Source organism: Zingiber officinale, chromosome 9B (assembly GCF_018446385.1).
Source record: "Zingiber officinale cultivar Zhangliang chromosome 9B, Zo_v1.1, whole genome shotgun sequence".
Taxonomy (NCBI): Eukaryota; Viridiplantae; Streptophyta; class Magnoliopsida; order Zingiberales; family Zingiberaceae; genus Zingiber; species Zingiber officinale.
The window spans coordinates 118,749,503-118,820,061 of NC_056003.1; the positions used below are offsets into that span (position 1 = coordinate 118,749,503).

General features: G+C 38.7%; 5 protein-coding genes across 10 annotated transcripts; 3 read left to right on the top strand and 2 right to left on the bottom strand.

Moving 5' to 3' along the window:
• Nucleotides 1–9,178: 9,178 nt before the first annotated feature.
• On the top strand, nt 9,179–19,840 carry LOC122023564 (calcium-dependent protein kinase 10-like). Its single transcript, XM_042581728.1, has 7 exons — nt 9,179–9,971; nt 10,066–10,209; nt 10,300–10,452; nt 15,052–15,167; nt 15,243–15,410; nt 19,170–19,400; nt 19,494–19,840. Exons 1-7 carry the CDS (start codon nt 9,320–9,322, stop codon nt 19,656–19,658), a joined length of 1,629 nt encoding a protein of 542 aa, XP_042437662.1. The 5' UTR covers nt 9,179–9,319; the 3' UTR covers nt 19,659–19,840.
• A 2,906-nt stretch (nt 19,841–22,746) lies between these two features.
• Nucleotides 22,747–32,505, top strand: LOC122023563. 4 transcript variants are annotated; one of them, XM_042581725.1, is made up of 9 exons: nt 22,747–22,946; nt 23,026–23,090; nt 24,910–24,985; nt 25,650–26,105; nt 26,230–26,367; nt 26,485–28,315; nt 30,322–30,437; nt 30,564–30,655; nt 32,269–32,505. In XM_042581725.1, exons 4-9 carry the CDS (start codon nt 25,694–25,696, stop codon nt 32,377–32,379), a joined length of 2,700 nt encoding a protein of 899 aa, XP_042437659.1. In that variant the 5' UTR covers nt 22,747–22,946; nt 23,026–23,090; nt 24,910–24,985; nt 25,650–25,693; the 3' UTR covers nt 32,380–32,505. The 4 variants fall into 4 exon arrangements, with proteins under 4 accessions (XP_042437659.1, XP_042437658.1, XP_042437660.1 ...); XM_042581724.1 differs by lacking the exon at nt 23,026–23,090; XM_042581726.1 differs by lacking the exon at nt 23,026–23,090 and having other exon boundaries at nt 26,488–28,315.
• A 2,529-nt stretch (nt 32,506–35,034) lies between these two features.
• LOC122024222 (bZIP transcription factor RISBZ2-like) lies at nt 35,035–43,117 on the top strand. 2 transcript variants are annotated; one of them, XR_006123374.1, is made up of 7 exons: nt 35,035–35,390; nt 36,989–37,085; nt 38,447–38,519; nt 38,739–38,814; nt 38,892–39,017; nt 41,172–41,674; nt 42,179–43,117. XR_006123374.1 is itself a non-coding variant. In XM_042582788.1 (6 exons), exons 1-6 carry the CDS (start codon nt 35,136–35,138, stop codon nt 41,562–41,564), a joined length of 1,020 nt encoding a protein of 339 aa, XP_042438722.1. In that variant the 5' UTR covers nt 35,035–35,135; the 3' UTR covers nt 41,565–41,739. The 2 variants fall into 2 exon arrangements, 1 of the variants encoding a protein (XP_042438722.1); XM_042582788.1 differs by lacking the exon at nt 42,179–43,117 and having other exon boundaries at nt 41,172–41,739.
• Nucleotides 43,118–44,043: 926 nt separating this feature from the next.
• Nucleotides 44,044–46,914, bottom strand: LOC122024221 (BAG family molecular chaperone regulator 7-like). Of its 2 annotated transcripts, XM_042582787.1 has the most exons (4): nt 46,409–46,914; nt 46,024–46,372; nt 44,875–45,150; nt 44,044–44,485 (listed from the first exon to the last, which is right to left on the bottom strand). In XM_042582787.1, exons 1-4 carry the CDS (start codon nt 46,795–46,797, stop codon nt 44,285–44,287), a joined length of 1,215 nt encoding a protein of 404 aa, XP_042438721.1. In that variant the 5' UTR covers nt 46,798–46,914; the 3' UTR covers nt 44,044–44,284. The 2 variants fall into 2 exon arrangements, with proteins under 2 accessions (XP_042438721.1, XP_042438720.1); XM_042582786.1 differs by having other exon boundaries at nt 46,024–46,913.
• Nucleotides 46,915–60,297: 13,383 nt separating this feature from the next.
• LOC122025316 (alpha-1,3-arabinosyltransferase XAT2-like) lies at nt 60,298–62,234 on the bottom strand. Its single transcript, XM_042584100.1, has 3 exons — nt 62,039–62,234; nt 61,874–61,954; nt 60,298–61,797 (listed from the first exon to the last, which is right to left on the bottom strand). Exons 1-3 carry the CDS (start codon nt 62,169–62,171, stop codon nt 60,602–60,604), a joined length of 1,410 nt encoding a protein of 469 aa, XP_042440034.1. The 5' UTR covers nt 62,172–62,234; the 3' UTR covers nt 60,298–60,601.
• Between the last annotated feature and the right edge of the window lie 8,325 nt (nt 62,235–70,559).

Genomic DNA, 70,559 nt, shown 5'->3' on the forward strand with positions numbered 1-70,559 from the left:
GCAGCTCGGCGATAACCACATGCAGCAGGCCACTCAGGTAGGTTCATTTTTCTTCCTGTGCCATGCTACTGTTCGGTTCCTGATTTTATTATTTCCCTTACAGCATTGGGCTAAGCAAATCGCCACTAGCCATCGGCTGGCCGAGCTGGAGGATCTTATGGAAAAACTCCAAGTCTCGGGGGGTCCATCGACCGAGCGGGAGAAACAAGCCCGCGAGGCCGAACAGAAGAAGTCCACCGACCTGGCTACAGAGGTGGCGCGACGCAGATGTGAAGCGCGCCAGTAGCCGGAAGAAGCGGGCGATCGCTGATATGGACAAGATGAAAGTTGAAGTCCGAGCCCTAGATCAGCGATCTAAGGAGCTGGAAGCCCAACTAACTGCCGAACGGGATGGACGCTCAGCTTAACGCACTAAAGCGGAGGTGGACCAGAAAGTTCTCCAAGACTCGCTAATTGCCTCCCGGGCGGCGCTCAGAAAATATAAGGAGGGAGAGCCGAGTCGCCTAGCAGCAGCGCGCCAAGAATACCTCTGCTCGGAGCGGTTCGACGCAAAATTCGGTGGCAACGTCTCCTCAACTTTCGCCGAGGCGGTCAAGGTCACCATGGCGTACTTGAAGAAGGGGAGGCACCTTCCTGCTGACCTGAGCATTCCCTCTTCAGATCTGGCGGCTATGATTGACGATATCCCGGACGCTTTCTTCAACTTCGAAGACCCCGAGTGAAGAGTGTTCCTCGTCTCTTTCTTGTTTTTGCATTTCTTACGCCCAGCGCAACTTTTTGTACTTGTCGTTCGGCATGCTTTCCCTTTAATGCAATTATGTCTTTGCTTGCGTCTTCCTGATCATTATCCATAATATTCTTCTGTTTTCTTAACGTTTATGTTTAGAGTTAGTCATGCTCTAAGTGTTCTCCGTCACGCGGCCGATCAGCTTAACCCATTAAACAAAGTCCGAGCGGGAGGGCCTACTCGCTCTGCACGTATCTAGCCTGTGTGAAGTCAACAAACGCCAAGTATCGAAGGACCAACGCCCGAGCGGGCCTAAATGTTTTAATACTTGTGGTTTTCGCGGTTTCTTATTCTCTGCTATTCGTTCGTCCGCCTGGGGTATTTATAGTCGCCGGACCGACTCTCGATTTTTAACGACGGAGCTCGTCGGTCTTCTGCTCGGGGATTTATAGACGCCGGCTCGTCTCTACGGTTTAACGTCTAGGCTAGACGGTCTTCCGCTCGGAGGGTTTATAGCCGGTCGGCGCGGCTCTCGATCTTTAACGACGGAGCTCGTCGGCGCGGATATTTATAGCCGGTCGGCGCGGCTCTCGATCTTTAACGACGGAGCTCGTCGGCGCGGATATTTATAGCCGGTCGGCGCGGCTCTCGATCTTTAACGACGGAGCTCGTCGGCGTGGATATTTATAGCCGGTAGCGGCTCTCGATCTTTAACGCGGGAGCTCGTCGGCGCGGATATTTATAGCGGTCGGCGCGGCTCTCGATCTTTAACGACGGGCTCGTCGGCGCGAATATTTATAGCCGGTGGCGCGCTCTCGATCTTTAACGACGGAGCTCGTCGGGCGGATATTTATAGCGGTCGGCGCGGCTCTCGATCTTTAACAACGGAGCTCGTGCGCGGATATTTATAGCGGTCGGCAGCGGCTCTCGATCTTTAACGCCGGAGCTCGTCGGAGCGGATATTTATAGCCGGTCGCGGCTCTCGATCTTTAACGACGGAGCTCGTCGGCGTGGATATTTATAGCCGGTCGGCGCGGCTCTCGATCTTTAACGACGGAGCTCGTCGGCGCGGATATTTATAGCCGGTCGGCGCGACTCTCGATCTTTAACGACGGAGCTCGTCGGCACGGATATTTATAGCCGGTCGGCGCGGCTCTCGATCTTTAACGACGAAGCTCGTCGGCGCGGATATTTATAGCCGGTCGGCGCGGCTCTCGATCTTTAACGACGGAGCTCGTCGGGGCGGATATTTATAGCCGGCGGCTCTCGATCTTTAACGACGGAGCTCGTCGGCGCGGATATTTATAGCCGGTCGGCGCGGCTCTCGATCTTTAACGACGGAGCTCGTCGGCGCGGATATTTATAGCCGGTCGGCGCGGCTCTCGATCTTTAACGACGGAGCTCGTCGGCCTTTCAGGGCTAACTCCTTACCAGGCCGAGCGGCCTGGGTCTTCGTATCATATCCTGCGCTCGAACAATATTTATGCCCGGCCGAACAGCACGGGTCATTCACTTACGAGTCTAAATATATACACCTCCCGGCCGATCGGCTCGGGGGCCTTCGCTTTTTTTGTGCCGATGAAGGATATCGCACGCACGGCCGAACGGCTCGGGCCTTCATCCTTGAGCATTTTGCATGAATAATTTACCTCCGGCCGAACGGCTCGGGGCCTTCGTTTTCTCGTCGACGATGCCTTATATTTGTTCTCTTGATTTTTCATTTCTGCATTTCAAGTATTCAGTCGAAAAAAGTACACAGGATGATTTACATTGGCACACCTTTCACCCCACCCGGTAAGGCTGGAGGTGGTTCGCGCTCCACGGCCTATCTAGCTGCCAACCGTCTTCATCCTCCAGATAATACGCGCCCGAGCGGAGCTTTTCGATGATTTTGAAGGGACCTGCCCACGGAGCTTCAAGCTTGCTGACGTCGCCGACCGGCTTGACTTTCTTCCAGACAAGATCGCTGACCTGGAATGATCTGGGAATGACGCGCCGGTTGTAGTTTTGCTTCATCCGTTGCCGGTACGCCATCAGCCGAACGGATGCCTTGGCTCGCTCCTCGTCAACCAAATCCAGCTCCATGTTCCTCCGCTCGGCGTTGCCTTCATCGTAACATAGGACCCGGACGGACTCGACGCCGACTTCAACCGGAATGACCGCTTCGCCGCCGTACACCAGATGGAAAGGTGTGACGCCCGTTCCTTCCTTAGGAGTCGTTCGGATGGCCCATAAAACGCCCGGCACTTCATCCGGCCAACTTCCTCCCAAGTGGTCGAGCCGAGCGCGCAAAATAAGGAGAATTTCCCGATTGGTCACTTCGGCTTGACCGTTGCTTTGAGGGTAAGCCACGGATGTGAAGTGTTGCTCGATGCCGTAGCTTTTGCACCAATCTTCTAGCACCTTCCCTGTGAATTGCCGCCCATTGTCGGAAACCAATCGGCGAGGGATACCGAACCTACAGATGATGTGTTACCAGATGAATTTTTTGACTATCTGTTCGGTGATCCTGGCTAGCGGCTCGGCTTCCACCCACTTGGAAAAATAATCGACCGCCACCAGCAAAAATTTCCTCTGCCCGGTCGCCATCGGAAATGGACCCACAATATCCATTCCCCATTGATCAAACGGACATGAAACGGTCGATGCCTTCATCTCCTCTGCCGGTCGGTGGGAGAAGTTGTGATATTTCTGGCACGAAAGGCATGCAGATACTGTCCGAGCGGCGTCTATTTGTAAGGTCGGCCAAAAGTACCCAGCTAGCAGGATCTTCTTAGCTAGTGATCGTCCGCCCGGATGTCCTCCGCACGATCCTTGATGTACCTCTTGGAGGATGTAAGCCGAGTCTTCCAAGCTCACGCATTTCAACAGCGGGCGAGAGAAAGCCTTCTTGTAGAGCTGATCGCCGATGAGTGTGAACCGACCGGCCCTCCTCTGGAGCAGCTGGGCTTCATCCCGATCGGCCGGTGTGGCGCCCGAGCACAAGAACTCCGTGATGGGTGTCCTCCAGTCGTCCGGAAACATGGGGCCTTCCATCCGGTCAACGTGTGCCACCAAAGATACTTGTTCAATTGGCTTCGGGATAATGGCCGGCGTTATAGAACTTGCTAATTTGGCCAACTCATCGGCTGTCTGGTTCTCTGTTCGGGGAATCTTCTGGATAAGAACCTCTCGGAAATTAGCTTTGAGTTTTTCAAAGGCCTCAGCGTAGAGTTTGAGCCGAGCGCTGTTGATTTTAAAGGTGCCAGAAAGTTGCTGAGCGGCCAACTGTGAATCCGAATAAAGTGTCACCCGACCGGCTCCCACATGCCGTGCTGCCTGCAAGCCGGCTATGAGGGCTTCATACTCTCCTTCATTGTTTGTAGCCCTATAATCCAGCCGGACGGATAAGTGCATCTTCTCTTCTTCAGGGGAGAGCAATAATATTCCAATCCCGCTTCCGAGCTGAGTGGACGATCCGTCCACAAATATCTTCCACATGGCTTCTGGCTCTAGCCTTTGCACTTCGGTGATAAAATCTGCCAAGGATTGTGCCTTGATTGCCGAACGGGGTTGGTATTGAATATCTAATTCGCTCAACTCTGTAGTCCATTTGATGAGCCGTCCGGACGCTTCTGGATTTAACAGTACCCTTCCCAGTGGACTGTTCGTCCGGACAATGATGGTATGAGCCAAGAAATATGGTTGGAGGCGCCGAGCGGCTAGAATCAGAGCAAAGGCCAACTTCTCGAGCCTGGTGTAACGAGATTCAGCATCTTTTAAAATGTGGCTCAGAAAATACACCAGCTGCTCTTCGCTCGACCTCACTAAAGCTGAGCCGATTGCATGCTCGGTTGAAGACAAGTACATATGAAGTGGCTCACCCACAGTCGGCTTGGCTAATATCGGGAGGGAGTTCAGGTATGCCTTCAAATCTTCGAACGCCCGGTCGCATTCTTCGTCCCAGTGAAATTTTGTAGCTTTGCGTAAGATCTTGAAAAAAGGAAGGCTCCGGTCGGCGGTTTTGGAGATGAACCTAGACAGGACGGTTATCCGACCGGTCAAACGCTGCACCTCCCTTGTATTTCTCGGAGGCGACATATCTTGTAGAGCTTTCACCTTGTTGGGATTTGCTTCGATTCCCCGTTCGGTCACTATATACCCCAGAAAACGCCCTCCTTTTGCTCCGAACAGGCACTTCTGGGGATTTAACTTGACTCCATACTTGCGCAGCGTTCGGAAGGTTTCCTCCATGTCTTTGAAGAGATCGGCCACTCGGACGGACTTAATGAGAATGTCGTCCACATAAACTTCTAGATTCCGCCCGATCTGCTCTCTGAATACTTTATTCATCAAACGCTGGTATGTGGCTCCCGCATTCTTCAGTCCGAACGACATCACATTATAGCAATAAGTGCCGTCGGCCGTTACGAAGCTTACTTTTTCTTGATCTTCCCGGGCGAGCGGCACTTGATGATATCCCTGATGAGCGTCGATCATACATATTAATTCGCAACCGGCCGTAGAGTCCACCAGCTGATCTATCCGGGGCAGGGGATAAAAATCTTTAGGGCATGCTTTGTTTAAGTCCCGAAAGTCGATGCAGACTCTCCACTTGCCGCCCGGCTTGGAGACTAATACTACGTTAGCCAGCCAGCTCGGGAACTGTACCTCGCGTATATGGCCGGCCTCCAGATGATGGCATTCTGCTCGGCACCGAAATCCCTTTTTCTCTGCTTCACTGGCCGAGCGTCCGGTCGGACATGTAACTCGTGCTGCGCTATGCTCGGCGAAATTCCGGGCAGCTCGTGTGTCGACCAGACGAAGACATCATGATTCCTTTGGAGGCATTGGATCAGTTCTTCTTTCTGTTTTTCCTCCAGATCGGACGCTATAAAGGTTGTGGCCTCCGATCGGGTGGGGTGAATCTGCACTTCCTCCTTTTCTTCATAAATTAAAGAGGGTGGCTTTTCAGTGATGGCGTTTACCTCGATCCGGGGCGCCTTCCGAGCAAAACAGGCTTCTGCTCGGATCATCTCTATATAGCAACGCCGAGCTGCTAGTTGATCTCCCCGTACTTCTCCCACTTTGTCCTCCACGGGGAACTTGATTTTCTGATTGAAGGTTGAGACGACCGCTCGGAATTCGCTGAGCGCCGGTCGTCCCAAAATTACGTTGTAAGACGAGGGAGAGTCGACCACCACGAAGTTTATTGTCCTTGTCCTCCTGAGCGACTCTTCCCCCAGCGAGGTAGCCAACCGAATCTGTCCGACCGGTTGAACTTTGTTGCCCATAAACCCGTAGAGCGGGGTCGTCATGGGAAGTAGCTCGGCTCGATCAATTTGCAGCTGATCGAACGCCTTCTTGAATATGATGTTGACCGAGCTCCCTGTGTCAATAAATACGCGGTGAATAGTGTAATTGACTATTACCGCTTTGATGAGTAAGGCATCATCGTGGGGTACTTCGATTCCTTCCAAGTCCCCTGGTCCGAAACTGATTTCCGGTCCGTTCGCCCGCTCTTGGCTGCAGCCGACTGCATGAATCTGGAGTTGCCGGACGCTCGCCTTTCTAGCTCGGTTGGAGTCTCCTCCGGTCGGCCCGCCAGCAATAACGTTGATCTCGCCTCGGGAAGTATTGCTTCTATTTTTCTCTTCCCGAGCGGACGGTCGGGACCGTTCTCTGGACGCTCGGCGATTTTCCTGTCTTGGAGAACGACGCCGATCAGGAGTCTGTTGCTGCTGTGGCCTATCAGCTCGCGTCCGATCGGCTTCATGTGTTCTCTGTCGCCTGTCGACTGAGGGCGACCGTCGTCCGGCATGCCGAGACACAGGATGAGCCACGAAGGGAAGACTTCGGCAATCCCTTGTGTTGTGCGTATCCGTCCGGTGGAAGGAGCAAAACATCGGGGTCCATTTCTTCTTTGGCTTGGGCCGAGCGGCAACTACCTCTTGTACGTGTGATCTGGCGTGGGGCGATCGGCTTGCTTCGGCCCTCGGTCCTCTGGGCGGCTGATGAGCGGCGTGCTGTTTCCGCTCAGCATGAGTAGGTGCCCGCTCGGTTGGAGTTTCCTTTTTCCGGGCGGCTTGCGCTTCCTCCACGTTGATGTATTCGTTGGCCTGGTGTAGCATGTGATCATAATTTCGGGGCGGCTTTCGGATGAGCGATCGGAAGAAGTCCCCATCCACCAGGCCTTGTGTGAAGGCATTCATCATGGTCTCCGATGTGGCCGTTGGAATATCCATCGCCACTTTGTTGAATCGCTGGATGTAAGCTCGGAGCAATTCACGGGCTTCTTGCTTGATGGCGAACAGACTAACGCTTGTTTTTTGATATCGCCGACTGCTTGCAAAGTGGTGGAGGAAGGCCATTCGGAAGTCTTTGAAGCTGGTGATAGATCCGTCCGGCAGCCTCCGAAACCATCATTGAGCCGATCCCGAGAGAGTGGTAAGAAAAACTCGGCATTTTACTCCATCTGTGTATTGATGGAGTGTAGCTGTGTTATCAAACTTACCCAGATGATCATCCGGGTCGGTTGTCCCATTATACTCGCCGATCGTCGGGGGCACGTAGTGCTTCGGCAGAGGATCTCGCAGAATAGCCTCTGAAAACTGGCGATTAATCCTCTCAGGTGATGCGTCCGCTCGGGGGGCTTTCCCCTTTCTATCATCTCGTCTAGGCATTTCATCCGAAGAAGATCCCCTATCTCTATGAGCTGGTACGGCCTCAGGGGTGCGGAATAGGGCCCGATGAAATGCAACGGTGGCCTGCGGTGCTTCTGCTCGGCCACCAGACGCAGACGTTGCTTGCTGCTCCGGCCGCTCGGCTGTTGCTTTCTGTTTTTGCTCCACAAGCTTGGCGGCCCTAATTTCGACCAGAGCGTCGAGTTCCTCCGTGGAAAGCGTCACCGTGTGTTGTCGTCCAGCCTCGTTCATTGTTCCCGTTCGGATGCAGGAGCGTTCCCACAGACGGTGCCAAATTGATCCTGTCCGAATGCTGAACCAACGGACGCTGGGCACGTGGCGCTCCCCTGCTGCTGATGTGAGTCTCCGACTAACTGCCCGATGCTCCGGCGATCCTGCAACAAAACCGAGCCAGGGGGGTGTCCCGGCGACGGCCCTCCGACGCTCAAGTTAGGCGAAGGAATAAGAAAGTGGCTTAGAAAATGTAGATTTGCATACCTCCGGTTGAAGAAGTGCAGGCCTTATATAGACCTCTCGAAGGAGCCTGGGCACACCAATCGAAGCGATCACCTGCTTTCGACCATGCCTAGGTGTGGGCCTGTCAGAAGGGCATCCATAAGACCATACTGCTACTGTATCAACCTTTCCGTGACGTGATGGTGGGGTCTTTAATAGTGCCATCTTGCGTCAGGTCTAATCATCATGCCTCTGCTGACATACCATATCCTGAGCCGAGCGAATAGGCCGCTCGGCTAACCACTGTTCCCTCGCCACGATTCCGGCCGAGCAGACACCTCCGCTCGGCCATTATGTCCTCGGCCGAGCGGACACCTCCGCTCGGCCACTCGGCTCCGGTTCTCCTGCTTTGGCGTCGGAGACCCAACCCTTTAGCTGGGTAATCTCTGGTTCCGCTCGGACGGGACCTCATCTGTGGGTCCCCCATTTTTACCGCCGGATCAGGATACATGTAGTATTTTTATATATATATATGATGGAATTTTATAAATGAAAAAGGATATATATATCATTTTTTTCCATCCACTACTTTTCGCTCGATTTTGAAATGATTGATTTGACTCCAAAATTATCCGTTGATAAATTACGTTTCTCTTATCTTTTAAAATTTTAATAAAGTAAAAGACATAAATTCTTTTATTATGGAAACTTTTCCTTAATTTTATTTTCTACTCTCCTAAGTAAATACTCTCCTAAGTAAATACAGTATAAGGCTTAAGGTTAAGAGGGACCAAGAATGAAGTAATAATGAGTCGTATTGATGGACAAGGGAAAGAAAAGACTATGAAATTTAATAAAAACTTATATGTTGACCCGAGTGTCTTATATATAGAGCTGACTCCATAATCAAGGGTGGAACTAGATATTTTTTTTTTAGTGAATTGAATTGTACTAATAATTTGTTTCTACAGCTAAATAAATATATATAATTTTTTTTTAGGTTGGGTGGTTATTGATTAAGGTTTGGTTTGAAATGGGGAGGAGGAAGAAGAAGGGAGGAAGAGGGAGAAGAATGGCGAATTTGAGAGGAAAATCACGTGGAAGTTTAAATACATGTTTTTTTATAGGACCAAATTCTGCATCTTCTCCCAGATTAATTATAAGCAGGATGTGGGTGCAAATTAAAAAAAAATAGTACTTTAATGGTAAACCTTACCAGTTAATTTTTCATTCAGTTAATCCTGAGAAGCCGGCTCAGCTGAGCTGAACTGAGCTGAGTTGTCTGCCCGACACGTCGCCCACTTTCACCTAATCACTAGCTCACCGCTATCCTCAATTCTCACCCTTTCGGCCCTTTCTGGAGAGACGGCTCCCATGAGCCTGCTACGACCCGGCCTCCCCCCTCCTCCCCCTCGAACCCTAGAAGAAGGCGAACGGCGACCGATTCCGAGGAGCTGCAGCCGATCGCGTCGCCATGGGAAATTCCTTCGTCTGCTGCGGCGCCTTGCCTGACGACGCCGACCAGACTCAGCAACCCAAGCCGAAGCCCAAGGCCAAGTCCAAGGAAGGCCTCTTCGCCCCTGACCTCGATTCTTCGCCCATCAACGTCCTCCGGGAAGTCGTGCCGCTCGGCCACCTCCGCAGCCGGATCGGCGATAAGTATGTGCTCGGCGGGGAACTTGGCCGCGGGGAGTTCGGCGTCACCTTCCTCTGCACCGATAAGGCGACGCGGGAGGCGCTGGCCTGCAAGTCCATCTCCAAGCGGAAGCTGCGGACGGCCGTCGACGTTGAGGACGTCCGCCGGGAGGTGGCCATCATGTCCACCCTGCCTTACCACCCCAACATCGTCAAGCTTCGCGCCGCCTACGAGGATGCTGACGCTGTGCACCTGGTGATGGAGCTGTGCGAGGGCGGGGAGCTGTTTGATCGGATCGTCGCCAGGGGGCATTACAGCGAGCGCTCGGCCGCGGCGGTGCTCCGGACGGTAGCTGAGGTCGTCAGGATGTGCCATGCCAATGGCGTCATGCATCGGGATCTGAAACCAGAGAACTTCCTTTATGCCAACAAGAAAGAGAACTCGCCGCTCAAGGCCATTGACTTTGGCCTATCCGTCTTCTTCCGTCCTGGTTCGCTTCTGGCTCTTCTTATGCATTCTGCTTTTCTACGCATATAGTTTTTTCTTTTGTAATCAGTGCTTGACGGCTGATGATTTCTTCTCAGGAGAAAGGTTTTCAGAGATTGTAGGAAGCCCCTACTACATGGCACCGGAGGTGCTGAAGAGGAATTACGGTCCAGAGATCGACATTTGGAGCGCTGGGGTTATCTTGTTCATACTGCTATGTGGAGTTCCACCGTTCTGGGCTGGTATCAGCGAAACCTGTGTGTGGTCTGCAACTTAATTTTTTTGCTGCTCAAGGTTTGAGCAATCTAGCCTGTTTACTTTTCTGTGCACAGAGACTGAGCAAGGTGTTGCTCGGGCAATTCTCCGAGGGATGATTGATTTCCAGAGAGAGCCATGGCCACAAATCTCAGAGAGTGCAAAGAGTCTTTTGAAGCAGATGTTGAATCCAGATCCTAGACGACGGTTAACTGCTCAACAGGTGTTGGGTAAGTTCTGTTGGACGGTTGAGTCACCATGATTGCTCTGATCTAATTCTTAGGCTTCTCTTAAATTGGTTGGTTACTTTCACATGGTCAATGCCATGCATGTGTTTATGTTTATGGCTACAGAGTCTGTTATTGCAATACAGTCTTTCATGGTTCCATAGTACCACTTCTCCCCTGACAATCAATTTTGATGGGCGAACTATGGAGATTATACATAAAGCATAATCATAGGACTTCATATAAAATAATCATCTTATTCAATGTGAATGAGAACTGAATTGGGGTTGACATAGACTCCTGCCAGCTTTAGGTTGGTTAGGCCTGAAGTATCCAAATCGGTTACTATTTGCTTTGTTGATGTCCACAGTGTGTATACATGTCACCATCTAATGGCTGAGTGTTAGTGGGTAATTTTAGCTACATTTGTTACTTCCTCTCAAATCAAGTTTTAGAAAGAGTTTTCCCAGAATTTGATACAAAATCTCTAGTAATCTTCTTCAATCATTGCCAGCAAAAAACTCGTACTCTTGGTTTTCTCTAATCATTCCCAGTCTGAATCACTTTTTTCATTCTAACAACAACCTTCTTAATAAATGGTGTTGCCAGTTAAGAATCTCTTACTTTTACTTTCTTACTGCTTAGGGATCTCTTTGCTTAATTTTTTTTAACTCTGGTTTCCTTCTTGCTTGCAAGTATTCTTCTTGTCATCTTGGAAAACATTTACTTTTCTTTCTTTTCTCTCTACCTTAGGCTTACTTCATTAGTTGAAATTCCAAACTTGTATACTTCTTATCACCAAGTTGCTCAGGCTTTTCATCCAAATTGGGATCACCTTGGCTGAATTGCTCTTACAACCAACCTTGGATTTGAGCTTGACTGAATTAAGACTAATTAAGCTGAATTTCTTGGTCCAAGTTTCTCAAATTTACTGAAATGATGCAACCAGAACCCCTTTGAGCTTACATTCCTTAATTAACCAGAGCTGAAGCAGAACCCTTTGAGCTTGCATTCCTTAACCCGAGCTGAAGCAGAGGGGTTCTGCTGGGAAATTTTTTATCTCAAGCCCTCTGATACTACCAAGGCCGAGCTTGAGAAAATTATATCAAAAACACCATTCTTCTTCATGACCCATATTTGCCCCTCTTCTTAACTGCATAACCCACTTCTAAGGATTTCTCAATTCTGAGTGTTCAATTTCCTCTTTAACCCCTTCTCATTCAACTGCCGGATAGTTGGAATTTAGTTGATCAATCAATTTCTCCTGAATTCTATGTGCCACCTAGGAGTCTTTTTAGCTGAAGATTCCATCTTAAGAGTTGTTGTTACTGAGAGTATTTCATGAGTAACAAATCTGCTTCTCTCAAGAGTGATACAACATTTCACCTTAAACCGGATGGAAAATTGAAGGAACGAGTGTTCTATTGAAAGATGGGACAGACGCTTCCTCTCTTTCACACCCCTCTTGGCCGATACCCGCTCATTGGATTCTTTCAATAGGACAGTCTCCAATTCCAAGCTGATCAAAACTAGTTGGGCTCCATCAATGTTCCGGGTAATGAAACCAGCTATATACCACATCTAATTTTTGCCTTTCTTCAAATTCTATCATTACACCCATCACTTCTATAATAAAATCCAACAATATTTGAACTATGTGGATGACCTCCTTTGAAATGCCAGATTAAACTCGCCAGCTCAATGACCTATCACATTTTGTCTATCACATCTAATTGGTTCCACATGTGTAGAAGTGGATACTTTGACAATATTTAAATTGTATGATCATGTTGGTAAGCCTGAAGGTTTCTTGTTGCTATCACCAATGCAAATATTGGTGAAATCTCAATTTGGTCCTTTTCATGGTATGACTATATAGTATACTTGTCACTCCTATCCCCATTTTTCTTTCAACATGAACACTCAATGCATGCTGTGACTACCCAGTAAACTATCAGTTGATCCCCTACATTCGGCCGAGCTAACTATGGTAATCTGTCCAAAAGCTCAACATTTAAAAGCTTTTTACAGTCCTGTCTCTGACTTAAATTGTTTGACTTTCAAAACTTAAAATAGAGGAGCTTCTCTCTGTTAACTTTGACCAAAAAAAAAAACTTCTCAATGCTGCCATCCTCCTATTTAATCTTTGTACCATAGGCTTGTTTTAAAGGGCTTTATCTCCAACATAATTCTAACCTTTACTGGTTTACAAGAATTCTCCTTCGGCGAACTATAAATCTAAAAATTTTCTTGGTTTGACTCAAGGTACACTTAGGGCATCAACCTTATTCTAGGCTCCTGCTCTTTGAATATATTAAGGCTTCCCTCAGATCTTCTGTATATTTTTTATGATCTTAATTTTTACCACCATGCCATCTATGTATGCATCCATGCTTTTTTTCTTTCTGATCAAATCTCAAAATAATTTATTTACAAATCTTTGATACATAACAGTTGCATTTTCATTTTCCATATGTGTCCACTGTCTCGACACCAACTTCTCGACTGGCCTGTTTGGCACGCTCACACGCCTGGTTTAACTAATCTGACTTATCCGAATTGATCACCTTGCTTAGATGTGAGAAGAGGGTGGAAGACACTTTATTGATAAAGTGAATGACTTGCAAATGTGTGAGAAATAATTTTTACATTTTTTTGAAGTCATTTTCCTCAAAAGATGTCTATTTTTTTGAAGTCATATTTCCGTTTTGACCATTATCTTCTATTACACCAAATTGAATTTTGTTTTCCTAGGAAATATATATATATTTTTAGGAGACCTCCATCATGCTTAGCCTCAACTTCATTTATGAACTCATTGCCTTCCCATTTTCCCTATCTACTATTATTACATTAGATTGAACATCTGAGCTTGTGGCTCTGGAATTAAACAGCTTATTTGCAAGAGAGAGGCTCCAAACTAAGCCACCCTATCCTTATATATATATATATATGGGGTTGATATGGTACTCCCCCTATATTTGTGAGTTACATGAATTATGAACCAAACCTCTTCTCTTTCCTGTTGCCTTCATGCTTAGCACCTTTGTGCAAATGACACCAATCTATAAAGGTCAAAACTATAAAATATACAAAATTTTATTAGTCTCTGAGTCTTGCATCAAAAGATTCAGTGTGGTATGAGCTTGACTGAGTTGGATTTTGTATTGAACTTTCTATGACCAAATTACTTTGAGCTCAGTTAGGTGAGTAGAGGTTTGACTGAGTTACAAGCAACTCATCTAGGGTGAGTTGAGGTAGGGTTACTTTGTGTGGTTGAAGTCGAATCAATATTGGGTTATGGATCAAGGTTGAGAAAGGTCAATCATTATAAAACTAGTGAATTCTTAAAAGATGGACCAGAAATCACCTAGAGCTTTGTTAGTTCACTGTGGTTGATGTTTTGAAAGTTCTTTTTGCACGTGTCCTTCACCACCATGGTTTCATATACCTCAAAGTGAGTGCTTGTCCATGCAGCTAAAGAGCTTATGCAGATTCAGCCTGTATGTAAGCGTTTCCTGACTCAACTAGGTAACTAGGTAGACCTGATGTGTGCTATTTTTTTTTTTGGTTAGCATGAAGCATCTGGATCAGCTCCAATTCACATTGTTATTTTCAGCATACATCTGTCATTCATCCATTGACATTTCTGTGCTAATGGGTAATTTTGTATAGTTTCTTCCAAAATATTTGCAAACCTGGTAATTCATTATTTGATCTGAATAGGAGTGTAAGTTATAAGTTAATAGTGATTCAGAGTATATATTTGGGGGTAATGTACCATGCTACTTGAAGGGGAGCCTTAGCGCAATAGTAAAGTTGTTGCCATGTGACCAAAATGTCACGGGTTCGAATACTGGAAACAACCTCTTGCAAAAAGCAGGGTAAGGCTGCGTACAATGAATCCTTACCTGGGACCCCGCATGGCGGGAGCTTCGTGCACTGGGCTGCCTTTTTTTTTTTAATGTACGATGCTATTTACTTCCCTACTTAGTAAAAATACTGCTAAAGCAGGTTCTACTTTGATAACCTTCCTTTTTCTTTGTATTCTTTAATTTTTTTCTTTCTTAGATACTGAAATATATGAAAAGAAAAATGTGAAATTCATTCTGAAGCAAAAGATAGTTATATATCAATATTTTTAGTTTGGACCAAGACTTGTATAATTAAAGCATTTGGAAATGTGCATGTTAGAATTGCAGTTGACCATAGTCAAGGTACTACATGACGGATAAGAAAGTAGCATCCACTTTTATCTAGTTCTATCTTTTCTTAGTTAGATATATACCAAACAAAAATGTAAAAAAAAAAAATCTTGAGAAAGATTGGGCGTAGGACAGTCTATAAAGCATATTATTTAGCTGCAGTGCCAATTTAAATACAGCTAATAACATTTATCATTTTGTTCTAACATCATTGGGGTTCATCTATTCCTTTTAATATTTACATGTGAAATAAATGGCTGCATTAGTTTGGTAACCAAACTCTTTATTTTGCTTCTCAAAATGTGACACTTGAGATTGATATAACTATATCCTGATTCTTCTGTTGTAGACTTTCCTTTTCATATGATAATAATTCTCTGGTATTTATATCTGATAGAACATCCATGGTTGCAAAATGCCAAGAAGGCTTCCAATGTTCCATTGGGTGATATTGTAAGAGCAAGGTTGAAACAGTTCTCGGTGATGAACAGATTTAAAAAGAAAGCAATGCGGGTTAGGTTTTTTATATTTATATTTTCTCTTGATTGTTATCAAGTTTGCTAAATCCTAATCACCCAACACTTTCAGGTGATAGCTGAACATTTATCAATTGAAGAGGTTGAGGTTATCAGAGACATGTTTAGGTTAATGGATACAGATAACAATGGGAAAATATCATTTGAAGAATTAAAAGCTGGCCTTCTAAAGGTTGGCTCTCAGTTGGGTGAAGCAGAGATGAAGCTGTTAATGGAAGCAGTAAGTCGTATCTTCACTATATCTCAAACTGTTAATCTATGGTTAGAAATTGTCCATAAATAATGTTCATATAGACTCTAGATCCTAAGACCCCCAAAAAAAAAACGAATTCTTAATATATAGAAAGAAATCTTACTAGAAAAGGAAATTTCTTAACAGAAAAAAATTAATAAAACAAGACGTTGATATAGATAAACCCTAACCCATAAATACCAAAAATACCCTAAATACCATAAAAACGAAAATTACTAAAAATAACAAAAAGAACTTAAGAGGTTCTGAATAGGACCTAAACAGTTGATTTTGGGCCCGAAACTTGGCGGTAACAAACATGATTTTTGAATTTTGCACGTGCGAGCATTGACAGAGCCTGATTTTGGGCCTGAAATTTAGCTGTAACAAACATGATTTTTGAATTTTGCACGCATGAGCACTGACAGAGCTTGATTTTGAGTCCCGAGTCAAAAGTTATGTCCTCCAGAAGATTAGGTCCTCCTATGTTGGTCCTGCATTAGTTTACTGCATCAACACTTCTCAAAAAAAAGGTAGATCCGCTACCTTAGCGGCCCCCCTAGTGCCGGCCCCACGGATATGGAGGGAGGTTCATGCAGGTACACAGGCCATAGGCGCATGGCGGGATAAACCCCAGGTCGTCAGTTCCTGAGATATGAACTGATTACTGCATCAACACTTCTCAAGATATAACCTCAGGTGGTTAAAACTTTTGGAGATAAATCAATGTTCAAGTAATGGCAGACTCTGCTAAACTTATTTGCTATGCAATCTATATTTACTCTACATATGAACTGATGGTTGTTGGTGTAACTTCTGCGCAATATTCATCTGTTAAATTTAAATATCTGCGTAAGCCCCCTATAAATATTATATATGGAAAAGAATTTATGAAATAAACTAATAACACGATTATAACTTTTGAAAACAAATGAATGTTTGTTGCAGACTGCTACATATTTTTTTCATGCAACATATTTTTTTCATGCAACATATGTTGACATTACATCTGAACTGATTACTGATGGTGCATTGGTGTATCATTTGGGCAATGCTCATATATGTAAGAATATCAAGATCAACTACTAAGTAATCCATATATTTTTCCAAGTTTAAGTTGGTTTGTCTGATTGAGTATTGTCCAGGAAATAATCCTGATGGCTTATTTCTGAAGAAATGAAATTTGGTTAAGTGTGCACAATTGCTGCTTCAATTAAGTAGAAAAGAGATACAATTGGAAAGATCTGGACGACAATACAGGTCTTCAAAATTTTCTGGACTATGGAGTGCTATTTCCAAAGTCAAGATGTTTGGTAAACTCATGTTCCAAATGCTTTTACCCAAAATAATCCTTTCTCAAAGTTGAATACTTTGTAATATTGCTTTGACAAGGCAATTTTTAGATGCTTCAAAAAACTAACATAAAATTTAATAAATAATAAAATATTAAAATTAAATGCTAAAAATTGTTATTGAATATTAAAATAATAAATACATTTAACATGATATTTAATACCAAGAATTTAACATTTAAATAATATTTGATTAACACAATACAAAACTTAAATTATTATTTATATATTAACAGAATCGTAAATGATATTACATAAACAGGAAAATATTTGTTTAATAAATTAAATATTCATTATTTAATATTTAATTGTATAAGAATGAACCATTGAAATAATATTATATATAATTAAATAACATTATTACGATTAATTTAATTATTAAAATTTAATAGAAGGTTAAAGCATTACAGATATATTTTATCATTATTCTATAAACATTTGTTATGACATGTTATCAAAATATTAGCATATGATATTTTTTTAATATTTAATTATGATAATAAATGATGGAATGTAGAAAATAGCAATTTTGACAAACAAATTAGTATTTTAATACATTGTAATGGATATTATGAAAAAATATAATAATTCAATCACGAAGATATTTATATGATAAAATAGTAATAGCACATAAAAAATTATATTATATTTCGTATTGATAAGAAAAAATGATATCTAAAAATGTATGATTTTATCATCTAGAGTTGCAGGTGAAAAGATAAATAATATTCCAAAATAGTTCTAAAAAAAAGAATGGTTAGGGATGTTATAGTTATACTACATATATGTAATAATGTCTTATGAGTCCCCATCTATTTTCCTAAGAATATAAAAGTTAAGTTTATAATATAGTAACACATTATTTAAGAATAATATTTTAATTTTTAGTATAATAATATGTTTTTCTGTTTATTTGTTAAATTAACATTGTTTTAGTTAAAGCAAAATGTGCTTTTTTATGTATGCTTTTACCCAACAATACAGATTATAATGTTGCTTTGCAAAAAGATTTTCAGATTTAGGTTACCAAACACTATACTATTTTCACACAACGTAGTTTGCACATGGCACATATACTTCAGCACAAGTGCATTCTCTAAATATATTTTTGAAAAATTCAAAAGTAATTCTGAATCTAGAACATGCTTGCATATTACTGCTCCTTTTATCCTGTCTTACTGAGTACAGTCTAGATATGAGACAACTATTGTTGAGCATCTTTGTGGCATAATCTTTTGATCTACACGAGAGTCATACTGATCGAATTGTCACACACTATTACAGTTATCACCATGAGATGAGGGATTATGTGGAGCGTGAGAATTTTATTGGTATTAGATATGACTTAATCCTATAATGGTGGCATGTTAGAAATGGTTGATTGTGTGATAGATGAACTACCTTTGTTTATCATATGCAACTGATCAAAGATGATTAGAAGGGTATAAGTTGGACTTTTGGCCTTAATGAGGACGTTAGAGGAGATTTTACCATTCAAGTTTAGTCTTATATGGTGTGTAGGGTAATGAAATTTATAAGTTTAGAAAGGCAAGTTATTATTTACATGAGCTTAACCATTTTGGGTTTTGATTAGTGGTTGTGCCTAATAAGTCCATGGCCTCATTTTTGCAAGTTGAGAGAGGTATATATTCAGGTAATTGTGTTGACCTATGATTGCTGACCTATGATTGCCAACATAGGACAACAGGCAACTCTATTTATTAAATGATGCAGGAACTCGACTAAAATTTTGATCATTGCTTTGAAACAAACTCTAAATTAATTTTCTTATAATTGCCCCCAAGATAATCATAATTGATGTTAGATGTATGCTTTTAATTATTTAATTTGATCCGTACAATTTTCCCAAATTCATTTTGTATTTTGTAATTAGACTATAGTTGATATAATTCAGTTGTAAGTTAGGATTAAACTGATTCAGAAACTTCTGAGAACTTCCAAATTGATTGTGTAGCTGTCCTAATTGGTTTGAGTGAATCTGTTTTTGTCCCTAATTAGTTCGAATTGATCAACATTCGTTTTGTTTATATCTAACTTTCAGGAGATTTCATAACCAGTGAGTTATAGTCTTGTATAATAATGTTTTAGTAGGTCAACAATAACTAGATTTAGTTTTGAATATTGAGCTCAAATTTCAACAAAATTAACTAATTAGCAGTCTTGCCACAATAATACAGTATCGATGTAATTTATGTATTAAAGAAATAAATTTTATATTGAACATAAATTTTGTCAAATATCAAATTTGAAGTAAAATAGTTCAAAATCAAGCAACATGAATGAGTAGGAATTTAATAACCAGACTATGAGCTTGATTTTATGATTGAATCATTCTTATCATCTAATTCACGTGTTTATTGAAATTTATATGCAGGCTGATGTTGATGGAAATGGTTTCTTGGACTACGGGGAGTTTGTAGCTATCATTATTCACTTACAAAGATTATCTAACGACGACCATCTCCGTAGAGCTTTCATGTTTTTTGATAAAGATGGCAGTGGTTTTATTGAACCTGATGAATTAAGTGAGGCCTTGGCTGATGAGTCTGGCCAGACTGATATCACTGTGCTAAATGATATAATACGGGATGTTGACACTGACAAGGTGCGAACTATCTGTTTTGTTGTTTTTTTTCACCGTATTCATCATGATAAAGTTCGATTGAGCATAGAGGGCATTTTCTTGATTATGTAATAGGATGGCCGAATTAGTTACCCAGAGTTTGTTGCTATGATGAAAGCCGGCACCGATTGGAGGAAAGCCTCTCGTCAGTATTCGAGAGAAAGGTTTAAAAGCTTGAGCATCAACCTCATGAAGGACGGCTCCCTTTCACCAGATAAAGACGCAAACCATCCGTCATAACAGTCTGGATCCATACAATACGAGAGGTTTCGCTGCAGGTGTGACATGTGCTCGATGGAGCTATTTGAGATTGCAGTCTGCTAAGATTTATCTTTGCTATTTGTTTTATTTTTTCCACTGTACTAGTCTGTGACATAAATTGCTCATTGGTTTTATTGACTCGTGCCGCGATATTTTCTTTACTTTTCTTTTTAGTGTTCGTAGGGCAGTTTGGGCTTTGGAGTGTCAGTTTCAACATTCACTGCTTGTATAGATTGGAAGAAAGAAGATTGCGACTGATGTTCCTTGTGCGATTTGGCACAAGACACTTGCTACCGTGTTTCAAATGTGCAGCAGGCAGAGTCATTTTCTCTATCAAATTTACATAGCGTTTACAAACTGTACTTAAATCTGTCGTGTCGTTCACAATAATATTTAAAGATTTTTAATGGTACGAGTTTAGTGAGTGTTCCGATTGAGATCAGATGATGGACCGACTTTTGGAGGACCCTAGATAGGTCACCGTGAGTAGATCAGACGGGCTCGGGTCACCTCTGGTCAGGCAGCTCCTTTTTGGATTGAGCACCTAGTAAGGTTAAAAAGGAGGGTTGAGATGGATCTCCGACGTTCTAAGTCAAGAAACTCAATAGAATTGTGTTTTTAGATAATATAAAAAGTATTGCATGACGTTTGCACGAGCTCCTTGGCAGGTTAAACTGAGATGGCTCTATTTTGATACGGCCCCACGTTTGTCATGTGTTCTTCGTTACTTTCTTGTATCAGTAGAGCCCGGATCCTCTGGACCATTTTATATGGTCCAGAGGATGGTCCCTAAATATGTATTGATGAAATATATGATGCCCACTTATAAAATAAATGGAGATCATTCATCCCTATCAATATATGTTTAGGGATCATCCCTTAAACAACAAAAAGCGATCCAGAAGATCTACCCTGATATTAATAGTAGTAAAAGATTGAAATCTATCATTCTAATGGCAGTCTTATACAGCTAATTTCATGATTATCTATGAGGAAGCAAGTCGAAAAATTATAATTAATGAGGACTGTTGTTTTTTACTTTCTTTCTGTGGATTATAATATAATTTACAATTAAATGTTGTATAATATTTAAGAAGCAAACGTTCTTGTAGTAGTACATTCCATGTTCTCCCTTTTAGGATATGCATCTCGCTTTAACAACTCCCACTTTGGCACCAGACATATGCGATTGGATCGAAGAATATCGAATAAATAATAAATAAGTGGATTGCACTACTCACTTGCTTGACTGATTGTTGTATGGTCGTGCCTTGGAACTTTTAAAGGCCTAACTTTAAAAATGCTAAAAATAGTGTACTTGCCAAAGTGGGGTTGTATGATTAATCTCATGCATCGTATAGTTAAATTCCAGCTTCAGTAAATTAATATAGATGAATTAACCTTAAAACACTTGATTAATGGACCTGTATTTATTTCGATAGAAGATGAAAAATTTTCGCAAGATCGCACCGATTACTTTTAGGATTAATCGATATAAATTTAATTATTGATGTTAACTAAAAAAATCATAATAAATTTGATGATCGAAGGCACTAAGGCTAGTTTACTTACTTTTAGGATACTGGATTCAAAGATTAATATTATTGTGGTACTGAATTTTAAAAAATAATATCATCGTAATGTGACATTTCAAAAATCAATATCACTGTAATATTGATTTTTAAATTATAATATTAAAATAGTGCTGATTTTAAAATTTATACAGCACCAAAATGATTTTAGATTTATACAACACGAAAGTGATTCTAATTTTTAACTGTAGTACTATAATGATGCTAATTTTTAAAATATAACACGTATTTTAAATGTAACACTACAGTGGTGAATCGGAGGAGTAAATCGATAAATAAATACTCTTTTAACAAATTTAAAAGTTTGATACACTTTTTGAGAATTCTTAATTCTAAATGTACCCATCAATTACTGTTTTTCATTTTATTCAATATTGAACTTCGATGGTCTTCGTCATATGAACCCTTGAATGTTTTATACCTTCCTTTTCAATCTCCATTGGACCTCAGGCCATCCAATCAGCCATTTTGACCCGGCCAAATAGAGCTCCACAAGTTACTCCATCACCCCCTAAAAGCTTTAAGCAATTAAGTGGCTCCATAACGTAGCACAGATGGTGGACGCATGATATTTTTAGCGTAATAGTGAGGGATCGATTTTCAAGAACTAACGACCTGAGGTTTATCCTACTATGCGCCTAACGCTTGTGTATCTGCATGTATCTCCCTACATATCCGTGGGGTCAACACTAGGGGGACCGTTAATGTAACCGATATATATTTTAAGCGATTAAGTGGGTCCCCAGGGCTATAATACCATGATAGGATATTCAGATTCTCATTTAGACACCCGTAGTTCGATTCTCAGTTATGACGTATTTGTAAAAAATTTTCCTCTAAATAGGAGCGCAATCAAAGGATGCTAGACTTTTGAACTGACCGTTGTATGTGCTTCCCGATTTTTCCTGATGACAAAAATTTCTATTGGATTGCACCAATCACTCAGGATAATCAATAAGATTAATTAAATTTCTCATTTTTAAGTAATTAAGTGTGAGAACTTTTCTCACCAAATCATCTGGTCCTTCTCACATAAGACTTTATATACTTATTTGTCCTAGGGTAACCAATAAGATAGGATACTTAGGATTATTCATCTGAACTATTTATCTTAATAATTAATTAAAAAAAATTATGAGATCAAATGGACCATCTCCGGGTTAAATTGTTTCAGAACTAGATACAAGATTTAAAAAAAAAAACTAAATACTTATTTAATTAAATTTATATTATTTTTTTGTTTAAAAAAATAAATGAATGGGATATAGTCAAACTTCCCCTTCCTTTTAATTCCGGTTATGTAAATAGACAAAACACACAGGGCCAAACTGTTGATTACTACCCCGAAAGGACAGGCCCTGCTCGTTCCACGTGGCGCAACCACGTCCTCCAGAATTCGAGGAGACCACAAGCCCCAATATTTTATTAGTCGCACTGTTCATTTAGCCCCCTATTTTTCCCCTTATTTCCTGTTAGCGACCCCTCCACTGGACTCCCTCAATGCAGACGCCCTCCAGTCCAATCCGCCCACCACAAGCTCTGACTTCTCCTCTCCTTGTTCCTTTCCCCTTTTGCTAAAGACTCCTCCTCCTCCACTAGATCTCTTCTTGTTTCTCTTACCAAACAGGAAAGGAAAAGCAGCACCACAAGTGAGACCTGTTGAGGTCGGATGATGGTATCGACTCTTCTCTCTTCATTCCTTCTCCTCTGTTCCTTTTGCTGCACTTGTATGTTTGATGCTGAAATGCTTACAGTTCAATTCGATCGCCATGGAATGAAGTAGTCTTGCTGTTTGCTCTTGCTTGCTGGCCGGCTGGCGGTATTATGGTTTAGTTTAGCTCAACTTGTGAAAAATGGGCAACTTGCCTTCCATACTGTTTGATTGTAGTTGGCTTCGGCAACTAAAACACTCTAGCTCTCTTTTGTGAAGAGTAGCTAACGACAACTCGATGATGATCGACGGAACAATTTCTATAGGGTGGTAATACAATTTGAGTGCACATACTATCTAATTAAGGTGTGATGAACACCATCATGCTTGAGCAAACTCTAGAGGAGAAGATTAATGGTGTGTTTGTTTGCTAGTTGTACGATAGTTGTTGATTTGCTACTCTCTCTCAAACAAGGTGGAAGTGGGGTTCGATTAATCCATTCACTTGTGAGCATGAAAACTAAGTCTTTTAAAACACACAATGATGAATACAAGTACGGAAGTATGTAACATGAAATAATACTGGAAATGAAGAATAGATACCACAGATCAAAGCCGAGAGGTAATGCATTAGTACCCACCTTATGTAGCCACCATTGGCACAACTCTTGGTTCCTTCAACTTAGTCAAGCTCTCTATCATATTCGAGAATCAAACCATCTTTCAATAGGCATTGCCGCATTTGGTTGTTGATCTTGAATCATTGCTTCTCACCTAATAATCAGATAGTTAAAACCTGCATGAATGACACCAAATAGCCCAACTTTCTGTGCTTCTCCCAAAAGTGAAACAAATCGAGGACATCCTTTGCCTAGCCATGCCACAGCTAAAAAAGACTGGTGGAGTGTTGTTTCATTAATGTTACTTCCTGTCTCCTTAGAACCCTTTCCCAGAAAAGAATATCCTTTATGTTTAGTTTTTTGTGCAAGTACAAACTTATAACATTTTTTACACAAAGGTCAAGATATAGAGTGCCATGTGGGTAACACAGAAGAATCCAATATGCCATGAAAAGTGATGTCTAGCACTGCAAGCCAAATAACAATTAAAGCACTCAAATAAATAGTTCTGGTGAAGAATAAACTAAGAGTGGGGCTATCAAAGATAAGTTCACTAATGCTGACTGATTTCTGTAGTGGCGGAAAAGATATGGAAATCAACTACTCATACAACATTCTTAATTCCATAATCTGTGTCGGAATAGCTCGCCAGGAGAGACCTATAAGATGCACTAAATATGTAGAAGTCTTGAGTCTCGCATATGCAATGTTGTTATGGGAAATTCCATTGTTGATCTAGTTTGTCGTTTGCAATGTTATGTATTAAGGACGATAAATGTTCAATTTAGGGACATCTAGATTGTTGATAGAGATATGAACAAATGCAATGATAAGCCTTGAGAAGTCCTAAAATGGTTTAAGAGGCTTGAAGATGTCTTGTTTATTGTTCAAGGTTGTGTGATTGACCAATTGTTATTAGTCAGTCAAGCATAGGTGAAACGGAATTCAAACTTTAGGTTTGTTCCACTATTGGAAAACCAATTTTTTTTCACGGTCAAATGACTAGAAAAAGCACATTGGGTTTCAGTTCTCATTTTTAAAGGATCTAAGCAACTAAAATCTACTAGATGACTAGTGCAAACTTTATGTTCAGGTGGTTGTTTGATGAACTAGTCGATCAATGACTTGCTAGTCTACTAAATCTTTCCATTATATTCAAATTTAGCATCTGAAGGTCAGTAGAGTAGAGTATAATTAACTAAACATGTCTAGACTACTAAAATTTAAATTTTGGTTTTCAATAATGTATGATTCTGCTCGATGCTAGGCAACTAGTGTGGATTACTTGAATAGTTCCAGGAAATTATGTATCTGGTGAGACTAAATTTTTAACTATTTTGGGACAAACTTTTATATGTTTCTTTCAGGGATTCCCTCCAATGGAAAGCACACAGTTCCATTCAAAAATTAACCACGTGGAAAAGCTCTAGACATTCTCAAAAGGTAAAAATATGTTATCTTGATTTAGTTATTAATTGAAAAGCTCTCTATTGGTAAATCTCCCATTCTTGTATTGATCCATGTTCTTTAGGGTGACATGTGATTAATAATCTTAATGTATTGATCCATTCTTGTATTCATTCGTTAGGATTTATGATTTATTGTATTTGCTCTTTATGAGCATATTTAGTCAATCTAGATCAGGGATACCTTCTTCATTCAAAATTTGATTATGTGGAAAAGGTGAAAATGTTTGATCTCAGTTTTGTTCTTAATCGTAAAGCTCTTTATTGGTAATCTTGTCTCATTTTTGTGTTCGTTTTCACTAAGGTGACATGTGATTGATAATCTTATTGTATTATCGTTTTTTAAAAAAATCATTCATATTTATTGTATTTGGCCTTTGTGAGTAGATTTAGCTGGTCCAGATCAGCGATGTGATATCTTATTTGAATGTGATGACTTATTGTATGGTGACTTCTGATTTCAAGCCATGCCTAGAAAAGTCTAGACATTTTCATTCAAAAATTAATCATGTGGAATAGCTCTAGACATTGTAAAAAAGTGAAAACATTTGATCGATGATCTCGAATTCGTTCTTAATTGCAAAGCTCTCTATTGGTGAATTTAATTTAATTTTTGTATTCTACATTTCTTCTTATTTCAGAAACAGACTTTGCATAGATAAGATTCAGGGTCGCTGAAGACACAATGAGGGACATGAAACATGTAGAATTTGTTGAACCATACAGTGACAATGGCCTCGATAAAGAAACAGGTGCAGGTGCAAATGCTGCTTCAGGGGTGGAAATGACACTGATCGCTACTACTCCACTCTCGGAGCTCATTTGGACTCCAGAAGAAGGTTTAAGTCTCAAGTACACTGACTACAGCAAAGCTGAAAATAAAGTCCCTTTCTTGTGGAAAGAAGAACCATTCAACACGATAATTTCTACGTCATATTGTAATAATGGAGGAGAGTTCAGCACCAGTGAAGATAGCACTAAGCATTCAACTCATGATTCCCCTAAAAATGCTGATGCGGTTACTATCGTAGATTCTCATACAAGACCGAGTCATTTGCCGCTTCCCTCAAGCAGAAGAATGCCTCAACAAAATTCTAGTAATTATCCTATGTATTTTGTGCTCAGTTAAACTGCAAAAAAGGATTTACCACTTTTAGCATATGTTTCTTTACAAGGATTCTGAAATTTCTTCTAGTTTTGAAATATGTTTTGTTACGACAGGATCTTTTGGAGATCTAAAGTTAGTAAAAGAAATAAATGAAGCGCGTTCTGATTTAAACCAGACAGTTAGGAATGATGTTGGCACCACTTCTGCAAAAGATGCAATTGATAATATTGTCGACAAGATTACCTACCCAGGTATGCACAACAACTGCTTATCAACTTGTGTTCACTGTGTTATGCTAAATACGACACATTGTTTTAAAGGTCCATTTAATAGTCGACTTCTGATTTTTTTACCGTGTCTTGAGCTAGCAGTTAAGGAATCTGATTTTGCGACAACTGCTGGAATTTTGAATGAGCCTGAAGCAGGAATCGATGTTTCAAGAAAAAATGCGAAATGTAGCTTTGTTGGAGTATCAGGATCTCATCATTTAGTGTCAGCAAAAAATGGAAAGTCTATTTCAAATGTCAGATCCACAGATCAGAAATATACTGATTCAGCTATAGGGGATCACAAATACGACAATTTTAATAAGCTCGATAATTTGTCTTGCTTACTAGTTCACGGTGGACAAAATTTATGTGGTTCCAAGTCCAAAGGTAGTTGTCAAAACAATGTAGCATCAGTTGCTCACCACTGTTGTAAATGCAAAACTCTACATGCTAACACCGAGTATGAGACCGCTGAATTTATTCATAGAAAATTGGAAAAGGGTAAGGAAAAGGTACTACATGATGAAGATTATGATAGCCACTCAAAAGAGAAAGAGAGTGACACTGAGAGTGCTGAAAGCTGTAATAGTAAGAGAATGACTTCCAAAAGAAATCATTCTTATACTTTTGATATGAAGATATCTGAAGGGTTTAAACGGATGAAGAGGGATAACAACGAAGGATTTAAGCGGATGAATAGGGAGAACAACGAGGATCCCTGCTCAGGATCTCTTATTAAAAAACCCAGCTCCTTTATTAATTGGATGTCAACAATAGCAAGTAATTTTTCAAGAAAGACTTCTTTGTCTCTTCTTCCACAATGCTATAATAGTGTGAATGAAAATTTTGGTGCTCTTCGAGTATTGCATGAGAAAAGTGATCAGGAAGGCCTGAGCAGAACTGTGGGTTTTAACTCTTTCTTTCAGGCACTTTATTCTCCAAATTTCATGTTAACTAATACCATAGCTGATGGTGATTATCGAAGAAAAGTTAGTATGTCAGGAGCTAGAAAAGTGATGAGGGATCAGAATAAGGAATCTCGTAATGGTGCAATGGGTAACTTTTCGCAGTTCAAGGTAAACAAGCCAACTCTTCAAAGAAACATAAGCAGAACATTCCAAGCAGGAGCTGACCAACAATATCGTTTGAAAGATTTGAATGCATCTGTGAATATTGTATGTGGTGATAATGCTAGCAAATCACACAACCAAGATTCTTCAGCTGAGAAGAACAGTTATCCCGTTGAAGATTTCCCTGCGATAATGATCAACTTATCTGCCTCCAGCACTAAAATGTGTGAGCAGTTAAAGCAAAGCACAGAGAATGGATTTTATTTGAAAGAAAGAAACAACTTGATTTCCTCAGATAAGAGAGTTTGCATAGGTGCCAAAGAGAATGAAAATGTTGGGCCTAGTTCTGGTCGAAGGTTCCCTATGAATTTGATATATAATGACAAGAATAGTTTTTCCGACAATTTATGGATCACTCATTTTTTGCAGAAGGCTTCCTCGCCTGCTTTGAACTCAGTTACGTGCAATTTGAGCTTAAATGATAATGTAAACACTAGCAAGAAATCTTTCAACGATGCCGGAAAGAATTATATGCAGTCTCTAGGTACACGTGAACAACACCTTAACAGTTGTAAATCAGCTGTGGAAGGCTTTAGGATGGATAATAAAAGTCTTATTTCTAAAAGTCATTTTCCTGAGAGAATTGTGCCCCCCACTGTGGAAGTTTATGAAGACCGGCTAGCCGAGAGTCTAATGAAAATTAAACAAAAAACTTCAAGACATTTAGATAATGAAGAAAAGGGTAGTCAGATCATACCACTCTGTAACAGTATTGTTCCTCTTCCTGATGTCACTAAGGAACAACTTGGAATATTCAAAGCAATAAGGGGACTTCATTTGTCTCGCACAATTTTGATAAGGTAAAATCAGTGAGACTTTATAATTTTGTGGAATTTATTTTGAGATTCCTTATAATAGTTTCGCTGAAAGAGTTTGCTTAAAGAAGTGAAAATTAAGCATTCCAACAACAAAAGATTGGAGTATCTGCATATTTTTCTTTGATTAAAATCTACATGGATACGTATATTGCTCACTTAACTTCTTTACTAATCTAAATAAAACAGTAACTGCTCTTATGAATGGTCTTCTCCCTACATTGGCAGATACAGTAACACAAGGAGAACATATAAAAGGGGACAACACAATTTCTTGAACAATCTTGAGAAATAAGTCTCTCAAGTGGGGACTTTTTCTACACAATAAGTAATCAAGAGAAGGAGAAAGGGATGGAGAAGAAGGAGATATGCACTTGCAGTTGTAGACTGTAGGGAGAAGTTAAATTTTCTCTAAAGAGATTACAATCTGAACTTATAGATTGATGCGAAAAAGGAATATAATTTGAGAATATTTTAATTTTGATATGAGTTTTTGGTAATAATTTGGGTTGTTTGGTGATAATCAAAGTGCGGTAATTAGTATACTTTGGGTTGTCATTTTCAATTTGGCTAGTCAATTAATGGGGATAATTATATTTTTTGTTTTCCAATTTTCATTAGGATTGAATCTATTAAAGTTTTTTTTTTAGCTAGCACCAGGTATCTATTAAAGTTGTTTCCATTATGTGAGGCTTTGTTCTGATTTTGGTATCACATCAATTTGATATCAAAGTTGAATTCTAGTTCAATCTCGATCTCCAATACTAGTCACCCTCCTTGAGTTCCCACTTGGTTCTTGTTCATTAGCATCTCTGCAATCTCCCCAATACCAATTGTAAGAATTAGTTTGTGGTTTTAAGATTTAGAAATAGTCAAAGTCATTATTGTAGACCGGATAAACTTTAACGATGTAAGATTTTTCTTTAGTTTAATAAACCTTTCCTCACTTTGTAAGTTCTAATTCTCAGTGATAGTTTTGTTCAATTTTGGTAGATTGAACCTTACATGCCATAGATTAATGATGATCTTGATTAAACTTAGATTATGGTTTAAGACAGGTGCATTAAGTCTTGATTATGCATGATTGCCAAACCTAAGATAAACTATAATCGCAATTTGTTTAATGAATTATCTCTAGTCACTTGTATCATCTACTAGATGACCAATACGTAAGTTGCAGTTGAATCTATTAGGATGAGGTGTGTTGTGGGAGAACCAAAAAAATTATTAGTAAATATAATAAAAATAGTATTATTTAATTTTAATATTATTAATAATATAGACTTAGAGTTGAATGGACAAATAAGAATCATGTAACCATTCGCGGGGCTAACATGCCTTGATGATGACGATGATTAGTTGTCCTAGCTTTCAGGAGTACGGAAACTAAACCTATGGTATGAGTTTACAACCCTACTCTTCTCCATTTCTAACTAGGAATCATCTTTTGGGGGGATGGATTTATGAGTGTATTAGTGTGATATGGAGTCGGTTATGGTCCAAGCATGATAGCCTTTTATGTCGGTCAACAAGTTGAATTGTGATCTGTATAACAATGATGTCAAATTAATTTAAAGGGCAACATCAAATGCATATTCCTGTACAAAACAGTGAGGATCTACATTATAGATCACCATTACTGCCTTCTTAAAGGAGGAGGCCTTCTTGTTCTGTTGGTTAGCGCTTGATGGTCGATATATTGAGGAAAGATTACTCTGTGAAGGACCGATGCTTCTTCAGGTAATTAAGCTCCATTCATTGTGACAAGTATCAAAGATATCTTCGCTACAAACAACCATTGAAATGGGAACTAATTTTTGATGGCAAGAACCAAGTTATAGAAACTATGCACATATTATAGTTACGATATGAAGTCATTTAAGAATGCATTTATTTTCTTAGCGCAAGTAGGCTAAGTTGCTCTGTTTGAATACAGTATTCATATGCATCCACATTGTCTAATTGTTTTCTCTTTCTTCACAATTTTTTAGATGGATGAAATCAAGAAAACTCAGCAATAGCCTTGAAGGTTTTTTCTTGCGTCTGAGGCTTGGGAAATGGGAGAAAGGACCAGGAGGAACTGGCTACAAGGTGGCTCGCATAATTAGTAAGACTCTTCCTATTCATATCTTCTAGGAAATTTCGATACGATTTAGGCTAATGATAGATGAGAATGATTCTCAAGGCACCTGAAATTTCGCATTATCTGAGAGGCTATGTATTGATATTGCAGGTGCCAAGCATGAAAACTGCCTTTCAGTAAGAATTGGGAATCTCAAATGCTCACTAGAGTGCTGCTTTGTGTCTAATCATGATTTTCTTGAGGTAACTAGTACAGTCCATTCCAGACATTCGATAACAATTCATATCTGGGATTTTACATACTAATGATTTTATAATTTTTTTTGTTCTTCGACTAGATTCACCGATTGATTGTCTTTGTTTCTTTTGCTGATTTAGTTTGCCCTTTTGTATGTTCAATCTCCTAAATTGCTTTAACTGGCTTTTGATGGTCTGCTTCTTTTTCCTTTTTCTTCTTCTTTCTCTGTTTTTTATTCTACTTTTGGTAACTTGTAATCATCCTTTTCTTCCTCTTCCACCCTCCCCGATTAATTGGCCTTAGCCATCGCCACTTTGCAAGCGGTACCGATACTATCTTGTCCCACCTAATTTGTTCTTGCTTGAGTTGACAAAGCATATCTCACTCTACTAAGATTGGTAAAACACAACACAATCATTTCCTCCACAACAAAACTCAACTAATTGTGGATTTGCTTCAAGAGCCCTGGAACATTATTTCAAGTTACAAAAATATATCCTCTACGCGAGGCAATTGAATCACATGATATGTGTGCATACTGATAACTAAGATCGCACATAAACTTGCCAATCTTTATGCACCACATCAGAAATCTTAATTCGGAAAATCTCATCTCCTCACCTGACGGAGTCAAAGTTTTTTCCTTTTGGGAGGAGAATAATGCAAAAGAAAGGAGGAGGAATTTAACCAAAGAATTTCGTATTTGAATTCTGAGTTGAGTTGTTTGGTAGTAGTCCAAGTTGTTTAAGAATCCTATAATGTCCCTATCGAAGTATTTCATATCAAGCAAATTCATAAGGTCAATCCCCATGAAGTCTCATGACCATCTCCCTTTTCCTTAAATTTTCTCAATAAGCTATTGTCGTGTACATGGTTGGTGGTCACGGGTTCGAATCGCGAAAACAACCTCTTGCAATAGATGATGAGATTGCATACAAATAGTCTCTTCCCTAAACTTGCATTGACGGGAGGTTCATGCGCTGGGCTGACCTTTCTGTATCATGTACCTTTCTAGCATGAATCTCAAAAGATTCCAGCAACTAAAGGTAGGTAATTATCACTAAATAGAGATTGCGAGAGACGGTTAGCCTAGTTTCCCTTCTTCACCGCTACTTTTCTCACAACTCATTCATTTATTCTTGTAGTCACTAACAATAAGCTATCGGCCACTTATCGAGATTCTAAAACACACTTCTCTATCTAATATGATTCTTTTCCCTTTTTGATTGATTTCTTTGATTCCGTACTATATCCATTCAAAACTTCATTTTTTTTCACCTCTCCTACAACACAAAAGCAACAATTTATTTATTTATTCATGGTAGTCTTCTTATGGTGAAGCATGTTTGTTGTTAGTCATGTTTCTACACTCGACGAACCTTGATATTGCATTGATTAAGACGATAAAGAATGCTTGTAATGCTATTACTTTGTCGGCAACTAATAGCATATCTTGTTTGTATAATTAATTGACATTAGCAACTAATAGGATTAACCTTGAAGGCCTATGATTGTCGACTACTTCTCTAAAGGCCTATGATTGTAGACTACTCTAAACTATTTTGTCATTAACTATAATGTCGATAACATAAACATTGTATCTCTTTGATTTTGCCAGGAGGAGTTGAAGACTTGGTGGCTCTCTTCCACCTTAGAAGCTGATATCAAATTACCCTCCATGGAAGAACTAAGTCGAAAACTAAAAGAAAGGGAAGAGCTCGGGTTGTAGGTAGATAGTTGTACTTGATCAATGTGTTGCTACTTACCGGATTCCGATGAGCTTATCCGGAATACTATATTCAATTGTATACAAGTATAACATGAACCGATTGAAGGAATGTGTTCTTGAGACAGATGCTTGATAGCCGCGATCATCCACTTGTTCGCGTGATGCTTGGGTTTCGACCGATTGTTATGAGCTGTTTATCGTTCTAACAATGTTTGCATCGATGCTTCAAAAACATAACTCCTTGACCCCTTTTATGATGCTCGAGCGAACACCATCATTTTGGGAGGAAGTCAATCTCAGTCGGATTTTGTTGCTGTGTCGGATCGCAGGCAGCTTGCCGGTGGGACTTCACAAACAATGAGCTTTGTAATGGTGAGCTTTTGCTGGTGGGACTTCACTAATCGTGACAATGAGGTTGCGAGGCTGCAAACTTCCGGCACTATTGTCTCCCCTAACTTGGCACTATCGTCTCCACGAGTAGGGATGCAAACGAATCAAGTCTTTTCATGAGTTTTACGAACCAATTTAAAAAATATTTGATATGTATTTGAAATTATCGAATTAGAGCTAAACTCAAAGATGTTTGATAATTTTTTTAATTAAATTTGAACCCATAATATTAAATTTAAATATACTCAAATTAAAATCTCAATAACTCAAATTGAACTCAAATTTAAATCATTTCAAGCTGAACTCGAGCTCGAATTTTATTTCAAATTGAACTCGAGTCAAAATTATTCGTATGTTCAAGCTTAATCAAATTCGAATATCGCATATATCTTTCAAGCTCAAACTCAAATATCAATATTTTCATACTATTCAGTTCGATTCGTTCAATTTGCACCCCTAGCGTGAGCCTTCAGCCGCACTGTGGGATCGAGATTAGTTCGAGAGTTGTTTTTATTTTTTTGTGAGAGAGAGGGTAGAGGTTCGTTCTATCCAACTCTGTGTAGACGAAAAATAAACTAAAACAATGAGCTTTGTAGCGGTGAGCTTTGCCGGTGGGATAAAGTCGTAAGGCTGCATACTCATAGCAGTGCCATCGTTGTCAGTAGGGGTGCAAATGATTCAACTCTCTTCGAGAGTTTTTTAAGTCGGCTCGAAAAATATTTGATTCATATTTCAAATTATTAAATTCGAACAAAACTCGAACATGTTTTATAATTTTTTTAACTAAATTTAAACTCATAATATTTTGTTTGATCATTCACGAATCGCTCATGAACCGAATTCAAATCGAAATCTACTTATTTGTATACAATTTTAATTTAAATATACTCAAGTTAAAATTCAAATAACTCAAATCCAGTACGAATTTAAATCATTTCGAATTATAATTCAATCAAGATTTGAACAATTGAACTCAATTTCATTCTGCCCAACTTTAGACGAACGAAAAAAAAATTAAGAATCTATCCTTCTATTATTAAAAGAGAAAAATATCTCGACTCTTGTACGAATCCATCCGTTGGCACCTCCGATCGGTCACATTACATATACAAGTGGGGCAATTGGGGAACAAGTTGAGGGTTATGATTCTTCCCCCCTTTGAGTGATGGAGACTTGAGGTCTCAATTATCTGCTCACCCTCCATTATCCGTCGGGCCCCACCCGTTCCAAACTTATACAGTTTCTGAAAGCTACAAAAAAAATCTCTAGCGGATAGGGCAGCTGACGTGTCCGTCTCATCCGAACGCTAAATAATATCGGCCTCGAACAGAATCAGGAGGGCGATTCTCAGCCGTGAAAAAGATCCTCCCTCCGCTGCGGCCACCAAAATATCTCACCGTCAATAATTAATAATAAATAAATAATTCACTTATCACATAATTCAATTCAAATTGTTTGCTTCCTTTAAGGATGTTTTTTTGCATTATTTTATTATTATTATTATTATTAATTTATTTCTTTTAAAAAAATTCAAAAGCGTCACTGCTTATATTTGATTTTAAATTAAAATAGTTTAAAAATATTATTATAGAATCTTTATATAAAAGCGCTCGGTTATCACAAAATACTTTTTATTCATAAATGTTATAATAGCATTTAAATTGGAATGATTCTGATAAAAAAAAAATAATCAAACAGGGTAACATGAGTCTGGATGATTGATCCGATCTCATATAAATTTTTCATCGACCACTAGAGTAAATCGAAAAATGCTACAACCCATGAGCCCAACATTCTTTAGTTGCGTGCCTCATTTAGAGAAAAAATTCTTATAAATTTATCATAACTGAAACTTGAATCATAGGTGCTTGAATGATAATCTGAATATTCTATCGCTGTACCATAACCCTGGAGGCAGAATGATTTTGATTAAGAACTATATTAACTAGATTGATGAAGAATATTTCGATGTCTTAGTATTCTAATTGATTTATTCTAATAAATTTTAAAATCAATTTTTAGAAGATATAAAATATCTCATAAATATCTAATTTCTTTAAAACTATTAATCGTGATTTATCTATCTATCAAGTTGCTCCAATATGATTTCTATCATTCCTAGAACATCACTTAATAACATTGAAATAATAGGATTCCAACGTCTTTTGTGAAAGGGACTTATTTATTTTTACCATTATTATTATTATTATTATTATTATTATTATTATTATTTTAAACTTTATTGAGTTAATTATTTCATTATTTATAGATCGTGCCCGGACCGCCATTGTTGCCAGAAATGGGTGTGGATTGTGGAGCGCCGATGGCGATCAATGTAAGGGATTGAGTAGAGAAGGGAGAGTTTTATGAATTCCGGCGTCGGATCGCCCTCGAGGAGGAGCTGGACGCAGCCGCAGTTGGGCCTCGAGGAGGGAATGAGTAGCCCCATCTCGGCCTCCACTGTGGCGGTGGGTCCCGATGAGGTGGTGGAGATAGAGGGACCGGTTTCCGCCGCTGCTCCGCAGAGGTCGGAACCCTCGGCCGCCGTCGATCCGGCGGAGTATGCCTCGATGTTGAAGGAGAAGCTTGATCTGTATTGCGCAGCTGTCGCCTTGTCCAGGGTACTCTCTCCGCTTCTTTGAACAATTTTTTTTTTCCTCGATGCACTCGTTGTGTAGTTTATGCTTCTGGAAAAGTCATCGAGAAAAATGTTGTTGGTTTGAAAGATCGTGTTTCCTGGTGTTCGTGGATCGTCTTGTCTATTCGTAACCAAATGCGTCCAAAAAAAAAAAAAAAGAATCAAAGTTTGGGTGATCGTATTTTTCTCTTTTCCCAACATAATTTGTTGCCGACACTCAAGCTTAACAGGAGTTTACCTAAGAAATAAGTGTTTGGAACTTGAAATTTGGTGCAGCCTCGTACAAATTACAAAATATATACTTCATTCATTAACTACACTGAATTTTCACTTTGGTAGCAGGTAGTCAACCTATCCTATTTAATTTGGACCAAAAGTAGATATTAACCTTTTGTCAGAACCCAGCACAGTAGTCCTATTGGCCAAAATAAATGGTACATAGAACCTAAGGAACATATGCCAAAAACAATTACGCTTTTGGTGGTAAACTAAGTTGGCTGAATAATCTAATCCTACCTAATGAAAACTACCATTTGAAGTTTAACAGGCAATATAGGCTAATATTTTGGGCATATACACTCTTCTCACTATTGTGATAACATTTCATCATCTATATGTCTCTCTAACTGCTGAATCACTATCATATGTGTCTCATGCTGTTGGATAACAGTTGTAATTACTCATCCCTATAGATTTAGATGCAATAATAGGATTTCGTGGCTCAAAACAGCTTAAAACCAAGGTGTTACTACTTAGTGCCAAACTAAAATTTGCTAATATGATATTCCAGTCCTGTCAACTTTTGATATGATATTATTTTTGTATCATACTGAACAATAAAAGTGTTGTTATGCTAGTTCTTGTTAGTTATTATTAGACTTTCAAATGCTTGCACAAAATTACAATAGCCAGCAGCACTAATGCAGCAATGCTGCTAATTGAAATTATATTATCTCGGCATGAGATTGTACATGGGAACATAAGGTTCCTAAGACGGGTGGGTTAGAGAAGCATATCAAATAATCCTATTGTATTAATATGCGATTTCATGATCAAAGAGGCATGGCAATTTTGCTAAAATATTGATGTGTTGATCTGTATGTTGAATGGTGACAAATACTGGACAGTTTGTAAAAACTGAGGCAACAAAGATGCCTATTGTGTATTGTAAGCTTTATTAACCTTATTTATAATAGTTCCATTAAGACTATTTGCTACAGAATGCATGTGTGGTTGTTGATAAACTGATGGATTGCACACAAGTCTTTGTCTTTAATTTGTCATGAGTCATTGAGAAAAAACCAAATCTAAAATGAGTAAGTTTATGACAGATTTCATCTAGTTTTGGATGATTTTCCTTATGTTAGTTTGCAAGTGATAGTGTGAATATAATATTAAGTATCAACAATAATCGTCAGGATGTGTTCCAAATAAGGATTGAGAGAATGAAGGTATGCAAACATTGACAAGAATATTATCTGGTTCACATGTTTTCCCTTTACTCCATTTTAGCTTAGAATACATTCAACATTTTTGTATCAAAGCACTGGCTGATTATATTTCTTCTTTTTCGTTTGATAGAGTTCTAGTGCAGATCCTCAAAGTTGTGTTTCCATAGCTGATACCAGTTTGCTGTCTTCAGATTCTTTGCAATATCAATCTCAGGCATCTACAAATGGTATATTACTACTGCATACAAGTAACTTACATTCACTAGTTCTATTAGGTGTAAGTACTTTCTGTTTCCTTTTTCTTCTTTTCCCTCGTCTAATTTTCATTTTGAATCAATTCAACTGTTGTGTGGGATAAAGTTTCAATGACTTTTATTTCTCTTTTGTCTTTTTTATCTGGATTAATATAAGGAAAATATTTTCTCAGTGATTATTCAATATATAGTTATAAAAGATGACAACAAACAACACGGATTTGATGCATACATTATCACTGTAATTTAGAAACATACACACTAATTGCTTTTGGATTGACTATAAATGTCATAAGCTGCTAGATAATCCATGAAAGAAGAAAATCTAAGTATATATTCAAGATAAACAGAATGCATGTGAATCTAATGAGCTATGGATGACATTTATATGATGATTGGTATGACATTGGGTATCAGTGACATAAAATTTATTAAAGAATCACTGCCTGTCCTTATAAACACCTTTTTAGTACTCCTTTGTCAGTTGGACCATGTTATTTTGGAGCTCGGGGCTTAATGATAGTTAAAGGTGTTACTCCCAACCACAAATAGAACCTTCAAATTACTAGTTGCGGGCAGTTCATTTGGTTCCAGGTTTGGCTACACTTTTTTCTAGGTTGTAGTGCTTCTGGAAAAATTTGAGTTAGTAGAAAAATTTTTGCTATTAGTTCTAACAAATCACAATTTTGAATGTTTTTGGAGACACTAGTGCAACAGTCAAATTCACAATTTATGTGTGAACTATAAATGTTTGACTATTTTCAAGATCATAATCTGGAAGTTCTTAACTTCCAAATGTATGATATCTCTAATAATTGAAAAGAATGAACAATTCCTTCTTGCAAATCAATATTCAAGTTCTCTGTAAGGCATCAGAAAATCATGTTTAAAAGTTTTTAAAGTATTATGCAGTCTATTTATGGGTTACATGACTATTTTTAATATCAAAGCATTTGTGTAAATCTAGTTAGATGTACACATGTTCCGTCTTTAGTGAATGCAAAATAGGTTAAAAGCTACTTTTTCTTTCTTTTGTAATCGAGGGAAGGTTCGTGAAACTGCATCATACTTTTTCTCCTAGAGAAATGTCACATTCTGTCATAGCTTCATGGTTTCATAATCAAATTTCATGGAAGATATAAGAGATGAGTCAAAATTCAGTTACATTGTGTCCTTTTTTCTTTTTTTATTTTCTATTTGATCTTTCTGGGTTTCATAATTATGAAATGATGGTAAGGTGCAACATAGATCAGGTGGTATTGTTTCTTCAACTATGTTGGAGAAGTCTATCCTCCATAGGAGGTCAACTAATGGATCATGAAGGGTTATTTCAGATGATGTTGAACTTCATAAAGAAGCAGAAGCATTAGAGACTCTAGAAGTTGCCCAAGTGAAACGTGTAAAAAGGTATACAGCTGGAAATAATAATCCAATTACCAATACTATTGTGTTTTTTTTTCAGTAATCACTAGTTTATTATTCTTGTTGTTGCTCATTTTCTAGAGGAACTTTGCATTTACCACAAATTTTCCTGAATTTTTCTTTCTATTAGCATTTGAGACCTTAAATTTCTAGAATTCTAGTGTTTGTTTAGAACTTTTGAAGAAGCTTTAGTTGTTCACCCAGGATGCTTTCAAACAGAGAATCAGCAAGGCGTTCAAGAAGGAGAAAACAAACACATCTAAATGAGCTTGAGGACCAAGTATGTTCAAATTGCTCAATATTTTTATATCTTTAGTATGCAATGGTGTTCTGAAATTTCATGGCATCTATTATTAGGTTTCACAATTAAGAGTTGAGAACTCCGTGCTTTTAAACCGTCTCACTAACATGAATCAGAAGTACAATGAAGTTGTGGCTAATCGTAAGATACTGGAAGCAGATGTGGAAACTTTGATCTCCCAGGTAAGCTACTTGCTACATTAACATGTGTATGTTTTTTTATATAGCGGTGAACACTAAAATTTTATTACTTTAACTGTTTAACATATGTTTTGGGTTATTCATTTTGAAGTTATTTATAAAGAGTTATCACAATTTGCTCAATGCTACAAAAGTTAGTATTTTGTCATTGGATTTAATGTTGCTTAAGTAGAATATGAGAATAAAGTCTTCTAGCGGTCTATTTTTCATTGATTTGGCATCAATATCATTGTTATAGGGAGAAAAAGACTCCTTCCTTAGGAGCATGTGTATAGAGAGGATAAAGTGGTGATAAGAGGATTAGCTGAGCCTTCCCAATTGCTTACCCTGGCCGAACTAGCAACTCCTGTTTTAGGAAGAAAGACTATGCCAACCTGATCATCAGCATCAAATCCGATATTTGGGATTGAAAGCACACCATCAAGTATCATCTAACGAAAATGAAAATAACAATAGAATGGGTCTTCCACTTTGAATCACCATGAATTTTGCATTTTCCTCTTAAAAGTTGCATTTTGGTTTAGATGACTAATTCTACTTATGATGATTACTTGATCTAAGTCCAACTTGCCATTGCTCTCGCTATCTAGTCTTATGTTGTTCGTTTACTTTTTTGTCATATTAGATGCTTCTTACTTGATAATGCTCCTTGAGTTTAAAATTGGGAAAATTTGAATGGAATGGTTGAAGAAACGTTTATATTGTGATCAGCTAAGAGCTTTGGAGTTTTGGTTTAATTTGAAGAAACATTTATATTAACTTCATTTTGTCCACCAAACTAGTTAACTGGAGTAGTATAGTGACAAAGGATGCTAAGAGTTGAAATGAGGGTGCCTGTGAAGTGACTAATGATAAGTGTGTTAGCTCTTCTCTTTTCTTCTCCATACTTTTTGTTGTCATTTTCAAATTGACCTATGGGAAGCTTTTCGAATCAGTAAGTTTTTCATTTTGTTATGAGAATAGTTTAGTTATTATGTAATGAATTAAGCTGAACTGGTGGCTTTGTGCACAAGAATAATATGGTAATGATTGACATTTTGATCGATCTTACTAATATTATTTATAGCGACTATGCTATGCAGGTGGTTCATCACCTCACACCCTATGTGTTATTATATGCATTGCTGCTTGTTTGCTTAATTAGGCTGTGTAAGCCTCATAAGAAGGGGGGCACATATAACCTCCAACAATGCCAATTTTTTGTATCTGGCGCAAGGGAAGTCCCCATCACTCTCAGGCAACAATCGAAGCCCATGAGTTGGAGCTGATTTAATGGACCAGGTTTGTTTGGGTACTAGTTTAAGTCTAAAGCTGTTAGGTTTGGTTTTATTGTTACTTTTTTAAATTTTAGAAATAGTTCTTTTCAGTGCTTTATGCATCACTTTTTACCAAATAGAAAGGTTAAGTTTTCTCTCAGGGAATCCTGTGTAGCTTAATTCTAGCGGTTAAAAAAAAATAATCTCATGGGCCAATTATATTTATCATGCAACTGAAAAAGAAAGCTGTGGCTGCCATTAGTCACATACATTATTGCACGACCCATGACTGTATGTTTGTTACCATCAAACTAAAAAAATTCAGTAAGTGTATGTTATGGCTGCCATTGGTTAGACAAGCATCGTCTTTTATGATCAATGAGGTAATGATTCTACATTTGTGAAAGTGGTGCTGAAGGCCTATGAGAGATTTTATAAGCTCGATTCAGGTTTCTCTACTGTCTTTGCTACTTTTCTATGAAATGAATGATAATGATGCATTGTAGAGCAAGTTTTGTTAATACTCAGTTGTCAGTATATGTTTCTACTTAAATACATATCTTTTATAGTTATTTCTTCTCAATATTTTTTCCATAAGTTTTGTAGTCTATCCTCTAGCTGATATCCTGGTACAGATTTATCATGTATATCTTCACATTATGTTCTGTCCAACCAGTGGATGTGGCACTTTGCTTCCTCATTCGACATGTTACTGCTGATTGTAGTTGTGTTCTGTCACCTCACTTTCATTCTGTTGTTTTGTTATCAATACTAATTGCTATCTTGCATTCGTAGTATTTATTGAATGATTGACCTGACTGACAATGTTTGCCAAAATATCTAACAGTGAAATGGCGTTCCTACTCTTCCCACATTTCAGGTGAAGATGGCAGAGGACATTGTGAAAAGGGTAACAGGAAAGTGCCCTTCCGATCATGCTATTTCAACAATCGGCACCCTGGACGTCAAAGCAAAACCCCCATCTGAAGCAACTTCCGATACTGTTATTGCAATCCCTGATAACTCAATTTATTTCTACTTGGCTTCAGCTGATGAAGAGATAGTAAACACATGCCTCATGGATATCGCCTCTGGTCTGCCTTGCAAAGATGCCCCCCACTGGGATCTAGACCAGGGGAAAATGCACCGACCTGGTTCGATACGACGAGTGGGTAGCTTGGAGCAACTCCAGAAAATAATTTGCCGGGAACCAAACTCTTGCACGTCTTTACAAATGGATCCTGACTACCTCGTGGGACCCAACGACCTTTGAATAACAAGCTGAACTCGAATGTAGCTCAATTCTGGTACTCTCGCCGTATCGGTTGAATTTATTAGCTTGTCGCACATAGTGAGCATGGATGCCTTGTATGAGATGTTCAGGTGAGATCTCTGAATCTGTAAGTTCATGAATCGTGTTTCAGTCAATCTATCGATTTTCTTTGCCTTGTGTGGACTAAAAGGGAGCTTATCAAGTTTGATGGTCACCAACAACTTATGAGAATGACTCGTTAAAATGGAACTTACTAATAAAACTAATTCACCTGTCTCAACTGCATGAGAATTAGATTGATAGGATCAACTAGATAGTAAATCAATGAATCTGAAACAGTCATCTCAAGTGGAATAAAAGAAGAAAATAAAAACAAAAAAAATATGTGAGAAATTACATATATATTAGGACATTAGGGAAGTTAATGTGAGAGTTTGTTGGTATAGAAAGAAGAAAACTGAAAGAGAAAACACTAATATTAGATGTGTTTAGAATATTCAAAATGCTTTGATATTTCTCAAGTAAAAGAGGGCAAAGACATCATAAAAAAAATAGAAAAGGGTATTGTGATTGAATTCCAACCTTTATGGTAAAAGTTTCTTTTTTACATGCAGATACAAATTTTATAACCTTGATCTGTGAGGTATGTGATTTGTCCACTTGAAATTGTAAATTTTAATAGTAAAATATCTGTGATGGTTTAGCTTCAGTTTGATCAATTGATTGGTTTTCAATGTCATAGAGATGCTCACTACTTCCAGGTACATCATTACAAAGACCACATAAGATGTTCTTAACATTCATTCATTTAGCTAACAAATTCTTTTGTGTTGTCCTTTTGGTGCAAGATTAGCCAAGTTGTGATCTTAAACTTTGTTGTAGCAATTTTATTGTATTTGCTGGCGTGTCAAAAAGAAGGCGGCTCCGCTTCCATTCGATTGTATCTTGAGTACAATGCTGTATATGAGCTTTGGTTAGGATCAATCTAACTCCCTGCAGTTCTAGTTGAATTGACCTGAAGAACCGAGGGAGTCCTGCATTCCGTAACAATTCAGATGTTCAGATTCACAATGAGAAAAGAGAATGCTTAGTTTGTACTCAGTGCCAAAGATCAAGCCAGAATCTGATATCAGTACCCCCGGCAGGAAGATACCATGGGTTAGCTGACTCCTTCCTACTTCCAGGTATGCGACTATGTTTTGTTGGCGTTTGCATCAGACCAGTGTGTGCGTTGAAAGTTACGGCATTCGATCGAGGTTTTCCACACCAATTTGATCTTGGATCTTAAATTTTCCAGCTAGTTGAACTTATCAGTCTATTCCAAGTCTGATTTCTTCTCATCTTGTCAATTGCCCTGGTTACCCACTTAGGAATCTGAGCACACTTGCTGGATGTGGGGAGCACCAATCTCGACCTCCTAACGAAAGATATCTGCGCTGCCAAACATAACTTATTTGCAATTTCTTTTCGTTATTGTGGACCGATACCTTTGATTTTGCTTCATTAAACTTAAATGAACCCCAAGGAATGACTTAGACAACTCTTGATAATTGTACCCTTTAGTCGATGCTAAGTGTTGGCTGGTTTAGTCGACTAAACTATTGTTAAATTTTCAATGTTCGACCTATATACGGTAAGTCAACTATAGGCTAAAGTGAGTGGTATATATGCCCTTTGAGAGCTTTTGGTTCTTAGAACTCACAAAAATACTCAAACTTCTGTAAATCAAATGATTCCAAGAGCTTGGACTCTAGTTTTGCATTTTGATCTTTAGGAATAGATGATAGTTGTTTTATTGAGAAAAATGCCACATAGGGTAAGCTTGACTGCTTGAGAAGAGCTTACGAAATTCTATTTGTTTGGGTTGAAGTGCTATCCTTGGAGTTTAGTTTGTGACATAGTTTAAAATTTCGTATTATGCCGGAAGAAATAGATAAAATTTATTGTTTTGTCCACTATCCATCTCCCAACACTGCTGCAGGCCACTGCAGAGTTGCAAAGGCTGCTGCATCCTACAATGACTTTCATGGAGTCATGGAGGCATCATGATCCTACGGTGACCTTCGCGGTGTTGCAGAGCCGTAGCGACCTCTGTAGGGGCGCTGTGATCTCATATTTTTGAAGTGTAGATTGAGGTCATTAAAGTATACCATATCAAACCCTCAAGCAAGGAATCGACATCTGATTTCACAACTGTCATTCTACCCCGCAACCTTATCGAATTACCCTTGACCTCATCACCTTCCTGCAACCTCTGTCCTACCCCAACCCCTCCACAATCTTCTTCCCATAAACACACCAGCCTAGACACCTCCAGCTTGATGTCTTCTCTGTCATCTTCTCTACGCCGTCTTCCATTGTCATCTTCACAATGTTTGAACCTTTTAGTAAATTGCTTCTTCATATCATCCTCTCAAATATTGACTCTAATCCATTAAGTTCAATAGTGTTTCTGGTCGATTATCTAACAAAAGAGGCATACCACAAGCACACTAAACCACAATTTTCAACCGAGCACTGCAAAAAGTTACATGTTAGAACATAAACTAGATCGAATAACATAGGTACTACCGAGTTCAGGATGTCCGACCAAATAAACTAAAGCAGTTGCCGAAACCTAAAGGAAAATGCTACTAGTCTTTCAAACCTCAAATTTAACGATAGTTGTCTACGTGCCTAGCATAAATTTACCGCGACAAGTTGAAGTAAATGGATCACATTCATTCCTCATCCAGCATCTGGACGACCTCAGCAACACCTTCCATCATTTCCTTCGAGATTTGACCACCATCAGGGAGATCAAACTTCCTGCGCTTCATGGATGCTAGCTTTGTCGCCGGTTGTGGATCAACTGCCTCCATCATTGCTTCGAGTTCATCGACCATTGACTTCTTTGCTGCTCGCACCATATAATCCGGCCCCTGACATCAACAAACCTTGACGCTATAGTAAACTTAAATACAAACAATCTAAAGGGCTAAGAATGTTCTACTGTAATGACGCAATACAACATTCAATACCGACACAATTTTAAAGCTCCAAGGAACTGGTATTAAATGATTTTGACTTTGATTGTATAGACAAAATAGAACAGAGGTGATCCTTCTCAACACTTCATCCTCAGAAAAACTATTAGCAGCAGTGTAGATGATGTGTTGAACAGAGGTGATCCTTGCTAAAACTTGAACATAACGATGTTTTTTTCAGTATATTGACCGAGACATGTATTTAGAGACATGTAATGTGTTTTTAAGTATGTGTTGAATGAATGTGAACAGGAAAAAATATCAGAGATGTAATTACAAGTTACCTCAATGCCTTCGACAGTTAACAGGAGAACAATAATTTTCTCGGTGAATCTTTGGAGTTCTTCAGCATCACTTGCTATACGTCTACGATAAGAGAAATTATAGAACAAAGCTCGGATGTCCTTCAGCCTAGATTTAGCCACTGCAAGCTCACGCAGGCAGTGGAGAACCTGAGAGCGGCGGGCCAAATGAGCCCTAAAAGTCATTTGGATTAACAGTGCGGCATCCTGCCGTGTTAGTTCCTTCTGTTTTCCTTTGGCACATCTCTTGGTAAAAGCCTTTAACATCCACAAAGGTAAAGTAGTATCAACAATTACATATCAAGCACAAAACAACTGTCATAGATGAAAATTAAAGGTATATACCAGAACTGGCCAACCCATTTACTAATTAGTAGAAAGGAAGAATTCAGTAAAAGATGCTAAAACTAGACTGAATTTGACCAAAGTACTTGAAAAAAAAAAACTAATTATATAACAAACATATATCACTTTTAATTTTGCAAGAAGAAACAAGAATTTTGCAATATCGAGCATCCATTTGACTAACAGGGGTATATATCGGAATGAGATATTTTGAATCAATTGCTACGAAGCTTTTGAAAATGTTGGAGTAGCACTATTTTGAGTTATTAGTTCTTATGAGTTATGTAATAGTTATTTCTATAGTATTTCCCAGTAGATCCATTCCAGCAACTCCAGTCTTTTGCCTGATCCTCTTGCAGATAGTCTAATTCTACATATTTGGCTTTCTTTTCATCTTCGCCAATTTCTTAGTCTTCTCCAGCATGGTTTTTTTCAGTAGCATTATCTTCTACTTACTCGCATCTTCAGCTAAGCAGCGACTGTTCATGGTATAATGTAGAGAAATTGCCAAGCTTCTCCTCTTCATTGTCAACACTATACTTCCTTTTTAATCACACAATACAGATTGTTCCGGATTTAGGATCGATGTGATGGATCATAGCAGTAATTCAAAATTTTCATCATCTAATTTTAAGAAAACATTAGTTTTCAGAGAGAATTAAACTTCATTCTAGTTTAAAAAGAAACGATATGAATGAGATAAGATCACAGGAAGCAACCTAAACCTCATCCTTGAGTTTTACTTGAACGAAAATGGAATCATTAGTGAAGTTAGATGAGGCAAACCTTTCTGATGGCAATGGGTCCGGGGTTCTCCTCCTCGATCTCCACCACATGAACGGTGCCTGCGTTTTCTTTCTTTCCTTTTTTATCATTCTTTTCCTTTTTGCTCTTCTCCTCCTCTCCGTGAGGGTTAGTCAGCGTCTGCCATGTGTAGGTACGGCTAAGCGGGGAGTGCCTGCCCTTCCCCTTGAACTCCGCGGACCACTTGAGATTCCTCTTCCCAGCCCCTTTGGCCTCAGCCGCCCACACAAACTTCCGATCAAACCCCTCACTCTCCTCCGCCCCCTTGATCTCCGCCGTATACTTCACCGCCCTCTCTCCGCCCGCCTTGTCAGTCGCGGTCCACTTGTACTTGCGGCCGAGGCCGAGCTCGGCCGTACAAGTGTACTTGCGGTCCAGATCCGGGCCCCGGGCCCGGCGTCCGAGCTCCAAGGCGGTGACCCGGTCGCTGAGGTCCCGGAGGCAGAGCTCCGCGTCCGCCTGGTCGCTGAGGCGCTTGAAGGAGGCGAACGAGGAGCGATCGAAGGCGAAGGCGTGGTCAGCGGCTGCATGGAAGTCGATCGCGGAGGGAGGGAGGAGATCGGGGTGGAAGAAGGACGTGGGGCTGAGGAGGTCGAAGGCGTGGTCGAGGAGGCGGTGGCGGTGGAGGCCGTTGACGAGCAGCGCGGAGGGAGGAGGCGCGAAGGGGGCAGGGAAGGCCGAGATCGAAGACTCGAAGTAGGAGAAGGAAGGCGGGGAGAGGAGATCGACGAGATCGAAGGGGAAGAATCCAGCCATGGCAGGGGAGGAGGGCGGCGAGGGTTTCACGGAGAGAGAAGAGAAGGGGAGTGGAGCTGTTCGCTGTCGCTGAGCTCGCTTTTTAAAATGGGAAAAAGCCAGCGAGCAGAAGGAGGAGGAGACGGGATCGTTCGATCCTACCCCTACGAGCACTTCAGTTTTTTTTTTTTGAAAAAAATAACAAAAAAAAATAAATATTTTTAAAAAAATATACTTAATAAATATTTTATTAGCATAATCAAAAGTTTAAAAAAAATAACAAAAAAAACTGCACGGGAAAGGGCGGTGATTTAGCGAGACGGAAAATGGTAGCTGGTGGCCGTCACGTGGTGGCGCAGGAGAAAGAGTAATGGAAAAATAGAAACTCCAAAAGGAGTTCTTTATTTAAGGAAAAAATAAAAAAAATAAGAGGACCATTTTTTTATTAAAATCGCTCTATCTCATTTATTTTCAGAATGGATAATAGCATTGTCTTCCAAGTCGAAGACGTTTAAACTACTTTTATGTTTTTATGTTCATGTAGTAGCTAAGTGATTCTAGCGGGAAGCTGATCAGATAATAGATGGCTGATAAGATGGTTAAAATATTGATTAAGTTACTATAATCTAGAGGAGAAAGGGGATAGTGAGTTGTCTTCTATGTTTACCGAATTATTAGACCCTCACAAAAGAAAAGGACCAAAGGTGTCCGAAATTCTTTAATCAATGGTGCTTGCAAAGTTGTTAGAAAATAGATCAGAGGCTGTCTCGGTCTAGCACTCGACGCTCAAGTCAACCTCTTGTGATAGAAAATAAATAGTATTGTAATGAACATAAAAACTATAGGTAAAGCATATCAGGCCTGCAAGAGCGGATCGAAAGTGGCACAGAGCCGGAGGTGATGGCGTGAAGCTAGAGGTGATGGCATGGAGCCGAAAGATGGTACAGAGCCAGAGGACAGTGCAGAGTTGAGGGAACCGAGTAGATAGATGAGTCAAGGAGAGGGTAGGGATGTTGCCGATGGAAGGACTTTGAGTTGGAGACCAAGAGGAAGTGGGTGAGCTGTTCTCATCGCCGGAAGAGCCTGCAGAGAGTGAAGGAGCGAAGGAGAGGTTAGAATGGAGACTGAGCTGCCCCGGTCATCCTCTCAGATGCTCAAGTCAGTTTCCACTTATGCCAAGAATAAAGAAGATCAATAGTACAAGGCATAATGAAGATAAGTGTATATAGTAAGGAGTCTTCTCCTTTCTCTCCTCCCCCTCCCCCCTTTTGGCATGTAGAGTAAGACTTTTTATAGGAGGATCATGTCAAGACAAAAGATGTCAGAGGGTCATGATACCCTTATTCAGGTGTTGGAGTGTTCTGTCCCGACAAAGATGTCAAAAAGTCATGTGACCCCTTGTTGGATCGGGTCGCACGTGAGAGGGGGGATGAATCGCGTGGTTTTGAAAACTTATTTCTTTTTTAAATTTAAAAGATAAGTACGCAGCGGAAAACTAAGAAGAAAAAGAACACAAGAAAACACTGTCAATTTTACTTGGTTCGGAGCCTTCGGCGACTCCTATTCCAAGACCCAGGTCCCATCGATCTATCGATGGGTAATCCACTAAAATACCTCTCCTAGTACCTCCGGAAAAGAGAATCGAGTACAAAGAAAGTTAGAACAAGTGCAACATCTTGCACTCGTTTTTTTGCAATAATTAATTAAAAAAATAACTTTCGTTACAAATACGTATGAATCGAAGTGAGAGCGCTTGAGTGTAAGTGTCGATGTGCCGACCGCGATTAGAAGTCCTCGGAGTAATAGTCGGGCTAGCACCTTCGCAGTAGAGTCGCAGCAGGATGTCGGAGCAGTCGGAACCTCAAATAAACGTGTAATAGCTCGTATAGTAGTTGTTGAATGAAGTTTGGCCAAGACTGTCTTAAATAAGGCATGGAAAGCGCCTTCCATTGGTGTTGAAGGTGCCTCCAATGAGAGAAATTTTATCCTGACTTTTCTGTGCCTTATCTGTGCCGAGATCTAAATTTTATCCCTTGGAAGATGTCTTCCATTAACAGTGCAAAGGCACCTTCCAATGCTTGAAGACGCTTTCGGGTACTATTCGTCCAAAGGTTTTTTTGCTCCTTTTTGTTCTACAAGTTGTATTAATCCAAAACTAAAACATCTAACCTACAAAACAAAGTTAGTACAGTGAAAATAAAAATTAATAATTAGATCTTGTCCTCTTAGGATCAGGAACTAATCAAGGTCTCAGATTAGAAATCCAAAATGGACCTAACCTAGACCAATACCTACTATCCCTCAACCGGGAGGCGTCCTTACAAAGTTACTCTTTTCTAGTGACTTACCTTTACTTACCATCTACTAGTCTTCTGACCCACCAGGTCTTCATGTTAGTTGTCTGGTCCGCAGACCCAACTAGACTTCTATCGGTTATCTAGTCCCGTGGACCCAACCATACTTCCTGCCAGATATTCGATCGGCCCATTGACCTATCTGGAGTTCGCGCCAACTATCTGGTCCCTCGAACCTAGCTGGATTTCAGCCAAGTGTCCGGTCCTTTGGACTTGTCAATTCCTGCACACTCGATAAAGCAATTAGATCATAAAATACCTAACTTAACTCACTTGTCATTCATCAAAACCTGAGTTAGACCGTTAGTGCAAAACTACACCAACACCCTTGTCTAGGTGTCAGAGGGTCTTGTCCCGATAAATATGTCAGAGGGTCATATGATCCTTGTTTCGGTGTCAGTAAATGAGACAAAATAGTTAATGGGCCCAATGGTCTGCTTTGCTATACTCTACTCGGCAGATTGGTTGGCTCGACTAGGAAGACTGGTCAGCTCGGCCATGAAGATTTGTCATCTCGACTCGGTCTGGAAAATTGATAGGTCGGATGCTCTGCTCTGTCATAAAAACTAGCTGGCTCTACCCAGCCTAGAAGACTAGCTTGCTCTACCCGGCCTCGAAGACTGGCGAGTCGGATACTCTGCTATGTTAGGAAGATTGGCTGGCTCTACCCAACTTGGAAGACTGGCTGGCTCTACCTGACCTAGAAGACTAGCTAGCTCTACCCGGCATGGAAGACTGGCGAGTTAGATGATTTGCTCTATTAGGAAGACTGACTAGTTCTACTCGGCTTGGAAGACTAGCTGGCTCTACCTGGCTTGGAAGATTTATTGGCTCTACTTGGCCTAGAAGACTGGCGGATAAGATGCTCTGCTTTGCTAGGAAGATTGGCCAGTTCTACTTATTGGTTGATACTCAGAATAGCGTACTGCTTCCCCTATACAAAAATTTTATACAAGTCCTGAACAATTCCTAACAACCTATTGCGTTCTTTAGAAATTAAATTAGGAATCGCAAACAGAACTTAACATTATTGATTTCAATTTTAACTTATCTGTTCTTAGATGTTTAGACTTGGATCGCAAACGATGCTTAACATTATTGATCCAAATCCACCCATGTTACAAATTCAATTAAATATTAATTTCAGAAATTGGTTCCCAGGTCAAACATGGCGAGGCACTTGGCCTTCTTGGGTATGGAACATCCACTACTGCCTCGACAAAACCTCTTAACGAAATTTAATATTTAATTTCCTTATAGTAACCCTAGGTTTAACCAAAAAGAACAATCGAATCACAAGATCGAAAAACAAAGAAACACAAATTCGAAATAAATCTGAAACCTAGAATCACTAGCCTCTTGTGTTTGGTATTTCAAAATTCTTACAAAGGAAAAACTAGTATGATGCGGAATAAAATTACTAGTTATACCTTTCTTTGTAAGCAACAACCTCTTGATCTTCTATCATATTTCTCTTCTTATCTCGGACGTTGTGTGGGCAATGATCTACCGAGATGAGAACCACCAAGACTCCTTCCTTCTTGCAAGTTTCGGCCACCAACCTTCAAGCTCCAAGGGATGCAAGAGCAAAGCCTCCTTTCTCTCCTTCTTCTCCTAGCAAGAACCGGCCACCAACATGAACTCCAAGAGAGGGATGCACCGGCCACTAAAGAATAAGAGAAGAGGAGAAGAATAGGGTCGGCCACACCAAGGAAGAGAGGAGGGGAATACTAGAAGATATGTTGTGAGTGCGGCGCCTCTACCCCCTCTTTTATATTCCTTGGTCTTGACATATAAGGAAATTTAATTATAATTAAACTTTCCTTATTCTCCTTGTCATTGGTTAATAAGGAAAATTTAATTAAAAATTCCTTTTAACCCTTTACATGGCAGGTCACCTCATGTGCTCTAAATAAGACAAGTTTTAAACACAAAATTAAAACTTCCTTATTTGTTTCCGGAAATTTTTAAAATAAAAATTTCTCTAATAATTTTTCCCTTCATGGTTGATTATAAAAGGAAATTTTATAAATTAAAATATCTCTATTAAAACATGTGGATGATTTCTAAAAAGAAAAATTTTCTTTAAAATTAAAATCTTCCTTTTAACTACAAATAAGTAAAGATATCTAATCTTTCTCTTAATGTTTTGTAGAAAGCTATAAAAGGAAAGATTTAAATTTTGAACTCTCTTTTAAAATCATGGTTTCCACATATGAAAAGATTTTAAATAAAATCCCTTTTATTCTTTACATGGTTGGCCACACCAAGCTTGGGCTCCAAGCTAGGGTCAGCCACCTTTACTTGGCTCAACCTATGGCTTGGCCGGTCCAAGCTTGGACTCCAAGCTTGCTTAGCCGGCCACCTACGGTTGGATAGGAAGGTGGGTATAGGTGAGTATAACACTTTATAAATAAGAGGCAACAATAAGGACCGAGAGGAAGAATTGGTTTTGGTTTCTCGATGAAATTAAGCTTCCCGTGTTCGCCCCGAACAGCCAACTTAATTTCATCAATAATAATTTATACCACTAAAGAATTATTATTGAACTACCGCACCAATCCCAAATTACATTTTGGGCTCTTTCTTATCATAAGTGTGTTAATCTCCCTGTGTTTAAAATGTCGAATGTCCACTAATTAAATGAATTACTGACAATTTTCTTTAATTAATATCTTAGTCCAAGAGTAGTACCACTCAACCTTATCGTCATACTGGACTAAGTCCACCTTCAGGGTTTACATGACAATCCTTATGAGCTCCCCTTGGGGACATTATCAACCTAGATTACTAGGACACAGTTTCCTTCTATAATCAACAACACACACTATAAATAATATCATTTCCCAACTTATCGGAGCTCTTGATTTATCAAGCTAAATCTCACCCTTTGATAAGTCAAAGAAATAAATACTAAGTACACGTGTTTGTTATTATATCGGGATTAAGAGCACACACTTCCATAATAACAAAGGTCTTGTTCTTTTATTAAGTCAGTATAAAAAGAACTTACCTTAAATGGTCTTACTCAATACACTCAGAGTGTACTAGTGTAATTTATCAGTCAAGAAAAACTAATACCTAATTACACTACAACTATTCCAATGGTTTGTTCCTTTCCATCTAAGTCGTGAGCTACTGTTTATAATTTATAAGGAATTGATAACATTATCTTCTGTGTGTGACATCACACACCATGTTATCTACAATATAAATTAATTGAACAATTACACTTAGCATAAATGTAGATATTTGACCAATATGATTCTTTATTTAAAAAATAAATGTTTACAAAAAGCTAGGATTTTAGTATACACTTTAACACTACATGACTTGGAAGACTAGCTGGCTCTACCCGGCCTAGAAGACTGGCTGGCTCTACCCGATCTAAAAGCCTGGTTAGTTCTACCTGGCCTGGAAGACAAGCGAGTCAGATGCTCTGCTTTACTAGAAAGACTTGCTGATTCTACCCGGCCTAGAAGACTGGCTAACTCTACTCGGCTTGTAAGACTGGCTGGCTCTACCCAACCTCGACGACTAGCTGGCTCTACACTACTTGGAAGACTAGCTGGCTCTACCAGGCTTGAAAAACTAGCGAGTCAGATGCTCTGCTATACCAAGAAGACTGGTTGATTCTATCCGGCCATGAAAATTAGCCAGTTCTACCAAACTTGAAAAGCTGACTAATTTTATTTAACCTGGAAGACTAGCGTATCAGATACTCTATTTTACCAGAAAGACTGGCTGACTCTATCTTGATGGATTAGCCCTAACGGGTCAAGACCTCGAAAAACAATGAGCGACCAATTCAGTCAGAAAGAGATGGTCATTAACCCCTTTTCATTTTGACCTTCTTTACTCGTCTTGTGGCAGAAAACTACTCGCCGTATACTAAGAATTAGGGGGCGTTTGCTTCTTTCCTAAGAATAGGAATCGGAATGGGAATCATTGTATTGTGGAATGGGAATGGGTATGAGCATGAATATCACTCTTAAAAGTAATGTTTGGTTAGCTGCATATTTTCTATCGGAATAAATCAAAATTTTCCTTTTTACCCTTAAAGGACAATAAGAGAAAAAATTAGATGTGAGAGAAAGATGAATGTGAGAGAAAAATATGATGAAAGAGAATGATGAGGGAGAAAGTCTGATGAGAAAAATGAAGAGAGAGAAAGTGTGATGAGAGAAAATGAGAAAAGAGAGTGTGATAAGAGAGATCATGATGAGAAAAGATGAGAGAGAAAATATAATGTGAGAGAAAGTATGATGGGAGAGGATGAAGAGAGAGAAAATGTAATGAGAAAAATGAGGGGAGAGAGTGTGATGAGAGAGATTGAGGAGAGAGAAAGTATGATGAGAGAGAAAGTGTGATGAAGAAAAAAAGAGAGCAGTGAGTGTGATGGGAGAGATTGAGGAGAGAGAATGTATGATGAGAGAGAAAGTGTGATGAGGAAAAAAAGAGAGCAGTGAGTGTGATGGGAGAGATTGAGGAGAGAGAAAGTATGATGAGAGAGAAAGTGTGATGAGGAAAAAAAGAGAGCAGTGAGTGTGATGGGAGAGATTGAGGAGAGAGAAAGTGTGATGAGAGAGAAAGTGTGATAAGAAAAAAAAGAGAAAAGATAGTGTGATGGGAGAGATTGAGGAGAGAGAAAGTATGATAAGAGAGAAAGTATGATGAGAGAAAAAGAAGGAAGAGAGTGTGATGGAAGAGATTGAGGAGAGAGAAAGTATGATGAAAGAGAAAGTGTAATGAGAAAAAAAAAAGGAAAGAGAGTGTGATAGAGGAAATTAAGGAGAGAGAAAGTGTGTGATAAAATGGTGAGAGAGAAAATATTATGAGAGAGAACAAGGAGAGAGAAATAATATGAAAGAAAAAATAAATAAATATATTTTGATATTTGGTATTAAGGGAGAAAATTTTAGTTTTAGGTCATGGATATTTTTGGAATAAGGAAATATTTTGATTGATGAAAATAGGGTAATGACTCATTAAATGGGAGGTATATGAGAATGAGTTATTACTTAATTTCAAGGATTCATTCCCTTATTTGTATTTCTATTTCTATAATCCAAACATTAACAATGATAATCAATAATTCTCATTCTCATTTCTCACTTCTATTCCCCTAAATCAAACACCCTCTTAGTATCTGCTCCTATAATCCAATATGTTATATATTCGTAGTTGATTCAATATAGAGTCAAATTAATAAGACTTATTTTCACAACTATAATATATAATTGTTATAAAAATCATTTCCACGGGCTGTCCAATTAAGGGTGACAGATATGCTAAATTAAAATATCAATCCCACCCACTCCGTTTAAAGTGAACATGATCACCCCTATTATACTATGAAAATTTTATCTGTGGTCAGTATCCAACGATATCAGGCACATGATTCATATCATGTTCATATTGAGTTATTTTAACTAATTCTTTTATATCATATTTTAACATCTTCGACCAAATCAAAATATACCATGGATGGTACTATTGGATTCCTTACAACCTCATAAATCCATAGCACTGGTCAAAATTTACTGATGGACCTAGAGATCTCGAATTGGACTCATTTCATGTCCTGTAGATTTTTGAGGTTGTAAGGAGTTCAACGATACCGTCCATTATATATTTCGACTTTTCCGAAGGTGTTAAAATATTATAGAAAGAAACACGTTAAACTCTAATATCGTAGATTACAGTTATTACAGTGTAGATTCAATTATATTCAGCACATATTTAAGTTGTAACAGTTATAAAATTGTGACTATTAGTGACATAGCTAGGATTTTCACTCATGAAGGCCAAAACGATAGAGCAACGAACAATGAGGGTGATGCTGACAGCAAACAACGACGTCGGCTAAGTGAAAAAAATCAATCAAGAAAATTTCACCTCAATTAAAAGGTATTTTTTTTAGGGTAATTCTCGTTGGCCAGAATCTAGCCAGCTAGAATTTTTTATCCTCCAATTAGGATGCATGCATGTACATGCATGTAATTAATGTACACATATGATATTACTAAAATACTCATGTGTACACTTGCATGTATTGATTCTAGCTGGCCAGATTCTGGCCATTTAGCATTACCCTTTTTTTTATGGAGCATCGGCGAAGTGACGACATTAATCAAGTGAAGACGACGATCATGCAACAAATGACAGCGATGATGGTAGCAATCGGTGTGTGGTGATAGCGACTTGGACTATAACGACAGCGATATGTCGCAGAAGATTTTGTAGGTAAAATTAAAGTTAGGAAAAAAAAAATATGAAAGAAATTAGAGGAAGAAAAAAAATGAAAAGCGGAAAATAAAAGTTTGGGATTAAGGAGGAAGAAGAAGGAAAACGAACAGAGAAAAAAAATTGAGTTGGGAAAAGAGAAAAATGGATTCGACTCAAAGGGGTTTAATTAAAAATTTTTGCTAAAAAATGAGAAAGTTTCAAAATGTATGACTATACCTTTTTATAATATTTTTCCCACCTTATTAATATTTTCCTTAAATTCCAGAAGGTGTATAGTAGTTATGATATTGTAGCTCCTACAACACGGATTTGATCTACTTACCTAATATTCACATTGTAACAACTATGAAAATATAGTTGTTATAATATCTATAATAATTATGATTTTATAATTATTACAATGCACCCGATCAATTCATAATTTAATACATGCGGCGGGAACTTGAGAGAAATTGTGTTTTACAAGGAAAATGGATGGGTCGGGTACCCATTCAATAAAAAAAAAAAAAAAAAAGGGTGTTCTTTTCATTATTCCAATAAAAAGGGGCCTTTAATAATTAGTGTTCTTAACTTGTTATGAAAACTCATCAGATAATTTTACTTAGGGGGGTTATTCAATGTTGGACTTTTAATTACTTTGAATGATTTTTGTGGATTTTAAAAGTCTAGGTGTATTCAATGTAGACTTTTATAAACTCTATAGAAATTTAATGGTATCCAAATTGGATTTTTATAAAATTTTAAAAAGTATGTGGTATTCAAACTCGACTTTTTAAAACTCTATGAAAATCTTTTAGTATCCAAAATTTTAATAGATTTTCATGGATTCTTTTAGAATTCCTTGGATATAAATTTTAACCAATGAGAGCTCTCAAAAATACTTGGTACGAGTTTAAATATAAAATAAAAAATTTTCTCCTCACCTTCAAGATTTCTATAGACTTCAAATCATTTTAACTTTTTATGAATAAGTCCTGTATCTTTCCGCTCCTCGATTTTGATTATTTCATTGAGTCCCGTCCAAAGCCTACTAATACAATAGTACACAGTCCAACTTGACGCATATTCAATAAAAAATCTTCACCACCTTAATCAAATTTAACATTGTTCTCGATATTATTCCTTCACCACCTTGATCACATCGACGGTCTACCATAGATATTATTTTAGGAGTGTATTACCCTATGTTACAAAACTAACTATACATATTTTTTTTAAAACTTTATTATTTTTTTAAAAAAAATTTATGTTTTTCTCTATTTTTTTTGTTTTTAAATTTACGTTCTTTTTTTTAAAAAAATTTATGTTTTTTTTTAGTTTAGGTTTGTTTTAAGTTTTTAACTTTTACGTTTTTTAGTTTAAGTTTTTTTTAAAGTTTATGTTTTTTTCTTTACATTTTTTTACGATTTTTTTTAGTTTACCATTTTTAATTTTTTTCTTTAATTTTTTTAAAAGTTTACAATCTTTTTTAAAATAAAATTTTTATTATAAAAAGTTTGGCTTATGTTGAATTGCATAATTTTCTTAGTAAGCAGTGTCGTTTTGATGAATTTCTAGTTGAACCAGATAATAAGCTTCATCATCCTTACCAAAACAAGTTCATGGTGTCGATTGCTTTAATCAATTATTTGATATTCAAGAACAACAATGAGCAAATGTTAATGTATGGAGAGACAATAACGAATCGAATGTGGAGCAATGTTTATCATATTGACAATAACGAAACGAATTTTTCTTTCTCATAAATCCACAAGTTTCATTAAAAAGTTTATAAATGTCTATAAAAATCTTGCAAAAAAGTCTATAGAACTCCATAAAATTCTTTTCACAACTATGTGAGATTCTATACATGTCAATAAAAATCAATATAATCAACTCCACAGAAATCTATTATTAAAAAAAAGGCAATGAAAATCATTCAATCTTTTGATTGAATACACTCCCTTAGTGTGCATGATATATTGGATTTATGGTTCGAATCTCGACAAAGCCGAGGTAAATGTCTCCCTTATGTACTAGTCACTATTCTAAAGGCTAGTAGCCGCTCGTGATTTACCTCCTCCGTGTTGGCCCTGGGACGGGTTGACGGGGGCGCTGGGGGCGAGCGTATTCGCCTTTTTACCACCAATGATATATTGGATTTATCATTTTATAAATAGTATTATTGTTTTACTATAATCTACAAAAGTAGAGAAAGCACGTCATAAAAAATGGTAATTCAATTACTTGGGAGCAATGATAAAGTAATCATCTTAGCGATCCCTTCAAGATAATTTCATACTTTTTAAAAGGAGATAAATTATAGGAGACATTTACTCTAATATTGCACGGTCCTTTACATGGAGGACGCAAGACACCTAGCGAGGCATTTTGCATCCGCTGACAATTGATTCTTAAATCTATTGAAACAACTACCCAAACAAGTACCAACTGTATTAATTTGTAGGGGCATTGCTGGCACTATGATAAACCTAGCGATATTAGTTAAGATTAAAGTGAGATTTGATGATCAAACCAAAGGTGTGCACCCTTTGAAGGAGTAAAATAGTCTAAACGTTGCACAATTGTTGAAGTGGATCGAAGTCTAAATGCATGGACGCACACCGTGAACAATGCATACAAATATGTAGGGCTATAAACAAGCCGAGCTCGAGCAAGCCTAATGTTGGTATTTCCTCATTTGTTTAGTGATTTCTTAAGCAATGTTGAAGAGAAGAGGAAGTAGAACAAATGGATAGACAAAGGATGTTTAAAGGAACCATCTTAGACCATAACCATATTTTTGAGGGTCATCTCAACCATATTTGTAGGGGTGTAAATGAGTCACGACTTAGTCAAAACTTGACTCGAGCTCAAAGTTGACCAAGTTGACTTGATAAGAAATCGAGCTAAGTTCGAACTTAATTATTACTAGTTCGATGGCTCGTCGAGCCAAACAAGCTCATAATAATATATATTTTATAATATTTAATATATAATATTAATTTATTTATTAAAAATTTGAGCTCGAGCCCATAATTAAATATTGAGCTCGAGCTCGGCCCAATTTATACTAGCTCGCTCGAGCCTGTAGAGTTGAGCTCGAGCTTAATATTTAATTATGGGCTAAGCTCGATTTTTTTTAAATTTTTTAATAAATAAATTAATATATTATATACTATTACAGGCTCGTTTGGCTTGACGAACCACCGAACCAGTAATAATTAGGTTTGAGTTCGGCTCGATTTCTTATCAAGTTGAATCAGTCAACTTCGAGCTCAAGTTGAGTCTTGATTGAGTCACTCGCAAGCAGCTCACGAACAACTTAACTCAGTTGCACCCCTACAAACATGGTTGAGATGACCTTCAAAAATATGTTGAGAGTCTACGATGGTTCCTCTAAACATGCTTTGGCAACCCAGTTACGTTGTTCTTCTTCCTCGTCTCTTGACATTGCTCCAGAAAATCACTAAATGAATGAGGAAATACCAACATTTCTCTTCGTGTGTGTGGGTAAACATTAGGCTCTCAGCTCTCTATAAGATTCAACGAGTCAAACAAAAATGAGACCGAACAAAGGGCCTTCCTTGGCAAACTAAGGATGCTATGCTCGAATCCCTAAAGTAGGGAGGCTCTAAATTACTACAATGGGCCCAAAGTTTGGATCCAATTTTTCATCCTTTCAAGTTTCCAAACATAGATGACGATTAGCAAGTGTCACCCAGCATAGAACACCCTCAACATGGAATTAGGAGAGGTTCCAAGTCTAAGGATGATGAAACCATCATCGGGGGATATTAACCAAGATTCATCAATCCAAGCGAAGATTTAGATGTTCTCAGGGACAGAGTATCATGATTAGGCTTCCAGTGATAAATCAAACTCTAGAACTCGAGACTAAGTTACGACATATTAATTAAAAATTTTCTCTTTCATAATCAGCAAATCTGAGAATGTTGACTGTTAAGATGGGCCTTCCTGATTTACCCTGAAAACCAATGAAAATTTTTTGTAGGACTGAACTGGTCACCCCTTCATAAATTTTCATCAAAGAAAAAAATTTTCATTAAGAGAAGGTTTAGATGTTATACACAACAAAGGAGATGCTACGATGTCACTTTAATTTCTACCAAACAAATCGTAAATCAGTTATGTTATCATAGACAAAGTAAGAATGATGAAAGCAACATTACAGTGATGGTCGTAAGACGACATAACAAATCTGTATAGAATTTGGGCTTAAACTGATGATCAATATCAAGAACCACCTTGATCCTCATAAACCTAATGGAAATGTCACGCGAGATTTGAGCCTATATCAAGTTACCATTACTAGGAGATGTCAATCACTGATGGAGACGGCAGGGGCCACGTGGCAGGCTCAGAACTCTATCAGCGTAGAGTCATGTAGGTCCGACATGAGATCGAGAACAAGTCAAACCGACAGACTTAAAGGCAGAGTCACATAACCACAGTCCGACCGGAACCAAGCCGAATGGGGCACTCAACAGTCAAGTGGATGGGCTAGTAGAAGTGGGGCAAACACATTTTGCGGATATGGGCAAACATGTGGAGAGTGCAAGAAGTGCATAGCGGCCAACCAGAAGCCCAACATCCTTTGGTTACGCTCCTCATTTGGAGGAAAAATTCCTACAAATACGCTGTAGCTAAGGTTCGAACCGTGGATACCTGGATGATAACTTGGATATCCTACCACGGTATCATGATCCCGGGAACAATCAGATCAATTACCAAGCACCATGTTAACCAAGGTATTGAGTCTATATCATGCCTAAAAATTGGCAAGCATGCCAATGCCACTTGTGAAAAGAGATGAATGAATGAAATAAATGGTGGCTAGCCATGAGCGGCTATCATTTGATTTGATGATAGTAATGCAATGCTAACAAAGTAATTACCATACAAAAGCACACAAAACTAACTAATTTAATCACTTGTCCATGATTTAGTGAGGTGTGCATTCAAAACTCTCCTTTTTTTTTGAGAAGAAAAAGGAGATTTAGTTCATAATATGCCTAAAAAGTAATGGATTCCAGCAAATTGTTGAGGTGAAGGAATCCAGGAGTAATCTAAGAAGGAAGGGACATGTATCTTTCTTTCTTTTGCAATGGGGATCATTAATTACAGTAGAGTGGTAGCAAGATTGAAAAGAGTGATCATGCAACCAAAAAATTGAAGAAGAAGAAGAAGATGATGAAGTAGAATTTGTAGGAGGGATCTACTCACACTGTATTTTTCCGGCCATGGCCGCCGGGCAAGAGCCTGAGCACCTCCGCAAGCGTGTTGTTGAACTTTGTCAGGTTCATCCTCACGTCCTGGTTCTCGAGGTACGTCTTGCTGATGGCCGGCCATCCCTTGCGGTGCACGGAGAGAGGGTCCTTCAGCACAGGGTCGTCCTTCGCGTACTGCTCGGCGAGAGTGCTCTCGGCCTCGTCGATGTGGTAGGCCAAGTACTTGATCCCCATCGCCGGCGCCGGCTTCTCGAACGTGTCCCGAGCCAGCCACGCTAGCCCATTTAGCGGGACCACCTGCACCAGCACTGCTCCGGCAGGCAGGAACACCATGTTGGTCAGCCCGGCGCCGTGCACGCCCACCATCACGTCGGCCGCGTTGACCAGCCGAGCGAACTCCCCCACGTCGCTCGAACGGGTTGCCTCCGCCAGCCGCACCTGGAACCCCAACCTCGCCGCCGTCTCCGCCATCGCCTCCTCGTTCAGGAACACCCTCGTCCCCTTCCTCGATATGATCAACAGCGTGGGCTTCGCCGCCGCCGCCGCCCCCTCCCCCACCGCCCGTCTCTCCAGTCGGTACGCCCTCCTCAGCAAATCCCTAAATTCCACAATCGAGAAGCCGGCCGAGGTCTTGGACGCGTTGACGCCGAGCTCCTTGTGGAAGTCCAAGCCGACGATGGCGCGGGGGAAGCAGAGGACGCCCTCATTTCCGTCCGCATCGACGAGGTCGTAGTTGGAGAGCTGCTTCAGGATCAACACGAATTTTTCCAACCACCAATCCTTCCGATCAGCCACCACCAACTGGATCTCGCCGCGGAACCCGTAGGCGGAGATGAAAAGGGGAATCAGGACGTCGGTGAAGCTATGGAAGAGGTTGTCGGTGTAGTCCCCGACGGAAAAAACCAGCGCCGGGACTGCGAACCTCGCCGTGCAGCGCGGCGGCGACGGCCCCTCGCCGGGCAAGGGCTTCAGCGTCCACTCCGTCACATTCTTCATCGCCGGCGGGTCGTGCTTCCTGCAATAGGGTTTGATCGCCCATTCCCGATCCGTTGCCGAGCGGGGCAGCAAGATGGTCCGCGAGCTCCCCAGAATCCTCACATGACCTCGGGCATCGCACACGTTAGATCTCCTGCTTGTTCCCCAGCAGATCGGCTCGCGCCGGCGCGCCATCGCCCCATCTTCATCACCTGCGCACAGACACAAGATTGAGCTGTCGAAAGCTACAGATTTGCTCCAAAATCTCTAGAGGCAGCAAAGCAGCACCATAGGTAGAATCTCCATTGTCGTCCCCAAGCAGCTCCCAAGTCAAAATCGGGTCTTTTCCTCCCAGCGCCGGCCATCTTGCTGCAACAACAACAACGACGACAATGATTAGCTGAAGAAGGAAGAGATGCAAGCGACGGGTCAAGGATCGAGAGGTAGGCAGACCGTAAAGAGGAGTGGAGACGAAGCGAGAGTTGAGGAGGGAGAGGAGGCAGAGGGAGAGAAGAATGGCGGCGACGATGAGGGCGCTTGGCCGCCTTCCAGGCTCGAGCCTCACGAAGCTCTTCAATGGCTTCATCTCTTCCCCTTTCCCTTGTGCTCTTCTTTCCTTCTTCTGTTCGATACACCCATTGCCCTAATCTTCCACACTGGATAATTATAGTGATGTTTACTAATTTTGTTTGACTGTTTACTACCCGACCTCAAATTGTGGCACGAATACGTTTGTCTCAGCGTCCTCGTCAATCCGTCCAAGACAAATTGAATTAACATTTACAAGCATATTTATATATATATATATATATATTAAAGTTAGGGTCTCCTTCATGCTCCACCTGTATTTTCGAATCTATATGAAGTTCAAAAATTAGTGAAAAGTTAGGGTCTCCTCCATGCTTCACCTGTATTTTTCATATTTATTTTAGTGACGAGTGGAAAATTTCTATAAAACTAGATCGATCACTTCCAGAATTAGTCAGTTCAAAAAATTAGATATTTAGATTATAAAAAAAGACCATAACTATTCGTGAATAATGTTAATGAACAAAATTTATAGATAAAATTTATGAATTTTTATTAATAAAACTTTTATTGATAAATAAAAAAAAAATTAAAGTGAATCAATAAACTTGTATTATCAAATTTAATAATCAATCAAATAAATTTAAAATTATAAAATTTTTAAACAATCAAATAAACTTAAATTAAGAATAAAAAAAATTCAAACCAACCAAGTTTAAATAATTATTTCAACGACTTAAATTATTTTAAGCTCGTCTTAACTAGATTTAGTTATTTTATCAAATAAGTTTGAACCCTATAAAATTTTAAGGTCCTAACGAGATTCCAAGTGAAAAGGAACTCTCACTAATGTGATAAAATGGTAATTAAACATGGAGAAAATAATAATAAAAAAAAGAATTTAAATCACAAATAAAGAAGAATATTACAATCCTTTACCTATAAAATTAATCGAGCTAAGTCAACAGAGTTAGATTATAATACAAAGTTAGTCCAAGAAGTGAATAATTAATAGAGGGATGGACTATACTTATTAATATCAGTTCAATATTATTAGTCCAAACTATTCCAATCCTAATTAAAATTGCGGAATAATTTTAACCAAAAATACTCCAACATGATCAAAGTTACTCTAATATTGATCAAATTAATATTAATAAAAAAATCCTTCCACACTAATCAAATTTCATCAAATTTGTTTTGACAATTTTTACCAAAAAATATTATGATAAGGAGCAATTTTGTTCATAACTGTTTTAATATTGGTCAAAACTATTTTAATAGTATTTAAAAATTACTTCAATGTTAATTAAAATTATTTTAATATTAATTGAAACTTTTCATTACAACTATTCTAATGTGATCAAATATGCCGCAACACTATTGTAGTAATTTGGGCCCAAACTGCCACACGCCCGAGTAATTTTGATCAAAATTACTATTAAATTAACCAAATAAAAATTTTAAATTAAGGGTAAAAATTAAAAGTCCCCCATTTTTTCAAATAAAATAAAGGTGCTTATCAATAGTTTTATTTTAAAAATATTCCAAAGGCCAACATTGTTGTATAACTACTGATTCAGAAGTAACTTGATAATTGCATATTAAGTGGAATATAATTAAAGTTTTACATTAAAAATATATAAAAGAAAATCATATATTTAAAAAAAATGAAAGATATTTATATTAGTATGAAATCTTTTAAATAGAACCTAAAATTAAATCTATAAAAACTTAGTTCAAAGTCGAAAATAATATATCATTATGAAAACATGTGAATCATTTTGATTCTAACAAGTGATATCAAAGCATAGTGCTGATTAGACCTCATGTGTGTTTCCTCGGAGCGGTGCGATGGTTAAGGCATGGGGTGTTGCCACATGAGGTCTTGGGGTCGAAACTCGGCGTGACTGAGCATAACCTCCCCCATGTCTTGGTCATTTGCACTAATGGCTAGTAGTCACCCGTGATTTACCTCCTCCGTGTTGTCCTAGGGACAAGTTGGCGGAGGCACTGGGGGCGAGCGAATCGCCTTTTGTCACATGATTAAACCTCATGTGAGGTGAACTTGAATGCAGTTCAGGGGAGGCTCAGAATAAGTCAATAGTGATCGGATGCTTGTAGGGAGATTTGTCCAGACCATGAGAATAATAATGGTCTTTCCTTTGAAAGGAATATTGTTGAAAATATAATCAAAGTCTCACATTGGAAATATATGAAAAAGATTATGAATCTCAAAAAATGAAAGATATCTCTATTGTTATAAGACCTTTGGATAAAGTCCAAAAATAAATATATAAGGATTTAGACCAAAAATGGATAATCTCATATCATTATAGAGATATATGAATTAAGTTACCGAGTAACGACTACTACGATGTGCTTAGGATGAATTTAGAATTTAAGATTTAATGTTTAAGGTCTTTGAACACTATTATATTAAAATAATCTTTACCAACTTGATAAAATAGTTTAAATTTCATCAAAATTATTTTAAATTAATCAAAATCACTTTAATATAAGTGCAGAAGCTATTACATAACTACTACAACTTGTTAACCCTAAACTCTAAATCTTAAATTTTAAATTCATTTTAAAAATATTATAGCATTATTGTAACAGCTATTGATAGTTGTTATAAGAACGTTCGACCAAAGGATATTTTTGGGATAAAATATGTCCTTTTGATTATTTTTTTTCCTTAAAAAATAAGGGTTCATTTGATATTTCTTTTAATTTTGGGAGCTTAATTTGGGAGGCCTTTTGATTTTCACTCAAAATAAATTATAGAATGGGATAGAATGCGATGTAGTGATGATTTAATAATTTTTTTAATATAGGACACCCTTTTCAGGATAATAAATTTAAGAAGAGTTGTTTTGATTTCTTTTTCCCCTCCAACTGATTATTGCCAACCATTAGAAACAATGGTCCAAAGTTAGGTCGTGCGAAAATGACAATAGAAAAATGCCGCCTTTGATTTTTTTTCAAAGAAAAGAGGAACACAGATAAGAACAAGAGGAATTGATTGAATCTTGAAATTCAGCTCGTTCATATTTTCGCTGAAGTTTCGAGTCGTATCTAACGTATTTCTTTGGTTCGAATATTTTCAAGTTAACCGCAATCTTTTTCTATCCGCGAGGATTTCAACAAAGCATCTTCTAATTCTAAAAGTCATACAAAGGAATTAATATCATGTTAAATATCTTTCTATCCCCGGATTTATTGGATAATCTACCGGACTTCATAAATTAGCCGAATTTAAAGTACATTGAATTAAATTTAATTTATTTATCGAGATGACATGAGCTGATAATCTCAAACTGCTAGTAGGGACTAGTTTATATCAAATGTTGAGTGCAGACTGGTTGAGTCAGCACATAGGCCAAGCGGATAGTATCGCCAACCGAGTTGTAGATCAGCTGAGCGGGGCAGAGCGGCCCGTGAGGCTGAGCAACTAAATGACAGAGCGATCAAGTGGTCAGTGCGAATGGTTTGCAGATCAAACAGAGAATCCAATCGAGCAGAGCGGCCGATCAGGTTCAGTAGAGCAGCCAACCGAGTGGTGTAGCCGAGCGGGTTGAGAAGCTGAGCAATCCAAGAGGGCAAGCGAATGTGCGACGAGTTGTTGAATGAGTATTCGACCGGCCGGGTAGAAAAATCAAACAGTCGGGCGAGCATGCGGTCAGACGAGCGAAGCAGACAAGTGGTCAGTCGAACAGAGATGTTGAGCGGGTGAGCGAGCAATCGAGTGAGCGTGCGACTGGCTAGGCAGAGTGGCCAAGCAACCTAATGGATCGAAGCCTGTGATGATTGCAGTTTTTTTTGAAACAGATTCGTCCTACAAATGTAAATGTATGACAGTTGGAAAAATATGAATAGAACACGAATTGTCCTTGACATGCATAAACAGTACTTGTGTGGTAAAAAGTAAATACGCTCGTCTCCAATATCTCCGTCAATCCGTTTCAGAATCAATACAGAAAAGATAAATCATGATAACTAACAAAAACAAGTTACAGGTGGGATAAATTTACACTGATTATAAAAATTTATACTTACCAATTCTAAAATTCGACCCTAAGAATTTATATTTACTAACTTAGCCAAACTCGTGGGGACGCATAACAACACTTGTGATGCATGACAAAGAACAAAGTGTTATGCAAGCACATCTTGACATGCATAAACGACACTTGTGATGTATTGCATGCGTGTATAATAAACAAGTGTTATGTATGCACAAACGTCTCAAAGGCTTGCTCAACTTCTTTTTGTATGAGGAGCAAGCAGTACCTGATTACAGATAAAGGCCCAACAATAACTAGGTACGTATTTGAGGATACTTGACCTTAAGTAGATTTAGTCGACTGAAGAAATATATGAATCGACTCAAGTAAACTGTATCTCGAGCTATTCAAGGTACTCAATCATGGGAAATCACTTGAAACACAAGCATCCAGTAGATCGAACGTCATCGTGCATCGTTTAGGTAGATCGAAGTCTCGTTCGCTACCAAATGAGTTAGTTAATGGCCCCTTTGGGGAAAGGAAAGTGACAACAAATGAGTTGTGACCAAGGAATGCAACAATAACTCATCACATAATTTTCTATTTATCGATTGCGTTCTACCCAAGTTTCAATATCTTCCTCACTGATCGGGACCGAGCCATGCCTGATCTGACTCGTAGACCGAGGTGTCTCCAGTGAGACCCAACCTATGGACTAGCCCGGGTTTAACATGACAGGGCCAAGAACATATTAGGTATAATAAAATCAGATCAGATTCGATTAGATTGCGAGAGGTTTGACCCTATTACTACCTCTATTCGCTTGGCAAATTAGTTGGGGAATAAAGGAACGAAGGGATGTGGCTTTTCGAAATCGAGAAACCTTAGTCATTATTTGCAAGTACCACCTTTGTAAATAAGTACAAAGATCACAATTTCTTCTTTGCATCTTTAATTCATCAATAATTGCAATTTAGACTCTTGTGAATTCACTTTAAGACACAGACTTCCTTTCTATAAGTCCATTAGTTAGTCATGTTCTAAGAGATGAGAGTAATTAAGTAAAAAAAAATGAAATCGTCACCTTAGAACTATCATCTTTGGATTTACAAGTGTTGGATGATGAAACAGATCTACTTTTGGTATCGTCTAAATGTTGTTTGTACTTAAAATCTACACAAGCCTTGCAATTTTTCCTTTGAACTATCATATTTCCTATGCTTTTTTGAATATTTTTGCGTAATGTAATGTGATTATCGTTAGAGTCGATCACTCACATAACTCACATTGCACGATCGAGCATGATTTTTATGGTGCGATTGGTTCAAGTTATAATGTATAACCTTGGTTATGTGATTATCATGTAAGTACATAACCAAGATTATAGAGAATAAAACATAACCAAATATTGTTTGATTTAACCTAAGTAATGTAATAAAAACTTGTTTGTTTGAAGGTTTTAATGAATAACTTTGTTTAATATTTTACTGTATTACCCTTAGTTACAAAATTAATCATAAATTATTATTATTATTATTATTATTATTTAAATTCTACGTTTTCTCTTTTGTTATATATATATTTTTATTTTGTCTTTCTCATATTTTTCTTTATTTATATGTATTTTTTATTTTTTTTATTTTTTAAATATTTTTTAAGTTTTTTAATTTTTAAATTTTTTTGGTTTTTATATTATTATTTTTACGTTATTTTTTTATATTTTTTTACTTTTTTAATTTTTTCCTTTTTAAAATATTTTTTATGTTTTTCCTTTTTTACATTTTTTATTATTTTTACATTATTATTATTTTTTTAATTTTTTTATTTTTTACGTCTTTTTTCTTTTTAAAAAAATATTTTATTTTTTAAAATTTTTCTTTACTTTTAAAATTTTTTTTACATTTTTCTCTTATCGAAAGATATTTTTGGTAAAAAAAATTAGTTAACCCCGGAATCAAGAAAAACCTCAATTTTCCGAGGTTTTCCGATTCCGGGTTGCATACCTTTTTTGCTGACGTATCGAGCATGGAACATTTCTCAATAATCATCGATTACATAAACCAAACAGGGTTTTCATTGATAACCTTGAATGGATAACTAAAGTTATCAAGGATAATCCTGAATCAAACACACCCTTATATTCTTTTTGGGATTATACTTTAGTGAGTGAATCGATAACATTGTTGTCGGTAGATATTCCTCTATTTTGATATCTCTAGGCTTTATAAACTCTTTGTTTAGGTAGAATTAATGGGATTGTTGTTTGTTAGTACATGCTTAGATGATTGATGAGATGACTATATATGGTTTCTTATGTGGGAATGATTATTGGTATGAGTTTGATAGTAAGGTGGAATGAGAATGAAAATGAAAATGAAAATGAAACTTACCTAATTATATGGGTTTGGTTGATTCCCATAAATTTAGAAATCATTCTCAAACCCACAATCCAAACACTATCTTTTACTATCATTTCATTCCCTCATTTTCAAATCCATTAACCAAACACCCCCCTTGGTTAACCAACTAAACTAAGCTCTCTAGTAACCTCAATGTTGAAATTTTCGACGACTGAAGCTATTTTGGGATCTCAGGCTCGGCTGAAGGTATAGGCCAATAAGACCTATGCCTAGGGGCCCAATAAAATTGGGGCCATTAATATTTAAAAAAAAAAAAAATATATTTAATAATTGAAATTTAATTTTAATTAGAACTCCTATTGACGTTTCGATTTCCGTGCATAGTAATATACACTTTGTTGAACCCCGTGGTAGTTTTGATGTGATCAACCAAGTTTAGGTTAGGTTCTGCGTTGTGTCTCAACCCTGTGTCTGAGTGTGCAGGAACTTAGGAGTGTAGGAAGTCGAGCGGAAGACGCAGCTAGCGAGAAGGACGGCACGGGAAGGGAGCCGACAGGCTCGGTGCGTCCGAAGGACGAGAAAGCTGCGGAAGAGTACTCCGGTGGAGCGAGAAGAACGTGCACGTCGTTCGAGGGACGAGAAGTCGGACGGAAGCCTGCTCGAGGAGAAGGCCGGGAACTGGGTTCGGGTGAGCCCTATTCCGGATGGCCGCAATCACCCAAGGAGCCGAACCGGAGCAAGTCAATTGGAAGTTGACATGTCAACAGTTCGGTCGACCGAACCTATTGATCGGTCGACTGAACCCTTCTTCAACCGAAGCCAACCGCAGCAGACACGTCGAATGCCATGTCAGAAGCTGACCGTTGGTGAAGCTGATCGGTCGACCGAACCTCCTGATCGGTTGATCGAACCGAAGTTAATCCAGAGACTTAGTCGAGCAAGATGATCGGGCCAACTCAGCTGGAAGATCGTTGGCCGATCGGTCGACCGAACATAAGGATCGGTAGACCGAACATAAGGATCGGTCAACCGAACAAAAGCTCATCCTCAGAGACTACACCTGGACGGAAGACTGGGCAGGTACAACAGGTTCGGTCGACTGATCCCCATGTTCGGTCGACCGATCCCCAGGTTCGGTCGACCAATCCCCAAGTTCGGTCGACCGATCCCTCTCGAGTCAAAACCTGATCCCGAAGATCAGGTCATCCGATAAGCTCTAGAACCCCTATATAAAGGAGGGTCTCGGGCAGCTTTAGGAACAACGAATTCATACGAAAAAGCAACTATGTATTTTCTATTTAAGCAACTAGAGAGCTTTCAAAGTGTAAAAGGCTTCTCCGCCTTCAGAGAAGGAGTTTTCTTACTGCGCCTTTCATCGCCCTGGATTAACAACCCTCTTGGTTGTAACCAGGTTAAAACTCTGAGTTTTATTTCTTTTCTGTCATTTTGTTTTGTTATTAAGTGTTGCTTTATTTTAAGAGTTGAAAAGCTTTGAGGAGGGTTATTTTTACTTGCAGGCAATTCACCCTCTCTTGTCGGTCCCCACTGCACCAACACACTGTACTGCCATCAATTGAAATTGTCGCTTCGATTTCCTACTGTGCACACTGTACAACCATCTATTGAAGATTGTCGCTTCGATTTCCATGCACAGTAGTGCATTGTACAGCCATCTATTCCAACAGAAAAACGAAACTTCAATTAATTATATAATTCTGCTAGAATTCTATATAAAACTACTATTACACTACTACTACTACAGAATTTGATTTGCTCATACTTTCATTCTCTAAATCTCATCCTGCTCATATTTTCATTTTCTAAGTTTCATCCTCTGTAATATGCATTTTTGGTCTCTCATCGTCTCGGACGATGATTCTTTCATTCTCAGAATATGACAAAACGTCATTCACATTCCTCAATCGTCGATAATATTTTTTTTAATCTTTTCTTCATTCTTGAAATGTTCTTTATTGTTCTGTATAAATAATAAATTATGGATGAAATAAACCCAAATATGATTGGAAAAATAGATTATTAGAATTTTTTTTCCATTTTTCCTCTCTCCAAACAAAT

What these genes read in the sequence shown, in the direction of transcription:
- LOC122023564 (XM_042581728.1), top strand. Translation starts at nt 9,320, where the DNA reads ATGGGAAATTCCTTCGTCTGCTGCGGCGCCTTGCCTGACGACGCCGAC. An exon ending in ATCCGTCTTCTTCCGTCCTG is followed by an intron (nt 9,972 to 10,065) that starts GTTCGCTTCTGG and finishes ATTTCTTCTCAG; the next exon opens with GAGAAAGGTTTTCAGAGATT. An exon ending in TGAAGCTGTTAATGGAAGCA is followed by an intron (nt 15,411 to 19,169) that starts GTAAGTCGTATC and finishes ATTTATATGCAG; the next exon opens with GCTGATGTTGATGGAAATGG.
- LOC122023563 (XM_042581725.1), top strand. Translation starts at nt 25,694, where the DNA reads ATGAGGGACATGAAACATGTAGAATTTGTTGAACCATACAGTGACAAT. An exon ending in AATGCCTCAACAAAATTCTA is followed by an intron (nt 26,106 to 26,229) that starts GTAATTATCCTA and finishes TTGTTACGACAG; the next exon opens with GATCTTTTGGAGATCTAAAG. An exon ending in CGACAAGATTACCTACCCAG is followed by an intron (nt 26,368 to 26,484) that starts GTATGCACAACA and finishes GTCTTGAGCTAG; the next exon opens with CAGTTAAGGAATCTGATTTT.
- LOC122024222 (XM_042582788.1), top strand. Translation starts at nt 35,136, where the DNA reads ATGAATTCCGGCGTCGGATCGCCCTCGAGGAGGAGCTGGACGCAGCCG. An exon ending in ATCTCAGGCATCTACAAATG is followed by an intron (nt 37,086 to 38,446) that starts GTATATTACTAC and finishes GGGTTATTTCAG; the next exon opens with ATGATGTTGAACTTCATAAA. An exon ending in TAAATGAGCTTGAGGACCAA is followed by an intron (nt 38,815 to 38,891) that starts GTATGTTCAAAT and finishes ATCTATTATTAG; the next exon opens with GTTTCACAATTAAGAGTTGA.
- LOC122024221 (XM_042582786.1), bottom strand. Translation starts at nt 46,797, where the DNA reads ATGGCTGGATTCTTCCCCTTCGATCTCGTCGATCTCCTCTCCCCGCCT. An exon ending in GACCCATTGCCATCAGAAAG is followed by an intron (nt 45,151 to 46,023) that starts GTTTGCCTCATC and finishes TGGATGTTAAAG; the next exon opens with GCTTTTACCAAGAGATGTGC. An exon ending in TAACTGTCGAAGGCATTGAG is followed by an intron (nt 44,486 to 44,874) that starts GTAACTTGTAAT and finishes TGTTGATGTCAG; the next exon opens with GGGCCGGATTATATGGTGCG.
- LOC122025316 (XM_042584100.1), bottom strand. Translation starts at nt 62,171, where the DNA reads ATGAAGCCATTGAAGAGCTTCGTGAGGCTCGAGCCTGGAAGGCGGCCA. An exon ending in CGTCTCCACTCCTCTTTACG is followed by an intron (nt 61,955 to 62,038) that starts GTCTGCCTACCT and finishes TTGTTGTTGCAG; the next exon opens with CAAGATGGCCGGCGCTGGGA. An exon ending in CAATGGAGATTCTACCTATG is followed by an intron (nt 61,798 to 61,873) that starts GTGCTGCTTTGC and finishes GTCTGTGCGCAG; the next exon opens with GTGATGAAGATGGGGCGATG.